This window comes from Lathyrus oleraceus, chromosome 1, assembly GCF_024323335.1.
Source record: "Lathyrus oleraceus cultivar Zhongwan6 chromosome 1, CAAS_Psat_ZW6_1.0, whole genome shotgun sequence".
NCBI lineage: Eukaryota > Viridiplantae > Streptophyta > Magnoliopsida > Fabales > Fabaceae > Lathyrus > Lathyrus oleraceus.
The window spans coordinates 207,212,988-207,285,076 of record NC_066579.1 but is presented as its reverse complement, the minus strand read 5'-3'; the positions used below and the strand labels follow the sequence as shown (position 1 = coordinate 207,285,076).

The window sequence follows — 72,089 nt, the reverse complement described above, 5'->3', positions numbered from 1 at the left end:
ATGGCTCTCCTCTTGTAGCTATTATTGACACAGGTGCAACTCATTCTTTTATATCCTTGGATTGTGCTGTGAAACTTAAGTTAGAGATATCTGAGATGTTGGGTAGTATGGTGATTGATACTCCTGCGAAGGGTTCAGTGACTACTACTTCAGTTTGTTTAAGTTGCCCTTTGAGTATTTTTGGTAGGGATTTTGGGATAGACCTTGTGTGTCTTCCTCTAGTACAGATTGACGTTATCTTGGGTATGAACTGGTTGGTGTTTAACCGGGTTTCTATCAATTGTTTTGATAAGACTGTGATATTTCCTGAAGTTGAGGAAGAAAAGAGTTTGTTTCTATCAGCGAGGCAGGTGAATGAGGAAGTGGCAGATGGGGCAGAATTGTTTATGCTGTTAGCGACTTTGGAGGCTAAAGATAAACTGGTGATTCGTGATCTAGCAGTGGTGTGTGACTTTCCTGATGTATTTCCGGAAGAAGTGAATGAGTTACCGCCAGAACGTGAAGTTGAGTTCTCGATTGATTTGGTACCTGGTACTAGACCGATATCGATGGCTCCGTATCGTATGTCTGCTATTGAGTTAGCTGAATTGAAGAGTCAGCTGGAAGATCTGTTGGATAAGAAATTCATTCGCCCGAGTGTATCACCGTGGGGTGCACCAGTGTTGCTGGTTAAGAAGAAGGAAGGTACTATGAGGTTGTGTGTGGACTACAGGCAACTGAATAAAGTGACGATCAAGAATCGGTGTCCCTTGCCGAGGATTGATGATTTGATGGATCAGTTGGTTGGTGCGAGTGTGTTCAGCAAGATAGACTTGAGATCTGGGTATCATCAGATACGTGTGAAGACTGAGGATATTCAGAAGACTGCTTTCAGGACAAGGTATGGACATTATGAGTATTCTGTAATGCCTTTTGGTGTGACTAATGCGCCTGGAGTATTTATGGAGTATATGAATAGGATTTTTCATCCGTACCTGGACAAGTTTGTTGTGGTGTTTATTGATGACATTTTGGTGTATTCGAAATCTGAAGAAGAGCATGCTGAGCATTTGAGAATGGTTTTAAGAGTTCTACGAGAAAAGAAGTTGTTTGCTAAACTCTCTAAATGTGAATTTTGGTTAGAAGAGGTTAGTTTTCTTGGTCATGTGATTTCAAGAGGTGGTGTTGCTGTTGATCCTTCTAAGATAGAAGCGGTGTCTAAGTGGGAAGCTCCGAAGTCTGTTGCTGAGATTCGAAGTTTCCTTGGTTTGGCCGGTTATTATAGGAAGTTCATTGAGGGATTTTCTAAGTTGGCGTTACCGTTGACGATGTTGACCAGAAAGGGGCAAGCGTTCGTTTGGGACTCAAAATGTGAAGAAGGTTTCCAAGAGTTGAAGAGAAGGTTGACTACTGCTCCTATTCTGATACTACCGAGTCCGTCAGAATCATTTGAGGTTTACTGTGATGCTTCATTGTTGGGTTTAGGTGGTGTATTGATGCAGAATAAGCAGGTTATAGCTTATGCTTCGAGACAGCTGAGGGTTCATGAAAGGAACTATCCGACGCATGATTTAGAGTTGGCAGCTGTGGTATTTGTTCTGAAATTATGGAGACATTATTTGTACGGGTCAAGATTCGAGGTTTTCAGTGACCATAAAAGTTTAAAGTACCTGTTTGATCAGAAAGAGCTGAATATGAGACAGAGGAGATGGTTAGAGTTTCTGAAGGATTATGATTTTGGTTTGAATTACCATCCAGGTAAAGCAAATGTAGTGGCTGATGCATTGAGTCGGAAATCATTACATATGTCTATGTTAATGGTTAAGGAATTGAATTTGATTGAACAGTTTAGAGACTTGAGTTTGGTGTGTGAGAGTACTCACAATAGTGTCAAATTGGGAATGTTGAAGTTAACGAGTGGTATTCTGGATGAGATCAGAGAGGGTCAGAAATCCGACATGCGTTTGGTAGATAAGTTGACTTTAGTGAATCAAGGTCAAGGTGGTGAATTCAGAGTTGATGAGAATGGTGTTTTGAGTTTTGGTGATCGGGTGTGTATTCCGGATGTTATTGAGCTTAAGAAGAGTATTCTTGAGGAAGGACATCGTAGTGGTTTGAGTATTCATCCTGGAGCTACGAAGATGTATCATGATTTGAAGAAGTTATTTTGGTGGCCGGGAATGAAAAGAGAAATTGCGAGTTTTGTTTACTCCTGTTTGACTTGTCAGAAGTCAAAGATTGAGCATCAGAAGCCGTCTGGACTAATGCAACCGTTGGCTATTCCAGAGTGGAAGTGGGATAGTATCAGTATGGATTTTGTTTCTGGTTTACCGAGGACGAGTAAGAATTTTGAAGCTATTTGGGTGATTGTTGACAGATTGACGAAATCGGCTCATTTCATTCCGATCAGAATGGATTATCCGTTAGAAAGATTAGCCGAGTTGTATATTGAGAAGATCGTGAGTTTGCATGGTATTCCGTCGAGTATTGTTTCGGACAGAGATCCTAGATTTACATCGAAGTTCTGGGAAGGTTTGCAGAGGGCGTTGGGAACTAAGCTGAGATTGAGTTCTGCATATCATCCGCAGACTGATGGTCAGACTGAGAGGACGATTCAGTCATTAGAGGATCTGTTGAGGGCTTGTGTTTTGGAAAAAGGAGGTGCTTGGGATTGTTATTTGCCTTTGATTGAGTTTACCTACAACAATAGTTTTCATTCGAGCATTGGTATGGCACCGTTTGAAGCTTTGTATGGTAGGAGATGTCGGACACCTTTATGTTGGTATGAGTCCGGTGAGAGTGCTGTGGTTGGACCGGAGATTGTTCAACAGACTACAGAAAAGATTAAGATGATTCAGGAGAAGATGAGAATTGCTCAGAGTCGTCAGAAGAGTTATCATGATAAGAGGAGGAAGTCACTTGAGTTCCAAGAGGGAGATCATGTGTTTCTTCGTGTTACTCCGATAACTGGTGTTGGTCGAGCTTTGAAGTCGAAGAAGTTGACACCTCGATTTATTGGTCCTTATCAGATTTTGGAGAGGATAGGGGAGGTAGCCTATCGTGTCGCTTTACCGCCGTCGCTTGCGAATTTGCATTAGGTTTTTCATGTGTCTCAGTTGAGGAGGTATATTCATGATCCGTCGCATGTAATCCAAGTGGATGATGTACAGGTGAGAGATAACCTGACTGTTGAAACATCACCTATGAGGATCGAGGATCGAGAGTTGAAGCAGTTGCGGGGTAAAGAGATTGCCTTGGTGAAGGTAGCTTGGGGAGGGCCAGCAGGTGGCAACGTGACTTGGGAACTGGAGAGTAAGATGAAGGAATCTTACCCAGAGTTGTTCGCTTGAGGTATGTTTTCGAGGGCGAAAACTCTTTTAGTGGGGGAGAGTTGTAACACCCCGATAATAATAAAATAATTATTTAAAATTGAGTTAATAATTTATTTATTAATTTAATTAAATAATTGGGAATTTTATTATTATTATTATTTGTTGGATTATTATTATTATTATTATTATTTGGAAAATATATAAGTTGGAAATAAGAGAAAAGAGCCTCATTTGGAACAGAAGGGTTTTCACGTGAAAAGTTGAGAAGCTGCAGAGAAGAGGAAAAAGGGCAAGAGAAAAACTGAAGAGCACGGTTGAAGAACGGAAAAACTAAAGCTTAGAATCGCCGGATTAACTCAGGTAAGGGGGGTTTATCGTCGATTAATGGGTATTATGGGATAATATGTCGTGGGTAGTGATAAGCCGTTAAGTTAGCCCTAATTGGAACTGTATATGCTGAAATTGATGTTGGTTAAACTGTGTAAAATCTGTAAATTGAATCGGTAGTTGTGTGAGTCTTGAATGTTAGACTAGGGCAAGAACCCCAACCAAAAACTTGAATCGGTACTACCAATTTACCAAAACAAATTGTTATGTTAGAGATGGTTTCAGATGAGGAAACGGCCGGAAAACCGGATCTGCGTAAGCTGACAGAACCCTGGAATAATGCAGAAAATCTGAGTCTGCGCGCGAGCGGTCGACCATAGGGTCGGCGTGCGCTGACCCGTGAGGCATGCGCCGACTGCATGCGTCGACGCAAGGGACTTTTGCGCTGACCCGTGAGGCATGCGCCGACTGCATGCATCGACGCAAAGGAGTTTCGCGCTGACTCCCTCCAGTTGAGCAGAGTGGAAAAATTGGATATTTAATGTGGTGTACATAATTGAGAGCTGACCTATGTTGGTATACGATGTGATAGGGAATTATACCCCGCTGTTGTGAGCAGTATAAGTATTAGTAGAGAGTGCTAATACTGTGTTTAATTGAATTGCATAATAATGATGTGTTGATGATGTATGATGGCATGCATAGTGATGTGAATGTATATATTATGCCTGTGTTGTGAATGGACTGTTGTACGGCTTATATGTGTGAGCTTATGTCCGTTGTGAATTGTTGTTGATGCTGCATTGCTAGATGATTAGCGTGCATAGCATAGCCTTCGGGGCTGTAGCTAATTCCCATGGTGAGGAATTAGTGAGTGAATCATTGTGGAGTTGTCGTTGATGTTTGCATACTAGATGATTAGTGTGCATAGTCTAGCCTTCGGGCTGTAGCTAATTCCCATGGTGAGGAATTAGTGAGTGAGTCATTAGATCTCAATGAGTGGGACTAATGAGCTTAGTAGCCGTATCCGGAGGGATCGGTGAGCTTGAACTATATGTTCAAGAATAGTCGGTACCGCATGTGTGGAGTCTCATTGCATAATGAATGTATGGCATATAATATGAATGGATGTATTCCAGTATTATATGTGTGTTGTGCGTTGTGTTGTTGATGTTGAGTATGGTTGAGATTATACATATGCTATATGTTATTGTTGAATATGATGTTTGAATGGATACTGCCGTTGCTGAGCGTGTAGTCTGGTTAGGGTGAATTGATGCGTTATTTACTTAACATTACATGATGTTGTATAATGCTTATTATATTGATTGAGGAACTCACCCTTACAACTATTTTTCAGGTAACGAGCAGTGAGTTGTGTAGACGCTAGTGCTATGGAGTCTAGTGTCGTCCTTAGTGGGTCATGCTCTGGTAGATGTAACATCGGGAGGGGATGTTTGACTATGATTTAACTTAGTTGTTGATCAACTTTACATGTAATGTAGTACATGATTTGAATGTCGATATTTTGTGTCCGCTGCGAATTATGCAAAGAATCTTATTTTAATTAAATGAATGAGCATGACAGGATAATCTGATGAATGTTGTGAAATGATTGTGTGACACCCTTCGGAGCATAATTACTCTGATGAATATATTGTTATTTTAATTATAATAAGTTGGGGTATTTAGAAGGGTGTTACAGCAGGCATTTCTTGTATTGCTTTGACCTTGGCGGGATAGACTTCAATACCCTTCTCTTTAACCATAAAGCCCAACAACTTACCAGAACGAACACCAAAAGTACACTTATTTGGATTCAAGTGTAGTTTGTACTTCCTCAAACGCTGGAATAACTTCAACAAATGCTCAACATGCTCTTCTTCATTACTTGATTTAGCAATCATATCATCAACATAAACTTATATCTCTTTATGCATAATATCATGAAAAAGAGTGGTCATAGCTCTCTGGTAAGTTGTACCAGCATTCTTTAAACCGAAAGGCGTCACTCTATAACAGAATGTTCCCTAGGGTGTAATTAATGTGGTCTTATCCATATCTTTGGGTGCCATCTTGATCTGATTATAACCGAAAAATCCGTCCATGAATGAAAAGACTTTAAATTTAGTTGTATTGTCTACCAACATATCAATGTGTGGCAGAGGAAAATCATCTTTCGGACTAGCTTTGTTCAAATCTCTATAATCAACACACATACGAACTTTTCCATCTTTCTTTGGAACAAGCACAATATTGGCCACCCACTGCGGATGCTCGGAGGTAACAAGAAAACCAACATCAATTTGTTTCTGCACTTCCTCTTTGATCTTCACTGCCATATCGAGATGAGTTCTCCTTAACTTCAGCTTGACTAACGGGCATTCTGGTTTCAACGGCAATCTATGCTCTATAATCTCAGAATCCAAACCAGGCATGTCTTGATATGACCAAGCAAACACATCTAAATATTCTCGAAAAAGATTAATCAACCCGTTCTTATCCTCTGGAGACAGTTGAGACCCAATCTTGACTTCCTTCACACCATCTTCGAAACCCAACTTGACTAGCTCAATCAGCTCTTTGAACAACTAAATGGCTTTTTCCTCATGCTCAAGTTGACGAGATAATTCATGAGATACTTCTTCATCATCAGTCTCTTCCTCATCCTCAAACACCGGGGAATCAAAGTTCGGAGAGGGAGTAGGATCGTCGTATTCAATGGGTTGGGGAACCAAACTGCATAATGATTTGATATTTTGATTTTAGACAAGTGAATTGTGACCAAATATTATGAAGATGGGAGACTATTACTTATTTATTTATGTTTTTTCTGATTACCATTTTCATAAAAACAAAAAGTAAAAAAATAAAACATCATAGATGTGGATGAATAAAATTGTATTTTATTGATGATAATTGAAATGCCTAACAGTGTTCACTTCTCCCTTAGACATGTGAGAAGGATTTTTCTTAAAATTAATAAACAAATTACTTAGAGCGATGAATAAAAATAGGAATATCAATAACAACCAAATTGTTGCAAGTTTGGCCATGCGTCACAAAGTTGGCGCAAGCTTCGTCTTCATCGTCACCATCCTTGATCACAGTTGCTGAGTGCTGATCATTACCATGAATGAACCCTTCACTGTGGAAACTCGGTTTCACATCTTCAGCTCTGATGTTGAACGACCTTAGCTGAAATCCCAATCCGGCCCTATTCTTGTTCTCAGCGAATTCTATCATGTGACCCCATTGGTCAGTGCTGCCAGTTTCAATAACTTTCTGAGCATCCTTCAAAGAAGACACGGGTGCCCCAGTTTTCTTCACTTTAGCAATAGACAAGGCTTGGAAAAAAGTTCCAACCTCTTCCTCAGCTTCAACATAAGAAAAGGATGACATATGGCTCACTAAGAGCGCCTTCTCTCCATCAACAACGACAAGCTTGTCGTTTTTCACAAATTTAAGCTTCTGGTGTAGAGTAGATGTCACAGCTCTTGCTTCATAAATCCATGGCCTTCCTAATAAACAGCTATAGGTCGGGTGGATATCCATTACCTATAAAGTAATTTGGAAATCACTCGGATCTATCTTCATTGGAAGGTCCATTTCACCAATGACAGTTTTACGAGAACTATCGAACGCTTTGACAATCACGCCACTGTACCTCTATGGGATGCCTTGATAAGAAAGTCTGAACAGAGTTAACTTTGGAAGCACATTTAAAGACAAACCAGTATCAACCAACACATTAGATATTACGTCCTCCTGCAATTCATCGAAATATGGAGTGTTAGGTTGTGATTTCTGCCTTCCTCAGGAAGTTCTTCATCATAAAAACTTATATTATTGCAGGAAGTAATGTTAAAAACAATGTGGTCAAACTGATCCACGGTCACATCGTGTTCAACATAGGCTTGCTCAATTACTTTCTATAACGCCTCTCTATGTGCCTCAGAATTCATCAGCAGAGACAACACGGAAATCTTTGACAGGGTTTAGAGCAGCTGCTCCACCATATTAAATTCACTTCTCTTTATCAATCTTAAAACTTCATCATCATCATTAGTCCTCAGCTTTATGGATTCACCAGACTGACATATTGGAGCACTATCTGGATTTACCACTGGCATATATACCTTCTTACTGATTGAGACATCCTCTACCTTTTTCGGAAAGACCGGACAGAAGACACGACCACTATGGGTCACCTTCATAATATCAGCTATACTCAACATGGAATCTCTAACTGGTAAAGGAATCTCTTGACCATTCTCCACCATTGTGGCATTATACTGATAAGTCACAGCTTTATCAGATGCATACGTGACAGGGCCCGCTAACCGTATGACTAACGGTGATACCGATATATTAACGATGTTGTTGTTGCTTCTATCAAACTGAATTACTACCCGATCAGGGGTCTTGAATACAGGAACGATCACATTCACATCATCTATCTCCATTGGGTGACAAATTTGGATAAGCTCTTCATCCATCAACCTCTGAATATCGCTCTTGACAATAACACATCCTCGAGGGTTCACACTACAGATTACACAACTGATCGGTCACCATTTCCATTGAATTCCCACCGTTAATCCGACATATTTTCATCACTTTGGTAAGAGTTATGTTTGTTTTTAGTTGCTTTGGAGTCATTTATCATGTTTTGTTGGTTTGGTATCGCATTGCATTCGATTACAAGTTTATGTCAAAAAGATCTCGTTTATGCTTCGTTTGGTAGTGTCATTGTTACAGGCCATTGCATAGGTTTAAAAGCAATAATGGTGAAGTTATGGATACTCAGAAAGGCAAAAATATGAAGAAACAGCAGGTCAACACGGGCACCCGTGTGCCACAACACTGCCCGTGTTGTTGATCAGGCAGAGCCAAAAGGGAGAAGAAAAACATAGATCAACACGGGCACCCGTGTGTCACCACACGACCGTGTTGATTAAAATAGAGCATTAACACGGGCACCCGTGTGGAGGAACACGGCCTGTGTTGTTGCCTCTGTAGCTTGTGCTGAAAATAATTATAATGGAGAGCAACGCGGGCACCCGTGTGGTGACACACAGTCGTGTTGATTGGGCGCAGCTTGGAAACCCTAACTTTTGCTTTGTGAACCGATTCTACTCATTAAGGGTAGTTTGGACCTTTTGCTTGGAAGAGATTCATCTGAAGCTATAAGAAGGCTTGGAAAAGAAAGAAGAAGGCACTTTTTGACGGACGAAAGAAAGCATTGCATTGGAGAAGATAGCTAATACGAAGGATTCGAAGACGGCGAGATTCAAGGGCATCAACCATTGAAGATCAACATCTCCTAATTCTTTGTAATGTCTAATCTTTACATTATGAATTCTTTGAGTACTATGAGAGGCTAAACCCCCTGATGCTAGGGGGGTGGTCCTGATGTTATCGCATGTTATGAATTTGAACAAATGATTTCTTGATTACTATGTTACTTATTTCAATTCAATTGTGTGATGTTATTATGCTTTTGTATCGGACAAATACAAATTGATCTACGACTTTCAATAACAGGATTGTGATTGTTAGGGTTTTTACACAATTGGGTTTATGAATGCATCGTCTAGGACTAGTAACTTTCGTAAATCACCGTAAACCTTGATATTGTGTATGATTAAAACCAATGATTAATTGAATGGACATTTGAGTAAGAATTGGTAGTTTAATAGTTTCTTCCTTAAGGACTTAAGTAAGAACATTTTGAGGTTAGGTGATTGAATGTTTCATATGTATTAAGGAAATCTTGACTAAATTCATAACTGGTTAAATCAACCACTCACCCTAGCATCTTTTATCTTAATCAATTATTTTTACTATTTTTGTGTTTACTATTATAAATTCCAAAACAACCAAACCATTATCTTTTTGTTCTGATAGAATCAAATTAAAATAAGTATTTCCTACGCAATCCCTGAGATCGATACTTGGAAATTAAACTCCTTATTACTACATCGGTAAAAATAGTACACTTGCTATTTTTCCGATCAAGTTTTTGGCGCCGTTGCCGGGGATTGCCAAACTACATATTTTAATTTCTATTTTATCGAAACTTTGTTGCTTGCCAACCAAAATTTTATCTGTGACAATTTTGTTATTCAATTCTAATCTTTGTCTAACTTGTTTATGCGAGGTAAGGCCTCAGCGGATTTTCCTTTTGACGCAGATCCAGAAAGAACTCTTCGAGCTAGACTAAGACAAGCTAAGAGAAAGAAACTGGAATTAGCAGAGAAAGCGGAGGGAGAAGTTGTTTCAGTGCACTCAGAGAATTCAGATTCAGACACGGAAACAGTTCTGAAATCATGGCTGCTAATCCACCACCACCACCACCAGAGAGACTCCTCGGTGACTATGGTGGAACCAACACCCCGGGAGGTCGTATGACAATTGTCAACCAACCGGTTAATGTGGAACAATTTCAGCTGCATCCCAGCACCATTAATCAACTCGAAAGACGGTCCTTCTCTGGTGTCGCATTACGCGAAAAACCGGCGGGAAAACGAAACAACAGAGCCGCCACCGTGTGTTATTTATCCCAAAGGAGGGAAAGGAAACGCTCGAAGTAAACCTGGAAAAGACATGGTCTCGCGACCAGAGAAAGATGGGATCGGGAGTCGGTTATGCGAAGGGAAGGTATTAGCACCCCTACGCATCCGTCGTACTCGACGGGATCCACGCTCAGAAAGGAAGGATAAGGTTGCTAAAACTGTTCACAAACTGCACACACAGGCTGGAAAGAGACACAGGAACGACAAAAGAAACTAACTCGGTAGGATATCGCACCCTGGGCCTACGTAGTCTGTCAGACACAGACATCAGAGTCGACATAGTTCGGGACAGGGGAAAACATGCTCGCTAGGATGTCGCATCCTATGCATACGTATCTTCTCTGACAGGAGAAGAATCAGAGCACTCGTAGCTCGGCTAACGCACGCCAAAACAAAACACAAACAGGAAACTGACTGCCAATCGCTGGACTTACGTCAGACTCCACACAAACAGGCAAACATGGAAACCGAATGCCAATCGCTGGACTTACATCAGACTCCGAACCAACAAACACACACTGGAAACCAAATGCCAATCGCTGGACTTACATCGGACTCCAAGCACACAACAAACACACACAGAAAACCAACTGCCAATCGCTGGACTTACGTCAGACTCCAACACAACACAAAAGGGTTGAAAAAGGAAAAGGGCGCCCGGAGAGATCAGCTCATCTCCTGCCTACATACCTCATCTGGTATGAGGATCAGGGCGACGTAGTTCCCCTACGCAGGGAAAGAACTTCTAACCTAACCAGAGACTGGGAAATGACAAACTAGAAGGGAGACTAACTCGAGCCTAATAGTTATCATGTAAATTCACCATGGCCCTAGGTTGAAGTTTCTACCTAACTTGCACAGGGAGAAAGCTATCCTAAACAGCAGAAACAGTCATACAGAAGCACAAAGCAGGCACACACACTATATACAAACAGAGGGGCTCGAACAAGTCTAGGCTTTAGTCAAGGGGTCATGTCAACCTCGACAAACAAGCCACTGTAACAGGGTGATGTTAGCTCTTAACCCTAACATTGAGAGTTAGGGTGAAGCAGATGAAATGGGAAGTGAAGATAAGACTTCACAGCTCTTATCCCTGGCCTGGGAGAGCTTCAGACAAATGAAAGTGTGGGAGTCCAGAATGTGGGACTCTACTCCACATGACTGACACGACAAAGATCTTGGGTTACTATCCACAATGCATCAACACAAGGTGTGTGAGCAAAGTGGATGACACACTGACTAGCAGGAGATGGATTACACATCTCTTTTATCTGCCAATTGCCTTATCAAAGGACTTTTCCTGCTTGGCACAAAGATAAACAAACACAAGCATTGCCTCTTAAGGAGGGCTTCAGACAGGTGCCTGCCCAAGTAACAGGACAGGTCTTCCAGACTACATGAAGCCAGTGAGTTATACCTCAAATGGTTAAGCAACCAAGCAAAGAAAAAGCAAGTTCAAAATGAACTTAAGCAACTAATGTACCTGAAAAAATCTAACTCAATCAGTATACAAGTCAAACAACCAAACAGACAATCACACAATCAATCAGACAAGCAAGCAAGCAATGCCACAATGTGCAAGGCACAAGCTCAAATACAAATGTCTTGGCATCAACCTACAAAACAACTCAAAGTTAGTCAACATCAAACAATTTAGTCAACTCAAGCAAGTGAATCAATCCCAATATTGCCATGTGCTTCTTAACTTGAAATCAAAGCTCAAACATAAGCAACAAACCACTAGGGCAAGGCCTAGGGTCAAAGAGGGAGAGAAAATCCAAAACTGAACATGAAATTCAACATGAATCAACCTCAATCAATTAAGAACACAATCCAAAAGGTCTCATGTCAATATCATTCACCAAATTCATTTCATGAACCAAATATGGCAAGGTATGCAAGTTGAAAGCACATTGAGACAACAGAATGAACAAATTCACATTAATTCAAAAGTGATTCAATTAATCTCAACAAAAATCATGGCTAAACAGAACATACAACATGATCAACACACAAAAAATTAGGGCAATTGGACATGATTAGGCATGGTAATCAAATTGTATAAGGCAAGGCAATCAAAACAAGCTCAAATAGGACCCCAAATGACACATCAACTTAGCACAAGCCTAAAACAGAAATGAAACATGGTAAAAACATCAAACCAAAGCCAAAACAATCTTCAACATGTCTAGGAAGAGTGTGCAAAATTTCACATCCATAGGATAAAGCACAAGCATTTCACAAACAAATGAAAATCAATGCCACTCAAAAGCTCAAACATGACCATCCAGAAAGAAAAATCTCAATCAAATGAGAAATCAATCCAAAAATTCCACAAAAAATCATGATCAATCACAACAACCATATCAAGTATCATACAAAAACTCACATCAATTGGAATTCATTTGGCATGGCAAATCAATTAATCAAGTTGAGCAAGCAAAGGTGTGACACACATTGTCACACCTACATTCACATGATCATATCTCAGCAATGGTAATTGATAAAAATGCAAACTCAACACCAAAATGTCCATCAAGGAGTCTAGTTTAAGCATGAAAAATTTCGTGAGCATTAGATAAACAACCATAATTTCACAAATGAAATAGTAAGGCAAGGTCAAGAAAACATGCATGTACACAAACCCTAGGGCAAAACAAAATCCAGCCAGGCACATTTTGTGGAAAAATAACCAAAAAATACTAGACACAATAAGGAAAACAATGCAAAAATTCCCATATCTTTTGGATCATTTATCATTTATTTATGAATTTTTAAAGTGAAATAAAAAATAAAAAAAACATGAAGAAGCATGTATGAATGTGGTATGGAGGGAAAAGAGAAAATGGCATGGCATATTTGAATTTGTCACAGCCAGGAACCGAAGGGAGTGGCTTTTCAAATGTTAGCGCGCTTGGACATGAAACTCAGTGTTTCATTAAACTGACATGGCTTCTTGGAGCAATAATAACCAATCGTATTGCCATGCGTGCGCTACGTGGACCAGTACATGCACGGTATGCTACAAACACATGCAAGGCGCGAATAACACACTCTAGTGGATCAAACCTAATTCTGGAAACGATATTCATCAACATTCATCAAGTTCATCATGTTCATGCACGCTCAAGAACAAAAGTTGCCAGAAACTAAAAACAAGCATATCATCGTGTTCATCTCTCATCACTCATCACTAATCCAGGCATGGTTTGACCTAATTCTCACTAACATGAACAAATCGAAGCAAACAAGTTTCACATGTGAATCTTTAAATCACTATAACTACTTCAATTCTACATGGAATTCAGTGATCTAAAGCTCAGATTGATCAGCAATGCAAGATCTACAACAACCACATAATAATTTCATGAATTAAGGAAATCGATTTGGAACCTTGATGAAGCTACATAACTGGAATTAATGACTTGAGGCCTTGTAATGCACAAACAGATCCTCTTCAGTGCTTGTATGGATGAATGGATGAAGGTTTGAAGCTTAGATGTGCACGATTCTTCCAGAATTTGCAACTACCATGGATGAACTTCAAGCTCTAAACAGCTTCCAACTGCACGATTTCTACTGGATCTTGCTTCAAAAATGCTCAAGTATGCTTCCAGGTGAAGAATGGATCGAGAAATATGCAATGTGTTTGCAGAATTTCAAAGAAAATTGAGAGAGAAAATTTGGAGAAATTTTTTAGATCTGAAAATGTGGTGGTCTTAATCCTGAAATCTGTTAGGGTTTGTACTTTATACTCCCTCTTAATCAAGTCCTTAATTACACTGAAGCAAATGGCAAATGGATTAGTGAAAACAAGGTGTAAGTACAAAATTAGATAATGCACCTCTATGCATGAAAATGAATGGAACAGTGCATGTGTGGTAGCTTGAATTCACTTAAAATATCCTTTTGGAGCCAATGGAAGTGTTGCCATGTGTAAACAATGCATCATTTTTAAATTTGAAAATTCCCTCCAAAATTCAAATGAAAAACCAAATGATTATGTGATGAGAATTCATGGCTTGTGATGTATGATTTGGAAAGTAGAGGTCAAAATAAGAATGTTGCAAAAAGAACCACTCCATTTGGCCATTTGGTTTGAAAGTTATGCATGTTTGAAGTTCCATGTTCACTTGGCCATGATTGATCCATATCTCTTCAACCACACATGAGAAATTCATGATCTTGGACTTTTTGGAAATGGGAGAGAAAGATCTTCAACTTTCATGTTGGACAAAATTTCATTTGAAGCTTTATTGATGATGTAATCTTGAGGAGAAAACCTTTCCATTTTTGGCAATTTCAAATTACAGGTCACTTACTATTTTTGGAAAGTTTTCATCTGACCTCAAATTTTTCACTGTTGATGTTTGAAATGTCAAATGAGACTTGTATGGACATGAATGAGGCCTCTCTAACCATCTCCCACCTTCAAATCCATGGTTGAATTGACAGTTGACTTCTGTTGACTTTCTAGGGTTTCAGATGGATTGATCATTGACTGATGAGCTTTGAACCTTCAATCTTTGGCCAAACCACTTCAAAATGATCCTTGAATCATATGAACTCAATGAACCAACTTTAGGGCTTTGATTCCATAGGAAATGCCCTTGCTTGCTTGCACAACTGACCAGTCTTGACTGATGACTTGATGGACTATGCAATGGACAATGCAATGTTAATGACCTAAAATGAAAATGTATATACAAAATGGGAGGTGCAATTTTGAGGTGCTACAGCTGCCCCTATTCAATCAACTGGGAACCCGAATGGATAAGAGCAATGGCTGTCAGACCTTCAGGGTAAAAAGGGATTGAATACCAAAGAACCGTAGATATTTGCACACTGCGAGGGATGACTTTAAGGAAAGCCAAGCAACCAGACAAGACGTTTACCAACGACTCCACTGGGGATTTTGATTTTTCCTCAGAACAAAGAAACCACATCCAGACATCAAAGGACAATGAATGGGAATAGAAATCACAACTAGACGCCAACGGACGACTAGGAAAAACTCGACGTTTATCGAAACCAACGGAGAGGTGGGTATTAAGGAAAAAGTTAACATAACCAAACGTCAGCGGACGATTGGGAAGAACTCAACGTTTATCGAAACCAACGGAGAGGTAACCATACATCAACGGATGAATGGACAGAAAGGGATACAACCAGACGTCAACGGACGAATGGGAAAAACTCAACGTTTATCGAAACCAACGGAGAGGTGACCAGACATCAACGGATGAATGGGAAGACTCGACCAGACGTCAATGGACGAATGGGAGAAGCTCGACGTTTATCGACGCCAACGGAGAAGGAGACCAGACATCAACGGATGAATGGGAGAAGCTCGACGTTTATCAACACCAACGGAGAAGGAGACCAAACATCAACGGATGAAGGGGAGGACTCGACCAGCGTCAACGGACGAAAGGGAGAAGCTCGACGTTTATCGACGCCAACGGAGAAGGAGACCAGACATCAACGGATGAATGGGAGAAAGAGATACAACCAGACGTCAACGGACGAATGGGAAAAACTCAACGTTTATCGAAACCAACAGAGAGGTGACCAGACATCAACGGATGAATGGGAAAACTCGACCAGACGTCAATGGACGAACGGGAGAAGCTCGACGTTTATCGAAACCAACGGTGAGGTGACACAGACATCAACGGATGACCTGTGGGGAGGATACCACTATACGTCAACGGACGAATAGGAAAAACTCGGCGTTTATCGACACCAACGGAGAGGTGAATCCTGGGGAAGGGTACAACTATACGTCAACGGACACATAGGAAAAACTCAACGTTTATCGAAACCAACAGAGAGGTGGCTCAGTGGGGATCAAGGTCACGACAGGGAGCAGACAGGAAGGAACACCAAGGATACCGGGTTGTAGGCATGAAACAGGTGACCGACCAAGGCGTGAATTGGTTTGAGTTCTAAAACACTCATCATCCTGAAGAGGGCTAGAAAAGCAATCTTGTTAGAGGATGGACATTCGATTCCATAAGGAATACGAACCTTACTCAGTTGGGGAAACAAACAAAGGGTTCAACCAAAGAGCGCATGAGATATATTATCTATAGCCGTCAAAACGTAGATAATATACTCGCATGGAAGATTATCCATAACCGGTTTGTAGGTTGTTAAATGGATAAATCAACCGAAATCGTGAATTGGTGTGTGTTCCAAAACACTCATCATCCTGAAGAGAGCGAGAGCAAACTTGTTAAAAGATGGACATTCGATTCCGCAAGGAAAACGAATCTTACTCAACTGGGAAGGACAACACTTCGACCAAAGAGCGCATGAGATATATCATCTATAGCCGTCAAAACGTAGATAATATACTCGCATGGAAGATTATCCATAACCGGTTTGTAGGTTGTTAAATGGATAAATCGACCGAAGAAGAAAGGCATCGGGATACCGAGACTAGGTATGCAAAGATGACCAATCAAAAGGGGAAACCACAAACATTACCAGCAAACGGTGAATGAAAGAAGACCCGCTGGGGATAAAGTTGCTTAATCAAAGCAAATATCCGAAAGGTGAAAGGAATATCAATACCGAAAATGGATAATGATAACCACGAAGAGGGGATTACATCTACCGGTTAGTAGGTAGAAAACCACGGAACAGCAACCGTCATCGACTAGGATGAGCACAAAGGGTTAACTCCATAAAGGGGAGAACAGAGGATTCACATCTACCGGTTAGTAGGTAGAAGACCACAAAGATAGGACTTACAACTACCGGTTCATAGGTAGAAGCCAACAAACAATCTGCTGAGGAACAGAGTGAGACAAAAGGATTTACAAATACCGGGTAGTAGGTAGAAGACCGCAAAATCCGCCAATAACCAGAATGAACCACAAAGGTTACCTCTGCTAGGGGATGAAAGTGGGATTTATAACTACCGGTTAGTAGGTAGAAAACCGCAACGATAGGACTTACAACTACCGGTTAGTAGGTAGAAGCCAACAAATCCCGCTGAGGATAAGATGAATGAGTGCCAGTTAGTGAGCAACTACTCATTTATACCACAGGGAAGCACAAGAGACAGCCACAAGGAAGCCAGTTTAGGATCGATCCAAAAAGGCAGACTGAATCAAGACTCATCCTAATGAGGAAAGAACTCAATAGGGAAAACCCGTCCCGTTATGTGTGCAGGGAGGGAACAGAAACAACCGTCATCCACGAGGATATAACTCAGTGGGGAGCGCAGAAGGAAATGAAATACATTTTCTTCTTAAGGGGTCGACTCTATATGGAGAGATCGGACACACCCACATCTGCTAGGGGGAGATCTACTAGGGAGATCTGTATCACCAATTAGCAGGAGACAACCATCAACAGATATACGGCAACAGATGTAACATGAGTATCTGAATATTATGATTATGCATGTATGCATTATGCATGAGGAATGTATGATGAATGCTGACAAACAGACATGCTCAACACACATAGGTCCAGGAATCAACCACCCGGTGCTACTCTTCCAGAGGGAAAGCCAAAATCACCAGAGAGCAAAGAAAACCTGCTGGAGACTGGGACATCAGGGAACAACACCATCCTGCAGGGGAGGAAGGCCATAATAGGCTCCCGGAGGGATCATCAATCACAACCGAAGAGAAGAGTTCAATATACAGGCAGACACGCCACAACAACAACTCATGTTGCAGATCAGAGATACCAAGAAGCAACCAGATCTCTGATGAAGATAGATAGGCATTGATAAAGCTCATCATGCCAACAACTCCGCGGAGGAATCTATCTGAGGGAATGCCAGATTACTGGGACGTCAATCCACCAAATACCGAATCTTCCAAAGACAAGCACCCATGCCGGGGAGAGGAGAAGACTACTCTGCTGGAAAGCCGAAAGTTGAAGTCTTCAGTAAACACTATGCTTGGGAACTGGCCCACAAAAGTGTTCCAACAGCGAACTTTGCTGGGGATGCCCCACTATAGGGCTCAAACAGCACTCTACTGGGGATGCACCACAATAGGGGCTAACAGGGACTTGGAGGAAGAATGATGCACTGCCGGGGACATGAAGATGAACAACTTCAACCAACACTGCACCGAGCAACCTCGCTGAGGAGAAACCATAAGAGGTTCTAAAAGATACAGTTATGCTCGAGATACAAACAAATGTCTTACCTGTTGGTAATCATACCACCCTTGGGAGAGCACTGCAGATCTCCTAAGTATCCTTCCATCATTGTGAATGTTCACTTTGTTTAAGAACAATTTTGTGAAAGATTTGTTTATTTTGAAAACAATGATACTTTATCAATTAAAACATGCAAAACATTTGTTGAGTTGAAACAAATAAGAGTGCAAATAATTGGATAAAAGCTCAAATTGATTTGATGGAATGGTAGTCTACAAATGGCAAGACTCCATAGATCTGTACAAGTTTGAAATCGGTGATATATGTTGGAGAGGGCTACATTGAACATAATGACCTTTTCTCTACCAATTCTGAATTTCGATGTATTCGAAGCTTCAGTCGACGACGAATCGAGAATTCCTGGCGGATGACAGATGTAGAACACGGTCTTGTCAGGATGCAGTTACTTGCCAAATCCCTAATTTTTGCCTAGATTGCCCCAGTGTGAGGTGATCAATCTAGCGGGATGCAAATTCTTTTTTCAATGTCTCTAACTTTTGCCTGGATCGCCCTTTCGGGTTTTCAATCCACCGAGACGCTCCTTTTTTCCTAAGTCGCCCTTTGGGGTGTTCGACTTAGCGAGCTATTTTGCTTTTTTATTTTTGTTTTAGGCGAAGTATTTCTTGACTGCATCGGAATTCACAGGACGAGTGAACTTCTCCATCCATTGTTGTAAGTGTCAAAGCACCGCCTGAAAAGGCTCTCTTGACAACATATGGACATTCATAGCTTGGGGTTCACTTGCCCCTGGAATCGGGCGCGAAAGACAAGACTTCCTTGAGCACAAGGTCACCTTTTCGGAACACACGAGGCTTGACCTTCTTGTCGAATGCTTTCTTCACTCTCTGCTGATATAACTGACCATGCCACATGGCAGTTAATCTCTTCTTTTCGATCAGATTCACTTGGTCGTAACGACTCTGAATCCATTCAGCATCAGTCAACTTGGGACTTTGAGGGTGCTATTTCTCTTTCGTTTCTTTCTTTCTTTTTTTTCTTTTTGTTCTTTTGATTTCGATTTCTTTTGATTTTGCACCCTCCTCTTTCTTTTCTTTTTTTGGTTTTTTTTTCATTTTTTTCATTTTTTTTTTGTAATGCCCCAGTTGGCTGTTCTGCTGATTCTCGAGATGCAGCTAAGTGGTCTTCTTTTCTTGCTCAAGAAGTCGGGAAATCTCGTCAGGAATCCCTTCAACATCCTCTTCTTCCGCTTCGAATACAGGGAATTTCAAAATTGGGAGATGACGTCGGATCATTATGTTCAATGGGTTTAAGAATCGACCTGCATAATGATTTTGATATGAAAAGCTTTTTGGAAATCAAACAAGGCAACCATTATGCAGATGAAAAGATTGCTTTTATTCTTGTTTTTTAGGGTTTTTTGTGATCACCAATTTCATGCAAAAAGCGAAAAGGGAAAACAAATGGAAAAACAAATGTTTTAACATGCTTTTATTTGAATGAAAATATCATTGCACAATTGTTGCCAACAATGTCATCACTTCTCCTTTTGGCATGGGAGAAGGGTTTTTAAACAAAGTGATTATTACTCTGACTTATGAACAACTGTAGGAACACCCATAGCGACCCAATTGTGGCAGATCCCACCAGGGATGACAACTGTCAGAATCCTTTGCATCAGCAGCTTCTGCTTTTGAACAACCCTTTTCGTCGAAGACCTCAGAAGACAAGTCAGCGCCAGCCCGGGACTTGTTATCTTCAAGCTTGATTACCATTAGGACCTAAGTCCTCAAAGCTCAGAATCCCTGATTTGATAAGGTCCTGCACCTTATCTTCAACTAAAAGCAACTATCCACGTCATGACCAGGAGCACCCGAATGATACACACAATGCTGATCAGGCTTATACCACCACCGGGGGTTGTCGGGTATAGCCGGTGGGTCTCTGGGAGTAATCAAGTTCCGCTCTATCAAAGAGGGATACAACTCTGTGTATGACATAGGAATCGGGTCAAAAATGATCTTCTTCCTCTCATTACTCGTACTGGCTTGATTACCATTGTGAGGTTGGTAAGCCTGCTGTTGAGGACGATGTTGTTGATGCTGATATTGCTGAGTTGGCCTTCTCTGCTGTTGTTGAGTTGCTGGAAAAGACACAGCAGCAACCTGACGATACTGTCCTCTGTTCACATTCCTCCGACGGTGCACAGCATTGGTTTCACCCTCTCCCCTTCTGGGTGCCCCAGAGGATGGCTTTTTAGTGCCGGAAGAACTTGAAGAGCCAAGATCTTGTATCTTTCCTGCTTTGATAAGACTCTCTGTTCTTTCTCCACAGATTACAACATCTGAAAAGCTACCAAACGGGCAACTTCCTAAACGGTCCATGAACACACCCTGCAGGGTTCCAATGAACATATCAGTCAGCTCTCTCTCCAACATCGGAGGTTGCACCCTTGCGGCTAGTTCACGCCACCTCTGGGCGTACTCTTTGAAGCTTTCTCCAGTCTTCTGACACAAGCTCTGCAGTTGGGTTCGACTCGGAGCCATATCCATGTTGTGCTTGTATTGCCTCAGAAAGGCTTCACCCAGATCTTTCCAGCTTCTGACTGATTCTTTCTTCAGATCCATGTACCAGTCCAAAGACGCTCCAGACAAACTGTCTTGGAAAAAGTACATCCACATCTTCTCATCGTCAGTGTATGTTGAGATCTTTCTGTAGTAGGCTTGCACATGAGTGCAAGGACAGGAAGTGCCATTGTATTTGTCAAAAGACGGCGCCTTGAATTTGTAGGGGATTCTCAAACCTTCCACCAGACCCATGTCGGTAACATCAAAACCCAGAGAGTTCTGACACTCCATGGCACGGATCTTCTCAGCAAGGGCATCCACTTTTCTATCCCTCTCTTCAGTCCTTACAACTCCATCATCCTCACTAAGGAGAGTAAACATGTCCTCCTGTCTGTCTACCAACGAAGCAGGATGGCGAACCGGAGCATGGGTTGCTCTGACATTAGCAGTCTCTACAACAATAGGTTGTCCATTGATCCTGATACCCCTCAACTCATCATCCACATCATAGTTGTTGACGGGAATAGCAGCAGCAACATTCTCATGAACGGGTACACCCACTGGTGACGCTCGGTTGGACGGCGGAATCACGGCTTCCTGTCTCTGGGCTAAGGCACGCAGCTCCTCTTGCCCTTGAACAACCCCTTGCATCATCGTCATAAACTGGGCCATGTTTTCCCTCATCTCAACCAATTCTGCTTGAACCTGGTCCATATTCCTCTGATGATTGAGTCGGGTTGAGTAGCGATGCGGTCGTTGATCAGCTATCCTGTCTCAGTCAGGAACCAGAGTGAGAAGTCTCTCCCAAGCATGTCTGTAATGCAAGGATGATATGTGCATGATATGCGCATGATGCGGATGCTATTTTATCATGAATGATCCTGGAAAGGATATGCACATGCAAGTTAACTTTTTTCTTTTTTTTCATGCATTATTTTTTTTTTAAAAATAAACATGCTATGATGCAAATGATGCAACTATGACTGGTTGGCTGTGCATCTCAAGGCACAGGATCAGAGCTTCAGCCTGAATTTGGCATCTGAAACCACAGATCAAAGTCATCTGGGACCCAAGATCATCTGAAACTCAAAGTCATCTGAGCAAGTACCCTCAAATTCAGCCCAGGGATCCGAAATAAACGGAACCCTCTGATCAATACCAGGGTCAAACCTCCGGCGTCCAGAAATAAAGAACACAACATCATTGGAAGAAACCTGTACTTGCAAGAATCAAACCCTCCCCTCACAGGTGAATTCTAATAAGGTCATCCTAAGGCGGACAATGGTCTCGACAATCGGGCAAAGATACTCAACGGGTTTGCCCTTTCGGGTGTGCCGTTGTAGCTCTCTTAAGATCGTCTAAATCAAAGATCCGGGAAAGAACGGCCACCGAAGTCAATAGCTCAGATGAGATAACCCAACCTGAGTGGAATAACTTCAAACGGAAGGACTCTCTCAAATGAACCTCGTCCGGCTGTGGTATGTCACGTCGCAACAATATGCTGATAAAGCAAGTGAGGAAACGTGAGACCACACTAATCCTAGGTGTATACTCGGGCCTGGGGTTTAGCCCCACTCAGAACACCCACCCCAAATCAGAGGAACCACCTGTACATAAGACAGCACAATGATAGTATGATGCATGCAAACAGATATGCACATATATACAACATGGTAATCATAAATGCAATAAATAGAGCAACACAAGCAACCTAAATCCTATCCTAGAGAGCGCTAGGAGAGACTCGCTTAGGAAAGATGGACCAACAAGAGGTCAACTTCTGTGAATCCCCAACAGAGTCGCCTGCTGTCGCATTACGCGAAAAACTGGCGGGAAAACGAAACAACAGAGCCGCCACCGTGCGTTATTTATCCCAAAGGAGGGAAAGGAAACGCTCGAAGTAAACCTGGAAAAGACATGGTCTCGCGACCAGAGAAAGATGGGATCGGGAGTCGGTTATGCGAAGGGAAGGTATTAGCACCCCTACGCATCCGTCGTACTCGACGGGATCCACGCTCAGAAAGGAAGGATAAGGTTGCTAAAACTGTTCACAAACTGCACACACAGGCTGGAAAGAGACACAGGAACGACAAAAGAAACTAACTCGGCAGGATATCGCACCCTGGGCCTACGTAGTCTGTCAGACACAAACATCAGAGTCGACGTAGTTCGGGACAGGGGAAAACGTGCTCGCTAGGATGTCGCATCCTATGCATACGTATCTTCTCTGACAGGAGAAGAATCAGAGCACTCGTAGCTCGGCTAACGCACGCCAAAACAAAACACAAACAGGAAACCGACTGCCAATCGCTGGACTTACGTCAGACTCCACACAAACAGGCAAACATGGAAATCGAATGCCAATCGCTGGACTTACATCCGACTCCGAACCAACAAACACACACTGGAAACCAAATGCCAATCGTTGGACTTACATCGGACTCCAAGCACACAACAAACACACACAGGAAACCAACTGCCAATCGCTGGACTTACGTCAGACTCCAACACAACACAAAAGGGTTGAAAAAGGAAAAGGGCGCCCGGAGAGATCAGCTCATCTCCTGCCTACGTACCTCATCTGGTATGAGGATCAGGGCGACGTAGTTCCCCTACGCAGGGAAAGAACTTCTAACCTAACCAGAGATTGGGAAATGACAAACTAGAAGGGAGACTAACTCGAGCCTAATAGTTATCATGTAAATTCACCATGGCCCTAGGTTGAAGTTTCTACCTAACTTGCACAGGGAGCAAGCTATCCTAAACAGCACAAACAGTCATACAGAAGCACAAAGCAGACACACACACTATATACAAACAGAGGGGCTCAAACAAGTCTAGGCTTTAGTCAAGGGGTCATGTCAACCTCGACAAACAAGCCACTGTAACAGGGTGATGTTAGCTCTTAACCCTAACATTGAGAGTTAGGGTGAAGCAGATGAAATGGGAAGTGAAGATAAGACTTCACAGCTCTTATCCCTGGCCTGGGAGAGCTTCAGACAAATGAAAGTGTGGGAGTCCAGAATGTGGGACTCTACTCCACATGACTGACACGACAAAGATCTTGGGTTACTATCCACAATGCATCAACACAAGGTGTGTGAGCAAAGTGGATGACATACTAACTAGCAGGAGATGGATTACACATCTCTTTTATCTGCCAATTGCCTTATCAAAGGACTTTTCCTGCTTGGCACAAAGATAAACAAACACAAGCATTGCCTCTTAAGGAGGGCTTCAGACAGGTGCCTGCCCAAGTAACAGGACAGGTCTTCCAGACTACATGAAGTCAGTGAGTTATACCTCAAATGGTTAAGCAACCAAGCAAAGCAAAATCAAGTTCAAAATGAACTTAAGCAACTAATGTACCTGAAAAAATCTAACTCAATCAGTATACAAGTCAAACAACCAAACAGACAATCACACAATCAATCAGACAAGCAAGCAAGCAATGCCACAATGTGCAAGGAACAAGCTCAAATACAAATGTCTTGGCATCAACCTACAAAACAACTCAAAGTTAGTCAACATCAACCAATTTAGTCAACTCAAGCAAGTGAATCAATCCCAATATTGCCATGTGCTTCTTAACCTGAAATCAAAGCTCAAACATAAGCAACAAACCACTAGGGCAAGGCCTAGGGTCAAAGAGGGAGAGAAAATTCAAAACTGAACATGAAATTAAACATGAATCAACCTCAATCAATGAAGAACACAATCCAAAAGGTCTCATGTCAATATCATTCACCAAATTCATTTCATGAACCAAATATGGCAAGGTATGCAAGTTGAAAGCACATTGAGGCAACAGAATGAACAAATGCACATTAATTCAAAAGTGATTCAATTAATCTCAACAAAAATCATGGCTAAACAGAACATACAACATGATCAACACACAAAAAATTAGGGCAATTGGACATGATTAGGCATGGTAATCAAATTGTATAAGGCAAGGCAATCAAAACAAGCTCAAATAGGACCCCAAATGACACATCAACTTAGCACAAGCCTAAAACAGAAATAAAACATGATAAAAACTTCAAACCAAAGCCAAAACAATCTTCAACATGTCTAGGAAGAGTGTGCAAAATTTCACATCCATAGGATAAAGCACAAGCATTTCACAAACAAATGAAAATCAATGCCACTCAAAAGCTCAAACATGACCATCCAGAAAGAAAAATCTCAATCAAATCAGGAATCAATCCAAAAATTCCACAAAAAATCATGATCAATCACAACATCCATATCAAGTATCATACAAAAACTCACATCAATTGGAATTCATTTGGCATGGCAAATCAATTAATCAATTTGAGCAAGCAAAGGTGTGACACACATTGTCACACCTACATTCACATGATCATATCTCAGCAATGGTAATTGATAAAAATGCAAACTCAACACTAAAATGTCCATCAAGGAGTCTAGTTTAAGCATGCAAAATTTTGTGAGCATTAGATAAACAACCATCATTTCACAAATGAAATAGTAAGGCAAGGTCAAGAAAACATGCATGTACACAAACCCTAGGGCAAAACAAAATCCAGCCAGGCACATTTTGTGGAAAAATAACCAAAAAATACTAGACACAATAAGGAAAACAATGCAAAAATTCTCATATTTTTTGGATCATTTATCATTTATTTATGAATTTTTAAAGTGAAAGAAAAAATAAAAAAAAACATGAAGAAGCATGTATGAATGTGGTATGGAGGGAAAAGAGAAAATGGCATGGCATATTTGAATTTGTCACAGCCAGGAATCGAAGGAAGTGGCTTTTCAAATGTTAGCGCGCTTGGACATGAAACTCAGCGTTTCATTAAACTGACGTGGCTTCTTGGAGCAATAATAACCAATCGTATTGCCATGCGTGCGCTACGTGGACCAGTACATGCACGGTATGCTACAAACACATGCAAGGCGCGAATAACACACTCTAGTGGATCAAACCTAATTCTGGAAACGATATTCATCAACATTCATCAAGTTCATCATGTTCATCATGTTCATGCACGCTCAAGAACAAAAGTTGCCAGAAACTAAAAACAAGCATATCATCGTGTTCATCTCTCATCACTCATCACTAATCCAGGCATGGTTTGACCTAATTCTCACTAACATGAACAAATCGAAGCAAACAAGTTTCACATGTGAATCTTTAAATCACTATAACTACTTCAATTCTACATGGAATTCAGTGATCTAAAGCTCAGATTGATCAGCAATGCAAGATCTACAACAACCACATAATAATTTCATGAATTAAGGAAATCGATTTGGAACCTTGATGAAGCTACATAACTGGAATTAATGACTTGAGGCCTTGTAATGCACAAATAGATCCTCTTCAGTGCTTGTATGGATGAATGGATGAAGGTTTGAAGCTTAGATGTGCACGATTCTTCCATAATTTGCAACTACCATGGATGAACTTCAAGCTCTAAACAACTTCCAACTGCACGATTTCTACTGGATCTTGCTTCAAAAATGCTCAAGTATGCTTTCAGGTGAAGAATGGATCGAGAAATATGCAATGTGTTTGCAGAATTTCAAAGAAAATTGAGAGAGAAAATTTGGAGAAATTTTTTAGATCTGAAAATGTGGTGGTCTTAATCCTGAAATCTGTTAGGGTTTGTACTTTATACTCCCTCTTAATCAAGTCCTTAATCACACTTAAGCAAATGGCAAATGGATTAGTGAAAACAAGGTGTAAGTACAAAATTAGATAATGCACCTCTATGCATGAAAATGAATGGAACAGTGCACGTGTGGTAGCTTGAATTCACTTAAAATATCCTTTTGGAGCCAATGGAAGTGTTGCCATGTGTAAACAATGCATCATTTTTAAATTTGAAAATTCCCTCCAAAATTCAAATGAAAAACCAAATGATTATGTGATGAGAATGCATGGCTTGTGATGTATGATTTGGAAAGTAGAGGTCAAAATAAGAATGTTGCAAAAAGAACCACTCCATTTGGCCATTTGGTTTGAAAGTTATGCATGTTTGAAGTTCCATGTTCACTTGGCCATGATTGATCCATATCTCTTCAACCACACATGAGAAATTCATGATCTTGGACTTTTTGGAAATGGGAGAGAAAGATCTTCAACTTTCATGTTGGACAAAATTTCATTTGAAGCTTTCTTGATGATGTAATCTTGAGGAGAAAACCTTTCCATTTTTGGCAATTTCAAATTACAGGTCACTTACTATTTTTGGAAAGTTTTCATCTGACCTCAAATTCTTCACTGTTGATGTTTGAAATGTCAAATGAGACTTGTATGGACATGAATGAGGCCTCTCTAACCATCTCCCACCTTCAAATCCATGGTTGAATTGACAGTTGACTTCTGTTGACTTTCTAGGGTTTCAGATGGATTGATCATTGACAAATGAGCTTTGAGCCTTCAATCTTTGGCCAAACCACTTCAAAATGATCCTTGAATCATATGAACTCAATGAACCAACTCTAGGGATTTGATTCCATAGGAAATGCCCTTGCTTGCTTGCACAACTGACCAGTCTTGACTGATGACTTGATGGACTATGCAATGGACAATGCAATGTTAATGACCTAAAATGAAAATGTATATACAAAATGGGAGGTGCAATTTTGAGGTGCTACATCTGGAAGAGCGAATGAAGATGCCAACAAGCATCTGCAAAGATTTTTAACCATGAGCACAACACTGAAAATGCCTGGACATAGCGAAGAAGCAATCCGACTTCGTATGTTCCCATTCACTTTAGCAGATGAGGCTGAAGAGTGGTTCTATTCCTTACTTGCTGGTAGTATCACTACATGGGAGCACATGGAAACAACATTCTTGCAGGAGTATTTTCCCGCATCTGTGTCATTGCGGAAAAGATATGAGATCCTAAACTTCAAACAGAAGGAGGGTGAGTCACTAGGAGATGCCTACAAACAATTCAAGAGAATCCTAGTGGCTTGTCCTACTCACAACATGGATGAAACTGAACAAATGCAAATGTTTGTCAATGGTCTTCGAATTCAAACGAGACAAATCCTTGATTCAGCAGCTGGTGGCTCAGCCAACTTTGCAACAGCCACCGGTATGAAGAAGATAATTGAAGCTATTGCCTCGAACGAGCATTTAGAGTTATATGACAGGGTATCAAACAAATCTGCAGTTATTGACTTGAAGCTTGAAACTAATAAATAGGTGAAAATTGAAGAAGCTGTTGCTGCGGAGGTAGAGAAAAGGTTGAGATCCCTAAACATAGGTGCTCAGAAAGTGGCTCAAGTGCAACAGGCACCGAGTGAAGTGTGTGACATTTGCAATGGACCATACAATATTGTTCATTGCTTTGCAACACCGCAACAGATCGAAGATATAAAATTTTTAAAGCAGAACAATCCCTACTCCAACACATACAATCCGGGGTGGAAAAATCATCCCAACTTTGCATGGAAAGATCAAAGAGGGAACGTGCAACAGCAGGCACAGGGTCAATATCAAAATCAATATCAGCAGCAGCAACAACAGGTACCTAAGAAGGCAGATTGAGAGATCGCAATTGAAAAGATGGCAGCTCACAACATCCAATTCCAAGAGGAGACTCGAAATAATCAGAAGAACACTACAACATCCATAAAAAATCTTGAAATTCAGATGGGTCAAATCGCCCAACAGTTAGCCTCAAACTCCCATGCACCTGGCACGCTTCCTAGTGGGACAATTGTTAATCCCCGTGATCAAAGTCACATTAAAGCTGTGGTCACCAGAAAAGGAAAAGCTAAGGAACCACAAGTTGACGAACAGGTTGAAGAAGATGGATTGTTGGAAGTTGACTTGGAGATTAGAGAAGAGCCAAAACAAACTGAAGAAGTGGTGGTCAAACCGACAAGCCAGCAAGAGAAACAAAAACCAAAGATCATTCTTCCTTTTCCGACAAGAACAAAGAAGAAAGATCTCCATGAGAATTTTTTTGAGAAATTCTTAGAATTATTCAAGAAGCTCGAGATCAGCATACCTTTTGCTGAAGCTCTGGAACAGATGCCGATCTACGCCAAATTCATGAAAGACATCATATCAAAGAAAAGGTTGATCGACAGCGAGCCAGTCATGCTAACTGAAACTTGTAGTGCTATTTTGCAAGGCCTAAAAATTCCGGTGAAGAAAAAAGATAGAGGTGCAGTCACTATTCCTTGTACCATTGGAGACAGATCATTCAAAAGGCACTGATCGATTTGGGAGCAAGTGTTAGTCTAATGCCCCTCTCGATTTACAAAAAACATGAGTTAGGGGAGGTGCAGGACACTCGCATGACACTGCAGTTTGCGGATCATTCTATGAAGAGACCCTATGGTATAGCAACAGATGTTCTGGTGAAGATTGATAAATTTGTATTCCCGGTGGATTTTGTGATACTCGAGATGCCGGAAGATGAGGAGATTCCTCTCATATTGGGAAGACCTTTCCTGGAAACTGGAAGATGCATGATAGATATTGAGGAAGGAACCATGACCCTCAAAGTTTATGATGAAAAGCTCAAAATTGATGTGAGGGATACTATGAAATTCAAGGAGGATGAAGGGGCGAGTAAAAATATTGAAGTGTTAGATACAGTTTTTGCTCAATCTATGCAGATCACAACACCCAAGCTTCCTTTGGAGAGAGTTTTGAGTTTATCTATTGTTGAGGATACTGAAGGAATTGATGAGAAAGAATCCAAAGTGGTAGCAATGTTAAAGGAACAACCGCCTTGGGTTCGTTCCCGACCGCAACGGTGGGAGGAGCTTCGACCTAAAACATCTTCAGAATCGAAACAGGATATAAAAAAGGGGATAGAGTTGAAACAATTACCAGAACATCTCAAATATGTCTTTCTTGACAATGAGGAAAAGTGTCCAGCAATCATCAATTCAGGTTTGAGAGAGACCCAAGAAGGAGAGCTAATCAATGTCCTGAATAAATACAAAGGTGCTATTGGGTGGGCGATGGACGATTTGAAAGGAATCAGCTCGACGATGTGTATGCACAAGATTTTGATGGAGGATAATCAGAAACCGGTCGTCCAACCTCAAAGAAGACTGAATCCAGCTATGAAAGAAGTTGTTCGCAAGGAGGTTGTGAAACTTTTAGATGCGGGGTTAATTTACCCAATATCTGACAGTTCGTGGGTAAGCCCAGTTCATGTGGTACCAAAGAAGGGAGGGACAACGGTAATAAAAAATGAGAAAAATGAGTTGATCCTCACCCGTACTGTTACAGGTTGGAGAGTTTGCATAGACTATAGAAGACTAAACACGGCTACAAGGAAGGATCATTTTCCTTTACCGTTTATCGATCAAATGTTGGAAAGACTGGCAGGTCATGATTTCTACTGTTTTCTGAATGGGTACTCAGGGTACAACCAAATTGCTGTAGCACCTGAGGATCAAGAAAAAACAGCGTTCACATGCCCGTATGGAATCTTTGCTTATAGAAGAATGCCATTTGGTTTATGCAACGCACCTGCGACATTTCAGAGGTGCATGACATCCATATTTTCCGATATGCTTGAGAAGCATATGGAGGTGTTTATGGATGATTTTTCGGTTTTTGGATCTTCTTTCGAAAATTGTTTGTATAATCTTTCACTTGTGCTGGAAAGATGTAAACAAACCAATCTAATTCTGAATTGGGAAAAGTGTCACTTCATGGTGAGAGAAGGGATAGTACTAGGTCATAAAATTTCCCATCAAGGAATAGAAGTTGACAAGGCAAAAGTGGAAGTAATCACCAATCTCCCTCATCCTGTGAATGAGAAAGGTATACGGAGTTTCTTGGGACATGCAGGATTCTATCGTAGGTTCATAAAAGATTTCTCCAAGATCGCAAAACCTTTGACTAGCCTGCTTGTGAAGGATACTCCGTTTCTGTTTGACAAAAAGTGCAACGAAGCCTTCGAGACTCTGAAAAATAAATTGGTGTCTGCTCCTATAGTGATCTCGCCTGACTGGTTTCTACCCTTTGAGATAATGTACGATGCGAGCGATATAGCAGTAGGGGCAGTCTTGGGGCAAAGAAAAGACAAACGCCTCCACGTCATCTACTATGCTAGCCATGTGTTGAATCCAGCCCAGATGAATTATGCAACCACAGAGAAGGAGTTACTGGCTGTGGTTTATGCCTTTGACAAATTTCGACAATACTTGTTGGGAACAAAGGTAATTGTTTATACTGACCATGCTGCGTTGAAATATCTTTTTTCTAAACAGGACTCGAAGCCAAGGCTGCTCAGATGGATCTTGCTGTTGCAAGAATTTGACCTTGAAATTCGAGACAAAAAGGGGTGTGAAAACACCGTTGCTGACCACCTATCTCGAATGTCTCCGATTGAAGAGACGGAAGAGAAACATCCCATAAAGGATGAGTTTATAGATGAAAGAATCCTCGCGGTGGTGGGTGTTCCTTGGTTTGCTGACTACGCAAACTACCTGGTAGGTGGTATAATTCCTGATGACTTTGATTATAACAAAAAGAAAAAGTTTCTTCATGATTGCAGGTTTTATTTATGGGACGAACCATTCTTGTATAAGAAAGGGGTAGACGGACTAATTCATCGATGTGTCCCTGAGGAAGAACAAAATGAAGTCTTAAAGGCATGTCATGACTCAGATTATGGGGGACACTTTAGTGGAGACAGGACAACCGCAAAAGTCCTCCAATCAGGGTTGTACTGGCCCATGTTGTTTAAGGATGCCCAAGTGGTTGTGAAGGAATGTGACAGATGCCAACGGACAGGAAATATTTCTAGGAGGAATCAGATGCCTCAAAAGGGCATGCTTGAAGTGGAATTATTTGATGTTTGGGGGATAGACTTTATGGGGCCATTTCCACCCTCATTTGGAAAAATTATATTCTGGTGGCTCTGGACTGTGTCTCCAAATAGGTGGAAGTCGTAGCCCTCCCTTCTAATGACGCGAGAGCAGTGGTAAACTTCCTTAAACAAAACATCTTCTCAAGGTTTGGTATGCCTAGAGCACTTATCAGTGATGAAGGAACACATTTCTTGAATAAGCTCATGGAGAACTTATTGAAGAAATATAATGTGAGCACAAGATTGCCACACCATATCATCCCCAAACTAGTGGGCAAGTTGAAGTGTCTAATCGGCAAATTAAAAAGATTTTGGAAAAGACAGTGAGTGCTTCACGAAAAGATTGGGCAATCAAATTAGATGACGCGTTATGGGCATACCGAACCGCTTTCAAAACACCAATTGGCATGTCTCCGTATCAACTGATTTATGGTAAGGCTTGTCATCTTCCTTTGGAATTAGAGCATAAAGCCTTTTGGGCATCCAAGTTCTTAAATTGTGATCTTGCAAAAGCCGGTGAATCCCGAATTCTTCAACTTCATGAGTTAGAAGAATTTCGTAATCAGGCATATGAGAATGCAAAGATGTACAAGGAGCAAACACGGAAGTGGCATGATCATAGAATCATCAGGAAAGATTTCTGGGAAGGACAACTGGTATTGTTGTTTAATTCGAGGCTCAAGTTGTTTCCTGGGAAATTAAAGTCTAGATGGTCCGGGCCATTTGTCGTGCATAAGATTTTCCCCCACGGGGCAATAGAGATTAAGAACCAAAACAATGAAGATATATTCAAGGTGAATGGCCAGAGGCTGAAGCCCTATTACAGAGGCCAACAACCTGGATTGATTGACCATATGCGCCTCGCCTAATGAGGTGGACAACCGTCGAGCCAGGCGACGTTAAACGAAGCGCTTCGTGGGAGGCAACCCACACGTTCGTTTGTTAACTTATTTTGTTTTTTTTCTTTTCTGTGTGGATGTGAAACGTTGTTGCAGGTAAGGAGTGGAACTTGAAGAGTATAGTCAAAATCACTTCTTAGTGAAAGGATGCCAGACCTAAGAAGCATTGCCGAATTCAAAAATTGAGGAATATTGTGCATCCACACGGCCACCCGTGTGGTGACACACGGCCGTGTTAATCAAAATAGTGGATTAACACGGGCGCCCGTGTGGTGACACACGACAGTGTTAATTAAAACAGAGGATTAACACGGGCTCCCGTGTGATGACACACGACCGTGTTAATTAAAACAATCCTCATGGCATTTTGTTTGACCAACCGACACATCAAGAGAGGTATGTGATTCTAGCTAAACGTAAGCTCATTCTGACCCGATATATGTGTGATGCTGCACTGGATGAGTTAGGTTTAAAATAAGAGGTGCACCGCATATTTCACAACATCGATATGTTGGAATTCATGCAATTCGAAGCACCGACCTTCGCTCGTATCACCCTTGAATTCTTGAGTACGGTTGAGTTCAAGATGAGGAGAAGGTGGACAGGTTCGGAGATGGAATTTTATGGGCAAATTACTTTCCGCTTGTTTGATGAAGATCACGAATTATCTGTTGAGGAACTTGGGAGTATTCTGAGACTCCCGGTATCTGGACCAGGAACCCCTCCGGACACTTTTTCTGCGATTGATTTCTGGCAGGCTATTACAGGTAAAATTGGATATAACCCTAGCTCAGGAAAAGATTCTGGAATTCATAACTCGTGCTTCAGGTATGCATAAAAAGGGTTAGCATACACCTTGTTTGGACGGGGTGATAGTACCGGGGTTGCTGCTAAGAGAAAGTTATTTTTTCTGTATTGCATGGCCCACAATGAGCGAATTAATGCAGCGGCTTTCGCCGTCAATCATTTGAAACAGGTTGGCCATGCAACTACTGGGGATATTTCTATAGGTGGTATGATCACGCAGATTGCGGGCCACTTTGGGTATGATCAACTCTTGATGGAAGAGACTGCAGTAATGGGCAAGACTAAGATTGACATGCACACGCTAGTCAATCAGCAAATGATTGCCATCAGGGCGACTCATTACGCTCTGATGATTCACAATGTGGAAGTTCTCGCACTACCAGCACCTGGGTCCATTGGCATTGCCAATGCTGCTAACTGGTTGTACACAGGTTCAGCCCAAGCTGTAGGGGAAGATGCGCAGTTTGACCATGACCTTTCAGGTGAGGACATGGAAGAAGATGAGAGGCCAGCTACCCACGGTATGCCTCCCCCACATGATTCGAGCCTACATGGTGAAGGCTCCTCTTTTATGTCTCAGGACCAGTGGGGTTGGATCCAGACGGAGATGGGAACTCTCCGCACCGAGCAGACTAGACAAGGTGCGGAATTAGATAGACAGAGTGTGGAACTGTTCCGGCAAGGGACAGTCATGGATGACATGCAGGCCATGATGCAACGTCTGATGTTGCATTTCCCGCACGATCCCCTGCCTCCTCCACAATAGTGATCACTGTAAGTCCCCTTCGTGTTTGAATTTAAACATTGAGGTCAATGTTTAGTTCAAGTGTGGGGGGGTTTTTCTCCTTTCATGTTTTTATTTTCTTGCAATTTGTTTCGATATATTAGTATGTTTGTTTGTTTTGTTTGTTTTCTGTTCTTTTGGACCTATTGTGTGTACAGAGTGATGAGAAATGGTTGGACGAGCCCGGGATCAATGGTAGTGGATGAATGACACCCCTCAAACTTAGGCTGATAAGGCACCCCGGAAGTTGATGCAACCTTAAGAAAAGAAGTCAGACACAATTTGGGGACACCGGACCAAGAGAGCGGTATGAAAAGACCAAGTCAGAAAAGAACCACATAACACGAGGAGACTTCAGAGCTTGCAAGCTAACCAACATGGTGAGAGCACAAAAAGCCAAACACTAAATATCAGCATGAGAGTTCAGCCAGGTATGACTTTATCACTCTGATTTTGCGTATGTCCTGTTGACACGTCACAACATGACAACACACACTGAGGCAAGTTGTTTGTTTAACCAGGGCCTTTCTAACCATCCCTATCTGTATGTTTCCCTTCATAAACCCCGTTGAGCCTTAGCCATTTTATTCATCATAAACCCCCTGTTAACTGTTAAGCATTATTCATCATAAACCCCCTGTTATGTTTTAAGCATTATTCATCATAAACCCCCTGTTAAGTTTTAATCATTCATTTTTTTCCATAACTCGGTATGATTGTGTGAATTGCAAGATGTGCAATAAAACTAAGTTTGGGGTGGAAATCTTGAAAGAGAAGGCAAGTGCATAATAAGAGATCATACAAAAAGAAAAATAGTACGTATTTTCTTTAAAAGAAACAAAAGAGAAAAAAAGAGAAAAGAAAAACAAAAGAGAAAAATGAACTTGCCAAGACTTAAGACTCTAACACATAAAATGCTCGGAAAATTTGAGTAGAAAAAGAGTCAAAAGAGTGAAATTAACCCCCAGAGTATACGTGATGCACGAGAAAAAGAGAAAGAAAAATCACACAACATGACTACCAAGTTCAAAACCCTTTGTTATCCAATTTTTTGTTTGTTTATCCCACCGTACCCAAGCCCCGTTACAACCCAAAAAGACCTCGAAAAGTGTGTGGAATCTGTTGTGGTAGTGACATTAGAATGTATTCAAAGTTAAGAGTTTGGTATTGCATACTGTGCTGTGAGCGTACACACCTAACCCTGAGAGATATTGTGAGTGTGTGAAAAGCTTGCAGGTGAAAAGGTTTTTGATGTGGAAATGTGGTAAACTGCCTGAATTGGAGGGACCTTAAACTCGATTGGAAAGGAAGAACACAAATGGTGAAAGACTAGGTTGCATTGTGGAAAATGAATTCGGGGGTGACCTTTGTTTGGACTCAATACATCACTTGAGGACAAGCAATGAGACACGTTTGGGGTTGTGATCGGTCACCATTTCCATTGAATTCCCACCATTAATCCGACATATTTTCATCATTTTGGTAAGAGTTATGTTTGTTTTTAGTTGCTTTAGAGTCATTTATCATGTTTTGTTGATTTGGTATCGCATTGCATTCGATTACAAGTTTATGTCAAAAAGATCTCGTTTATGCTTCGTTTGGTAGTGTCATTGTTACAGGCCATTGCACAGGTTTAAAAGCAATAATGGTGAAGTTATGGATACTCAGAAAGGCAAAAATATGAAGAAACAGCAGGTCAACACGGGCACCCGTGTGCCACAACACTGCCCGTGTTGTTGATCAGGCAGAGCAAAAAGGGAGAAGAAAAACAGAGATCAACACGGGCACCCGTGTGTCACCACACGACCGTGTTGATTAAAAAAGAGCATTAACACGGGCACCCGTGTGGAGGAACACGGCCCGCGTTGTTGCCTCTGTAGCTTGTGCTGAAAATAATTATAATGGAGAGCAACACGGGCACCCGTGTGGTGACACACGGCCGTGTTGATTGGGCGCAACTTGGAAACCCTAACTTTTGCTTTGGTAACTGATTCTGCTCATTAAGGGTAGTTTGGACCTTTTGCTTGGAAGAGATTCATCTGAAGCTATAAGAAGGCTTGGAAAAGAAAGAAGAAGGCACTTTTTGACGGACGAAAGAAAGCATTGCATTGGAGAAGATAGCTAATACGAAGGATTCGAAGACGGCGAGATTCAAGGGCATCAACCATTGAAGATCAACATCTCCTAATTCTTTCTAATGTCTAATCTTTACATTATGAATTCTCTGAGTACTATGAGAGGCTAAACCCCCTGATGCTAAGGGGGTGGTCCTAATGTTATCGCATGTTATGAATTTGAACAAATGATTTCTTGATTACTTTGTTACTTATTTCAATTCAATTGTGTGATGTTATTATGCTTTTGTATCGGACAAATACAAATTGATCTACGACTTTCAATAACAGGATTGTGATTGTTAGGGTTTTTACACAATTGGGTTTATGAATGCATCATCTAGGACTAGTAACTTTCGTAAATCACCGTAAACCTTGATATTGTGTATGATTAAAACCAATGATTAATTGAATGGACATTTGAGTAAGAATTGGTAGTTTAATAGTTTCTTCCTTAAGGACTTAAGTAAGAACATTCTGAGGTTAGGTGATTGAATGTTTCATATGTATTAAGGAAATCTTGACTAAATTCATAACTGGTTAAATCAACCACTCACCCTAGCATCTTTTATCTTAATCAATTATTTTTACTATTTTTGTGTTTACTATTATAAATTCCAAAACAACCAAACCATTATCTTTTTGTTCTGATAGAATCAAATTAAAATAAGTATTTCCTACGCAATCCCTGAGATCGATACTTGGAAATAAAACTCCTTATTACTACATCGGTAAAAATAGTACACTTGCTATTTTTCCGATCAACAACCATCATGGTCATGCTCACAATCACTGACCAAACAAATATCTTTATGAATTGCCATAAAAAATTGTCTGATATGGCAAACATCTTAAACCTTATATTCTCTAGGACAACCATCTACCATATTGACAGAAGCATTACCATGGGCGGGAAATAGATTGGATTTCACATTAGGCGCACGATCCTCAAAGGACATCATCCCACTTTTCAAGATCTTTTGTACTTCATACTTCAATGGGTAGCAATTCTCAATGTCATGTCCAGGGGCTCCCTGGTGAAAGGCACAACGGAGTTCGGGTTTGAACCACCATGGAAGCGGCTCGGGAATTTGAGGTGGATTTCTGGGTTGAAGTAGGTTGTTGAGAACCAAAGATGGATATAATTTGGCGTAAGACATAGAAATAGGGTCAAAGGAGACCTTCTTCCTCTCAAAACTTTGTTGTTGATTATTGTTGTTGTTGTTGTAGTTGGTTCTTTGTTGCAGTTATTATTGACGTTGTTGTTGTTGAATTGGAACAAATTGATTGTTGGAATTGTTGGAAAATACAGGAATTATTGATGAAACTTGATGTTGATGCTGACGCGGTTGAGAAATCCTTCTGACATGAGGCCTTCTCTTCCTCCCCACAGATACTGAATTGGTTTCCCCCTCCTTCCTCTTGCAGAAACTACCACCATATTTCTTACTGGACGACGCTTCTTCCATAGACAAACGTCCTTCACGGACTCCTTCCTCTAACATGATCCCCATGTTTACCATTTCGGTAAAGTCACCGGGGGCACTGGAAATCATACATTTGTAATAAAACGAACTCAGGGTCTTAAGGAAAATATTTATCATCTCTTTCTCTTCCAATGGTGGATTAATCTGGGCAGCAAGTTCCCTCCACCTCTAAGCATACTCCTTGAATGTCTCCTTATCTTTTTGAGATATAGACCTCATCTGGTCTCTATCGGGCGCCATATCGATGTTGTATTTGTACTGCTTAACAAAAGCTTCACCCAAATCGTTGAACGTATGGACACTTGCACTGTCCAACCCCATATACCATCTCAGAGCGGCACCAGTCAAACCGTCTTGAAAGTAGTGAATCAGTAACTGATCATTATCAGTTTGAGTTGACATCTTCCTGGCTTACATAACAAGGTGGCTTAGTGGACAAGTATTTCCCTTATACTTTTCAAAGTCAGGGACTTTGAACTTCGTCGGGATTTTCACATTCGACACTAGGTAGAGCTCAACAACACTCTTACCAAACAGGTTATTTCCTCTCAATGTTTTCATCTCCTTTCGCAGCTCAAGGAACTGATCCTTCATTTTGTCCATCTTCTCATATACGTTTGAACCCTCAGATGACTCAGAATGATAGATGGTGTCCTCAACACGAGGCAGAGTATGAACAACTGGAGGTGACACATACATGACCGAGCTAGATGCCGATGTAGAGACATAGGTAGGCGCATACCCTTCAGGCATGAAATTTAGTGGCATTACCCACGGGAATCCAACAGGCATGGATGGACCAGATTGGCTGGCAACGACGATAACAATCGAGGTAGCAACCTCAGGAATGACAGTCCTCTAGGGAGGAGTTGCGGGAGTTGGTGAGGACTGATTATGTGCAGCAAAAACAAACTCCATCATGGCGGTCAACCGTGAAATCTCATCCTTGAACTCTCTATTTTCTTGTTCCAAATGCTCCATGATCTTGGGTTGATTAGAGTGAATGTTGTATCAGTGAGTCAGCTCGGCTAAAGCACTGAAGAATAACCGATAAGACATCTGGCATAAGAAAACCTGTTATGCAAATGATGCATGAAATGCAATGTTTTTGTTTTTTTTAATTTCAAGGAACATATGAAGTTCTATTTGCAAATTAACAATAATAACAATTTGATTGACCATAAAAATCTCTTTTATTCATAAAATTTGGAAGGATTATGCTGAGTACAATTTCAGAAACTAAAGTACAAATACAAGAGAAAAGGAAACTAATCATCCTAAGGATCCCCTAGCAATAGAGTCAGACGACCTGGCTACTAGCGCGTACTTCCTTCGGATGTGTGGAATCTCAGTCTCAAAGGATGTCTTCATCTGAGCCTTCTCAATGACAAGCTGATCAATAATCTTCTTCCAAGCAACGGAAGGCTGAGGCATACTAGAGGAAGACGAACCCTTTGGCTCTCTCTGTCTCTTCACTGCTCGATCTTCAAGAAGTTCAATAAGTGCATCTCTGTCTTTTGACTCAAGTTGCAACTCCTCATGCTTTCGACTCAAAGCATGGAATCTTTCTTCCCACATGTCCCTCTTTTGCTTCATCTTGGTGAGTGCATCTTCTAACTCCTCTATATCTTTGTTAGGGAGAGTTGATGGCTCAACCATAACCAAATACATAGGTCTTTCACGAGCGTACAACATCTTCAACTCCAAAGCTCTTTTCTTCACCCAAGTAGTGTAAGCTTCCAAAGCTACACAGTTGCACAAACCAAGCTCGAATCTTCCTTTCCTATGTACACTATGTCAAGCATGTACCATCTTCTGCTTCAAATGTTAGGGATATTTACCATCTTGATATAAAAGACCTTCTAACTAAGTTTTATTAGATTTGTCTCTCAAGGGGAACCCAAGTTGACGACGAGCCAAAACAGGGTTGTAATTCATTCCTCCTTGTGTACCAATGAGAGGCACATTAGAGAATTCACCACAACTGTCAATAATATCCACACTACTCAATGTAGAATTATACCAAACAATATCATCATTAGTGAGAGCCATAAGTCTCTGGGATCACCGTAGACATTGTTTGTTCTCCATAAAAGCAGGCGTCTGAGGCAAGTGCAAAATAAACCACTTGTACAAAAGAGGAACACATCAAACAATAGTCTCACCACCTTTAGAATTCCTTAAATGCAAAGAGAAATACATATCACCCAATAGAGTAGGTACATGATTCCTAATCAAGAAGATTCTAATGGCATTAACATCAACAAAGCCGTCAATGTTCGGGAACAAAGCCAAACCATAGATGAGCAACAGAAAAATGGATTCAAAAGCATCCACACCACTGACTTGAGCAAAGACAGTAGCTCTCCTTATGAGGAACTCAGAAGTCAACTGAAAAATACCTTATTTCTTCACCCAATGAGCCTCAATCTCAGACTTCTTCAGATGAAGGGCTTCAACTATGATATGAGATATGGGAATCGCCTCAAATACCCTAAAAGGAACCTTGTCAGAAACATGTATTCCCAATAGATGGGCATACTCCTCTAACGTAGGCATAAGCTGATAATCGGGAAAAGTGAAGCAACAGTAGAGAGGGTCGTAGAACTGAACCAACACACTCAGAAGTCCTTCAACTACATCAGCAGATAAAATAGATAAAAGCTTCCCATGACGTTGCTTGAAATCCAAGGAATCTAATACAAAAGATGATAACTTCCTTAGCTCTTTCAAACTAGGACATTTGAAACTGTACTTCTTAGTGTTCATTCGTCCATAATCCATGGTCTGAAAACATTTGCAAATAAGACCTCAGTTCCTTGAAGTTATTTTTGTGTGATAAATGTTATGATACACATGAATGCATGAATGCAACAATCACAAATAGGGGATCACACACAAGGCAAACACAAACAAAGGTCAAGGGATGAATCAAGTCATTATCAAGATCAATCATCCATTTTGGTGGATTATGGTTTTCACCTTATCAACACCCAATTTCCATTGATATTGACAAGACTTGATCGGATCAACCAAGAATCAAAGGGTTTATTGTGAGTCACGAGCATGGAGTCAAGTTAAGAACCATCCCAAAGGAATGTACTAAGGATAAAAACCTGTAGATCATGTTCTAAAAAGTTCCCAAAGTCTTAATTGCATCTATCGTATATTATATTAGACATCATGGAGATAAAGGCATCAAATAAAGATAATCACATCCAAGCAAGCAAATCCCACAGCTAGCAGTCTTCTTTGTCTTCTCATGTATCAGATGAAATACTCCTTGATTAACTCAGGATAAAGCACTAGACACCAGATAAAAATAACAGTTGCATCAAGGCCATGTGGCAAATGAGTTCAAGTGGATCTAAATACTTGCATCAGATGAAATCTCAAATTACAATAACTTGGTCTTAGAAATGTTGGCATTGTCCAAGTCCTTTTGTATATGGAATGTTGCCTAATCCAAGGCCAAAAGTTCAGATCAAACCCAACAGTTCACACAAATATTTTTTAGGGTTTTTGTTGTTTATTAGGTATTTTAAGGTCCTAAGACCAACAAGCACAAACAAATATATACAATCACAATATATGGCTTAAATGAGCAAAGTGAAAATGACATAAACATAAACAAGTTAAATGATATGTAAATGACAATGAATGGTAAATGACTTGAAATTAAATTACATAAAGTAAATGACTTGAAAATAAAGCAAAGTTAATAAGATTTAGTCAAATGTTAGTCAAAGTTAATAAAATGTTAGTTGTGTTTTGCTTTTTAATTGATTAAGTCATTCTTTGGAGAACACTCAACCATCTATTCACAAACATGAACCCTTGAACAAAGACATCTTCTAGAGGAAGGAAAAAAGGCCAAGTTTCCACACAATACCATGAAATATGGGAGACTTACAATCTCACTTACTAGAATGCTATGCCTTTATGGTCAAATTTAGCTCTATGTTAAGCAATCGTAATTGGACTTATGTAGAAGTCACAACTATTTGAGGTCGGGCAATAAAAATTTAGGTGCTAATGCATGTTAGAGATTTGATATAATGAACCAAACTCCTAAAACATACCACACACTAAAAAAAGATCAAAAGGATGAACCTATCTCATCTATACTTGTATTGGTTCATCTAACATAAAGTTATTGATGAACCAATTAGCCTTAGGATATTGAGATTTCATTGGTCAATGAAAGAGATGGGAAATAATGGGAAGAATATGAAGAGGGAGGGAAGATGAAAGAAACACAAATTGATCATGGGAGAAATTTTATCAAATTAAAATCATTCATTCATTTTGGGAGATGAAATGTACATTTCATCAATCCCCTAAATCCAATGATTTTAATCCAACAAAAGTCAAATCAACCTTGACTAAGGCCCAAATAAATAGTCAAACATCACAAGACCATAAAAATGGCTCAACATAATTTTTACATAATTAATCAATTAAAATCAAATTAAAAATACATTAAAATTCAAATTAATTTGGTCAAAACCTAAAATCTCTTCAAAACACCAAATAAATGGCCAAGAGATTTATCCTAGGTCAAACAAGGTCAAGGACCTTAGACAAAAAATTTCTTGATTTTTGAAAAGTCAGAAGTATTTTTAAACAATTAAAAATATGCACAAAAACATTTAATTCATGAAAAATATCAAAGTTAATCCAAAAAGTAATTTTAATTCGTAAAATGAAAGAGAAAAATATTTAAAGGTTTTTGGTGAAAGTCCCATATTTTTTGGATTTAAAATGAAATTATTATGAATTAAACAAAATAAAGCAATTAAATGAAAAATCAGAAAATACAAAAAAACAAGGGCCACCAGATCTCCCTCATTAATTGAGGTGGCAGATCTGATAGCCACGCGTGCGCTATCCATGACGAACTCAAGTCAAAGTGCGACACGCGTGGTAATTAAAACCAATGGCCAAGATTAGAAGCTATAGACTAGATCAAATGGTTGGAATCTTGTCAACACACCACCGGAGCCCTAGCTCCAGTCATCTTCTCCGGTGAGGACCACTGGACTGGTCCAAGCAAAACTTCATGAAAAATGGAAAATGAGTACACTAATTTGAAGAAAAAATGCTCAGGAGCACGAATTTGACATTCATTTCTTCCAATTCCAAGTATATTTAAAGATACATGGATTTGAAAATTGAGGTTCATGATTTAAGTTGCTTCGATTTGACCTCAAAGCAACTCAATCTTGTTTTCTACATTGGTAGGACTTCAGCAAACCAAAAATCACAAAGAATGGTGAAGAATTAAGAGAGAACCGAAGAGATGAAGTTTCTGAATTTTCACCTTCAAGTTGCTTCAAATTCACTTGATCTTGATCTGAATTTGCTTGATTCCTCTTCCTCTTGCTTGCAGTGATCAATTGAGATGAAAAGGGCAATAAATTCTTGGAGTTTGAATTTCAAAACAGAAGGTGAAATTCAAACTCGATTTCAATTGAAATCTTCAAGAATTCTATGAAATGGAGGGTTTGGATTGTTCTGGAAAAGCTTGGGCAAGGTGTTAATGAAGTTTTGAGCTCATTACATTTGTATTTATAGGGTTATCGCATGCTTTCCGCACACTTCCATTTGAAATTCAAAATTAGCAACTTTGCATCATGAGCTTGCATGGGCGTGTACAAAGCCCAATGAATGATTTGAAAAGGTCCAAAATCATGCACTAGTCATGCTGAAAGCAATGAGTTAAGCCATGCAATGTTGAAATGAGTTTGATCATGAGAATCTTCCAAATGGTAATTACACCCATGTGCAAGTCCTTCATTCTTTGGCCAAATGAGATGATCTTAGACATTTTGGAAATGTGAGATCAAGGGGAACAACTTTCATATTGAACACATTTCCATTTGAAGCTTGGATCATGATCAATTTTAAGGTGGAAGTTTGGAAAATCAAACATAAATGGAATTTTTCTAAGTACCAAGTCAAATGTTCACTTCTTCCACTTTGAATAACTTTTTCTATGGGCTTGAAATGGAAAAAGTTCCTTTATCAAAGTTGTATATATTTCAAACCTATTCAATTTGGTCACAAATTTGACCTTATTTGGATTTTTCAGGAAGGAGTTATGCATTTTAGAAGTTGAGGAAAATCACTTGTTCAATGGTAATGGCCCAAAATGACCTATAATGTTTCCTCTTGGAACGTGCATTTGCACATTGAATTTGAACTTCCTCCAAACATAAAAGTTGAATTGTAGATATTTAATTTGATCATGGAATTTTAATAGATTTAATATCATGAAAAATGGGCAAGTTATGGTCTTGGGAAGTTGACCTCCTAACTAGGGTTCAAAGAAAATGACCTATAATCTTTCACCATAAAAATTGACTTTCTAAGCAAATCTAGCTCTTGACTTAAACACGAAAGTTGTTTGGAATGTCATTTTTAGTAAATATTCTCTTTGAATAATTTTCATATGACAAAACTTGTAGGAGATAGGATCTAGGGAACCCCAGTTTTGACCAGTTGACTTTGTCTGGTCAACCACCATGAACCAACTTGCTAGATTAACATTCTCTTGATTTTTGGGACTCATGGAGGATCATATATGTGTAAGATGATGTAATATGAAGTATACCTTGAAATATTTGATCAAATGATGAAGAAACTTGTTGAAGAAGTCATACAAGATAGTCATATGAATTAGGGCTTCCAAGTCACACAAGCTTCAAACTCTTGATGAATTCTTGATCAAAATAATATGAGGAGACCATGGAGACCCATATATGATGTATAGAGCCAATGTAAAACATCTCTTTATTGAGCTCCTTGCATTGAGGGTCTCAAACCCTAGATATAAGCTTTATGGAGCATAGGTGAGCACACACACTACCTACAAAAGCAACAAACTATACATAGACATATTTTTGGTATTTTGGTTAGTAAAATAATGAAAAAATAAAGTATGATACAATCAAATATGCTTGGTGATCTATCCCAATGCAAACCTAATGAATGAGGGGTAAGGAGGATGCCAATGTGTGATTCCAATGCCAATGTATATGATGAGATAACCTGAGGGATCTTAGGGTCAAAATTGGGGTCTTACAGTATTCAGATGAACTTAGGGTCAAAAGTCAGATGAAAAATGAAAGAAGACGGGGAATTTTTTTGGGTATGACAATTGGAAAGGTAAATATCAGAGGGTAGGAAATGACAACAAAATAAAAAAGATACCCCAAAATAATGAGAAACTAACTCTTCAAAAACCCGGTGATGCCATAATAAACCCTATAAATGCTTCAAGTCACTTACACGTAACACTCAAGTGTCAATTTCCCAAGGTTCATTTTGAGGGTAGCTCCCAAAAGACATTTGAAGTGTGGGTCATTAAAGCTGTGAATTCCCATGAAACGATAATGCCCAATCTTGACCTTCTAGAGTAGCTGAAAAGAATGGTTGGAGGACGACGTAGATATGACAAACCCTTGCACTGCCATACAAAAATAAGGGCTTGGGAGGGGGGGGGGGGGACTGTTCTGACTGACCATAATGGTCATCAACCAACTACTAGGAAGACGTTACAATTCGTCTAGAACATTTGAGCACATATGAACTGCCCTACAAAATAGTACATGTGATCCAAATCCCGGATACATCTAACGACTATCCACATCACACACTTAACAAGTAATAGGTTATTATAAGCACCTCACAATATAAAGAATATACGGGAAGAATTTAGGTACAAAATTTCAAACACAAACTCCGCTCAATTTTCTCCCTCACATAATGACTTGAGCATTGAAGTGTTAACCTTGTATGTCTGCCTCTTCTCCACCGTATCAGAAGCTCAAATCCACTATAATCCTCCAGAACCATTGATTCTCCATCCAATTCTGGTTCCTCAAAAGAAAATATAAAAAAAGCTTTTCTACCTTGAAATTAATTATTCTAATTCAGTTTTAATTTCTTTACGCTTAATTATACTATTTTTGTTCCTTATGTTTAAAATTGTTAATTATTTTTCCCATGATGGTGATTTACTGTTTATCATATGTGACAAGTGAGTTTACGACATAAAAATAAAATAAGTTATTAAATAAATGAGTAAATATGTTTGTGGTCCTCCTAAATATCTCAAGTTTCATTTTTAGTCTCTTAAAATTATTTTCTTCAAAGAATGGCCCTTCTAAAAATGTTCATCTGCACTTTTAGTCCCTCCTGCAACTTAGTGACGATATTTACAACGTAGTAACAAAATTAGTGACGATTTGAGTGATGATTGATTACTTAACGACTGAATTAACAATAATTTTAGCGAGAAATTTTGTATTAGGAGAAAAAGTGTGGATGAAATTTTTTAGGAATACCATTATTTGAAGAAAATATTTTGAAAGAATAAAAATGAAATTTAAGATATTTAAGAGGACCACCAACATATTTAACCCTTAAATAAAAATGGTTTAATAAGTTTTTGGTCTCTCTAAATATGGCCAATTCGACTTTTAGTCCCTCTAAAAATTTCCTTCAAAGAATGATCCTCATAATATGTTTCATCCACATTTTTGATCCCTCATACTAACGGCTGTTAACAGAAGCTGATATGACATGCCACATGAATTTTTTGGTGTGACTAGCATACACATGGAAGTTTCAACGTGGCAAGATGGTGACATGACATACCACATGGCTAAAGTCAATATTAATCATGAACTCAAAAAAATTCGTAGCTAATCGGTAGCTAAAATCATAGTTAATCTAGAGCAACTTCGATTTAATCTTCGAACGACTTCCTTATGTTGCAGAAGTCATAGAAATGTTCATATTCAATGCGTGAACACCTCTACATATTGATATAATTCTAATGAAATATAACATGAATTTCAAATAAAAAATTAAGACCAATATATGTTGCATTAAATTTACTATACATATTGAGTATTTGTGATGTGAACTATGTTGCAAATATTCCATAGCTATTCTATATAAATTAACCATGCATTTGATCCTTCTCCCATTGCTTTTGTTTGTATGCAAATTAACCATGCAAATATTCCATAACTTAGTATGCAGTTTTGAACACTCTCGGTAACTTTAGTTCATTAGATGATTTCAATTTCATGACATCTGATTATGGAGATGCACTGATGCAGAGAAGAATTAGATTTGATCGGGATAAAATTATTCGCACTAATAGTCGAAAACAAAGCGGAGAAAATTGGTATATTTCATGTCAAGCCAAACCAAAACCTTGTAGAATTCATGGTGTTTGGGTGTAAATAGTTTGTGCTCTTATTATAGTTACAATGTAAAATTTCCTTATTATGGAGTCTTTGTAAATTACACACTTGCTAAGTGCAAAGACTTATGTTTATAATTATGCAATTGCAAAGGTATTCAATATACTTATGTCAAAGTTGGTAGTGCTATACCTAATACTTGTACATGTTACTCGAAGCTGCAGCTGCGAAATGCGTATCGAATACCATATTTCAGCACTGATTTGTACTTGAAACTGCCTGTAAACAATTCATACACTTACAAGGAATCAATGAATGATAAGTACAAACTCACTTGTCATGCGAATCCGAAAGCAAAAAATCTTGAAAGTTGTATAATGACGCTCGCGAAGGAAGGTATAACAATGTACATGTAACCTATGAATTTCTCTCCACACCAGAATTCAGCAAAGCTGCTTTCAATGAAGTCTTATTAATCTTCAAAAGTAATCCACTAAGTACTAATTGGACTGGTATGCATGCGATTGTGGTAGGTCTATAGATTTCTGGCTTAATTAATCTATCTATTTGATAACTACTTATATCATGCAATGGATTTCTAAGTCTATGTTCAATAGATTATGAAGACATAGTTCTAATTTTCTAGTTAGATGACAAACTCGACTTCTTTGGTGCCTTTTTATAGAACTTTTTGTTGCCACTATTCTTTTGATGGCTTGCCTTATGACCTGAAGCACCGACTCCGACACGACACGATACAGACAATCTGACACCTATAATATCAAAACATAGGATATCGACACTGGTATATATAAGATAGTATTTCAGCTTTATTTATCCATCTATGATTAAAAAAATTGAAAATATTCTAATCAAAATTAATATCTTTAATTTTTTATTGATAATATTGTTTAAATATAAGTTTAACAACTTTAAATTTGTCCGAGATTTGTTCAAAATATATATAAAAGTGTGTTGAAGCAAAGAACAAAAATAAAATTTTGTTTGAAACACTTGTCTGAAATGTCTGACAATCTGACATATATTATTAGTATCATAGGGTGTCAACCATTGATTTGAAGAATGTCGAAACAAAGAAAAAAAAATCATTTTTAGTGGACACTTGTCTGACTTTTCCGACACGTATCGTAAGGGTGTCATACAAGTATCGGACACCGCGACACGCTTACTCCTAGAGGTGTATGTGCTTCATTGCTTATGACTGGAACTTCTTGCATTTAGTTTTTTTTATAATCGAAGCTTTTTTCTTGATATAAGAAGGAAAACTCAAGAGAAACTTCAGCACCATTTGATGAAATATGTGTGAGCAAAAACACAGAAATTTATTGTTCTCCTTGCAGTCCTCCATCCTTGTCGAAGCACACTGCTTTCCTCAAGACCAATCCCTTCATTATTGAAGTCATCAATTGCAGAAAAAATGGTACCAATAAAACCATCCTTAAGGCGTTCACGCATTGAATATGAAGATTTCTACTTCTACATGACTTCTGCAACATAAGGAAGTCGTTCGAAGATTAAATCGAAATTTTCTGGATTCATGAATAATTTTAACTTTAGTCATGTGGTATGCCACTTCAGCATCTTGTCACGCTAACGATCGATAGAAGAAGGGGCCAAAAATATGGATGAAAAATATTAGAAAGGTCATTCTTTAAAACAATTTTTTAGAAGAATTAAAAATAAAATTAATTATATTTAGAGGGATTAAAAACTTATTTTAACCCAAATAAAAATTCATCTAGATGACTCTTACATCAAAATTAATTATAGTTGTAAATATACAAATATTTTTTTATTAACTATATATATTTCAAAAATTAAGCGCCAAACAAAAGAAAAACTCCCCCCAAAATTTTCCATCTTGCCCACAACAATGTCATCGTCTTCCTCCACACTCTTCGTCGCTCTCCAATGCTTCCAATGCTCCACCATGCAGGCACTCTCTCTCTCCTCTCTCTCTAACAAATTATGATTTCCGATCCATTTCTTTGACTGCTACTTTCAGGTAAAACAAAAGAAGAAATGCAGCCACAAGTGGAATTGCGCCGTATGCAACGAGAAACAATCGGTTCGTAAAGTCTTCGCACAGGGATACAAAGCGAAGGATGTCCGCACGTTCGTTCAAACCTTCAACATGTCTCGAAAATCACTTGAAGATGACCAGCAAAGGCTTCTTGCCGGAACCCTAACTCCCACACCGGAACATGCCGGTGGAGAATCTGAGTTTCCAAACGACCTGAATAGTAACAAGAAGTGTACCGATTGGACTGTGTATCTCGACAATGACGATCATCACGCCGAACAAGAGCAACACGGTTACCTCTTATTTTATTTTATTTTATTTGAATTTTATGATATAGTTATAGAGTTCTAGTGTTTGGTAATTAAACTAAAGTAAGCTTTGTAGTATAGACATATCAAGCCAATGCTTTAATTAACCGTCGAGGTCGCAAAAAGGGTTTTGTGATTTTGGTCGGTAAAGGTGTTGCAACAATGATAGCCGTCATCGCGGTGTGGATTAACCATAATTTGTTATTTATCAAAAAACGGTAAATACCATATTGGTATCGATATCTTTCGATACCATTTTGTCATGACCGTTTTTGTAGTGGACCATTTTTTAAAACCTTGAAGCAAGCATCGACAAAGATATAAACACGCGACATCTAGCACCGACAACGATATAGACACTCGACATCTAGCACCGACAACGATATAGACACTCGACATCTAGCACCGTCAAAGATATAGACACACGAAATGACACTAACACTGACACGCAATAGTTATATTGTGAAAGCCACGTGTCATTGTTGGACACTAAAACATGTCATAGTTGGACACCAGACACACCTTCAAATTGTCGTGTTAGTGCAACATGACAAACCCTAACACGACACAGACATTAACATGTAGACATTGATAATAATTTGCTAAAATTAAAGTGATTGAATACGATCATATGTATTAGTGTCGTGTCATTGTCAAACATTGACATGTGTCAAAGTCGGACACATACACACTTTCAATATGTAGTGTCGACGCAACATAGCTACATGTCAATTGTTATAAGATAATTATATAGTGTATTATCTGGACAATTGTAGATTGATTAAGTATTAGCTATCGTGTCGTGCTAGTTGAATAAGAACATGATAGTTTAATCTAGGGTTGATTATACAATATACTTTAGACAATATTAGATTGATTAAGTATTAGCTATCGTGCCGTGCTAGTTGAATAAGAACATGATAGTTTAATCCTAGGATTGGTTATACAATATACTTTAGAATTGAAACAGCATATAGGACCTTGATTTGCTAAACTCTAAACATAATATAGTAAGCAAAGCTTTTGGACAATGATCAGAAGGCTTGTATTTTAAGTTTGTGTTTGGAATGTCAATCAGCTGATTTAATCAAACTGTTCTGATTTATGAAATAAAGTGATTGAGTTATTATTTGACCGGAGCAAATTGTTGTGCATAAAACATGTAGTGTATGAAATAACCATCACTAAATTTCGGCATACAAATGGACTGTTACAAAATAAATGGATATAGAATGGTCCTAGACTTTAGTTTAGTAATAGTAATTATAATCTTGTATGAAAAAGATAACACTCTGATTTTGTAGCATATAGCAGAATTAGTTCATTTTCACAGTTGTAGAAGTTGACTTGGTTTTGGTTAGGTGTGCTGAGTTTGATGTATTTTGGATGCATTGAATTGAACAGAAGATGATTTTGAGCCATTGGTAGTGACTGAGTTGCCGAAGGACATGTTCAAGAAACGCAAATTGGTGGATAATTCAACTTCCAAAAAAGGCAGACGTTTTGAAAGTCCACTGTTCCAAAATTCTCAAGGTAAATATTTCTTCGTTGCTTATGTTTGTGAGGTGGTAATCATTAATACAAATTATTCAATTTGTTTTAATGATGCTAAAAATAGAAAACAACAGATTTAACTGATTGGAGTTAGTTGAAGAGAGAGACAAAATGAGAGTAAAATCACTGCCTTGTTAATTTGTTATGCAATTTGACCTACTTTCAGGGAAAAGTTGAAATCAAATTACCATATACTTTTGATGATATTATAGACTTATAGTTGAGCAATTAGGCTATTATTTGAAACCGCAGACAACAAAACATTTGACTGAGTGGCAGAGCAAACAAATGGCACAAATCTATTAGCTAAAATACTCATATGATCACCCACTTCCATGCAATTTGGAGTTTCTTTTGTCCCAAGCAATACGGAAACAAGTAAATATGCCCCAAAAGCTCAAAAGTAAATGGCAACTGTCAACAGACAGTTTTAACATGACTATTGACTGAGTAGCTCGCTATAATCAACTATTGATTAAAGCTGAATAATTGAGTATGGAAGGGGCATAGTTGAGTATTCTGTTAAACCTTTGAAGTTATTATGTTATTAGTGTAGTTATTATGTTACTAGGGGAAATTGTGTTAATTTGTGTCAGTCATGTTTTACTGGTTGTGTGTGTGTCAATGTTAAGAATAAATAGGCAAAGATAAGGGAAAGTTGGTTATCTAGAAGTTATTGAGTGGTTATTGGATGGGAGAGACCAAGCTCTCCAATAGTTGGAGATGAACTCTGTTTTTGTTTTGCCTGTAACTACTGTATCATGCATGTGTGTAACATTCTGGTTCTAACCAATTCCCAGAATTATTATCAATAAAGCCTTTGTATTGTTCAATTAAACTCTATTTGGTACAAGTTTCTATCATATTCTTCTACCTTAAACCTTTTAAACAACTCAAACTTGTTTCAAAATATCTGAGGATTGTATCAAAATATCTAATTGAGAAACTTTGTTAAACATATTGTATTTAAAGAACAAATTTATGATCCTTAAAAGTTTAAGTTTTTATTTTTGAACTTCTTTCTAGCCTCAGAAACTTGATCTTGTTTCTTACATTCTTGGACATCATCAAATTTCATCTTTGCATGTTTTTTCTTATAAAAACTACATGTAGCTTTGTGATTTATGTAAACTGCATATATACTGAGAAATAAGACCTTGCTTTATATATGAGTTGATTTGCATTAACAGTATCTCGATTCACACAGACGCAGGGGAGCCAGTAAAAGATCAGCAAAGAATCACATCATTGACTGAAAGCAATTCAGAGAGAAACAATAAAGTGACAACAGCTAATCAGAGGACTCAGAAATGCAAACAAACAATCAACAGTTCAGCCTCCAAATGGAATGACTACTTAACCGAGGGCAACGCCAACTTAGAACTTGGATGCAAGAGAGGCTTTAACTTCAAGGACACTTCAGGTTCATCGAACAACAACGATATCTTAGAGGCTATAACTTGTGAGCAAAGAGTAGAAGATGATATCCACCCTGATTTTATGTGACTTGTATAAAATCAGGTGTTACATAAAAGTGTTTGATTATGTATACAAATGGTATAACAACTCCACACATGTTTCTTCTGCTCTCAGCTTTTTGTTCTTAAGTCTTAACCATCTGTTTTTCCAGGTTAGGGGTGCCGGTAATTCGGAATTCGTCCCATATCTAAATATATTTTGACTAATATTGTTCTAATCAAGATTCGTCTTCTGTTCTCATTTATATTCAAACTATATACTTGCATGAATTGTCACTGATGAATCACTTCCTCATAATTTGGAGTTTCATTTGTCCCTATCAATTCCGAGAAAAGTGAAAAGACTGAATATAATATTGTGTAAAATTTCTTCTTACCGTTATGTGTTTTAATTTTTCTGTACTAAAATCATTTGTGATTTTTCTGCATACTTGCTGTTGATATTTAAATATTTAAACATGTAAGATTTGATAAGATACACAACTCCAACAAGAATGTCACTTAAACCCAACAAGTAGGCCAAGGTCTTATCAGGCTAAGATGGTAAAGTCAACAACAAACTCTTCCCTTCCAAAATAGTTGGAGTAACATCAGATTGTATCTCAATTGGAAGAAAATCACTAATCTCTTCCATAACCTCAAGAATCTCATAAAAACTCAACTTCTTAAAGTCAGCAACAACCATAGAATCTTTACTTTCACTCAATTTTAAAACCCTTTTGGACTGTTTTCTCAAGTATCAAAACTTTCTCCTCTAAGTATTTAAGAAAGAAAACATTCGTAATTCTCAATCAAATTGAGTAGGAAAAGATAATAATATCGGAACAATATTCATCTTATCATTAAAAAAATGTCTCTCCATAATCAATAATACATGTCTGGTTATATCCTTTTGTTACTAGTCTGACCTTGTAACAATTAATGGTGTCATCTAACATGTGTTTAATAGTATAGATTCACAATAACTAACTTATTTTTCACCTTTTTGTCTCAACAATCTCTAAAGTTCCATTTTTTTCTTGTGCTTTTATTTTTTCAACCATAACTTGAACCCAATTTTCATTTTTAATACCTATTGAACAGAAAATGAAATTCTTACCTAACCAACAACTACATTAAAACTCTTATACCGTGGATAATGTTGTTTAGCAGTGGCAAATTTAGAAATAAAATATGTATATATAGAGGGACACAGTCTTTTATCTTTTTTTTTAAAGTAATGGGTAAATCATCTAGGTCAGTATCACAAGTATAAGAAATTTAAGAATCACCAGAATCTTTTTCAGTATTTATCTCAAGTTCATACACTTGAATCTATTTTTTGAGAGGACCGTGTTTACTTTTTTTTTTAATATATCAGAGTTAGTGTTGAATACATAAGTTTCTTCAAAACAGAAGACATTGGTAGACCTTCAAGTTAAAGTTCAACCATTGAAGAATCAGGAATATTTGTAGACTCATATTCAAGAGTGGGATGAGAGATATATGCTCTATAGAGGTTAGGATCAAGGGTAAAAAACTTAGACTCAAGCTCCACATCATTTATGTTCCCTCCCTAAGATGGAGGACATGTGAAGTATGACACATTTTTATAAAATGTGACATCTTTGGAGATAAAATTTCTAGCTAAAATTATAATAACACTTAAAATATAATAATTTTTGTACCCTCTTTTGTAAGATGCATAACTCAAAAAGATACATATGATGACAACGATCCAACTTATTATGTTATGATCTTTGTACACAAACAAACAAAAAACATACAAACACACGAGACTCGAGATTTTGTAACATGGTAACAAAGGAAAAACTTGATAGCATAAATTGAACACGACTAACATTACCTAAGAATTGAGTTGAGACCAGATTAATGAGATAAACAATATTAAGAACTATCTCTCCCCAATATGAGTTGGGAACATACATTTAATATAAGAGGGACCAAACAAATTCAAGTAAATGACAAAATTTTTCTTTCTGCAATATCCTTTTGTTAAGGGGTGTTGACACATGAAAATTCATGGATAACATCATATTTACCGGAGAAGTTAGAAAATGCATAATTGACATATTATTTACTATTGTCAGATCTGATTCCTTTTATATCTTTTTCAAATTATGTTTGTACCATATGTTAATCATATGGCTTGAATTCTCCCATATTGGGAAAGAAAGAATAGATGAAACAAAAGAAATAATTTTTACTAATTGAAAAAGAAAAGTTAAAATTACAAAGTAAAATTCCCTTTATACATAGGAAGAAAGCATAAGTAACAATCCTAATAATGCTCTAACAAAGTGTTACCTGGATTTTCCGACAAGGGCTAAAAAAAACAACACAAGTTACAGATTGGGAAAAATTAAGGGCAACTAGACGTTTACTGACGTGTATATTGTCGAAGTCTCAAGAGTAGAAGAAATTAAGACTTAGTATTTTTTCAAGAAAAAAGAACGTTTCTGGAAGATATTTCGACGACGGTATTTTCGACAGTATCAAGGAAGCGCGTCGAATCAACGGTTATTTGGGTGCGAGGGACATTTTGTTTCAAAATAAGTTACTGCTTCTCAGTCTCATCCTGAAGGACACATGGAGATAATTCAGAAGCGAAGTGCATGCAAGAGTCTACACGACGAAGGATGAAGAAGTGAACGGTAGGAGGCAGTTATTTTACACTCGTATAAATAGGTATTCTAGTGTTAAGATTTAGAGTGTTCATTTAATTTCATCACAAAATCTCGCAAATACTCAAAGTACCATCATTAGAGAAAAGAGTTCACTGAGAGAATGTATGAATCCTGAAACACCATCTTTTATTTAAATGCAAAGATTTTAATTCCAGTTTATAATTTTTGCCCAGTTACCTTTATCTTGTCTTTAACTACATTGTTATTTTATCTTTGTTCTACAAAATCTTTGCCTTTTATTACTGTCGAAAATCACGTTTTCATACCCTTTTGCAACTATTTTGACCAAGTTGAAATCAATTCCATTTCCACAAAAACTATAAATCAAAGTCTTTAGAAATATTTCCTAGGATACTCTAGTTGATCCTGTAAATAGACTTTAATAAGAGACTAGTAGTTATTTACAAAATTTCACAGTAAACAAACTGGCACGCCCAGTAGGACATGTGCTAAACTCTTGTCTGTTATAAATACTCATAAGTTTCTTTTATAAACTTATTTTGTGTTCATGAATTGTTCTGGATAGTTTGTATGCGTTTAAGAAGTGGAAAATATTTACCAAAAATGACGCGTCCTCTAGTAGATAACTGTTGATTCCTTAGGATTGGCAGTAATTTTAGAAAACAAATAATGTAATCATCTCTGTTGTTTTAATATGTTGGGTTGAAAAAATTCAACATCTGGACCAACATGTCATGTACGATGTCACGACATCAGGTCTGTGACATCGCACATGTGTAGGAAACTGAATTAATTAATTCAGTATATGTCATGGGATCAGCAAGGATATCTGGTGAATATCCTAACTCCCTTGTGGAGGTCTTGAAGACTAAATCAGAATATATATAGGCTCTAAATATGGAGATATATATGGAGAGAGTTTAGGAACTTGAAGACCTTGTTTGTAGCAGAATTTTTCTGCTGAAGTTGCAACAACAAAGAACAAGTCTGCTGCAATTTTCTGAAGGCCCAAATCCAGTTGGGTGATTAGGTTATAAATAACTGATTGTAATCTAGTTTTTGTAAGCCTCTTAGAATGAAAATTTAGGGGTGTGTGTAAGGTAAACCTCCCAATCTGTGGGAAGGTTACCATGTGTTTCTCAGTGGTAAAACCTGAGAGTGTTTGTAACTCGAAGCCTGTAGGCAAGAGTGATTTTGTTCTTGAATGAAGCTGTGAAGCAAGTTCAAGGTGTGGTAACATTACATTGTATTTGTAGTGATAGGAATGGAAACTGGAGGTTTCTATCTAGGAGTTCCTAGGTATAGATTGCATTGGGTAGGGATTAAGTGATGAGTTGTAAACGGGGGAGTTTAACTCTGAATTGATACTACTAATAGTGGATCTTCTTCCTGGCTTGGTAGCCCCCAGATGTAGGTCATGTTGGACCGAACTGGGTTAACAATTTCCTGTGTTTGTTTTCCTTCTGTATGATATAATCATGTCTGCCACAACTGAGCATGTAATTCAGTCTGTTCAGCAAGATAATAGCAGACCTGATACATAGCCTTCTGTTGGAATGTCAAGCAGAATGTTTTGACATTCATCAACAACAACACATACTGAATAATAAGCTGATGATTTCAGTTCAGTATGTAGTGAAGTCTGGATTTCAAAAGCATAACAGACCTGGCCAAAAGATCATTGTGAAACTGTCAAACTGGGTGTCTTGACAGTTCTTCCAGTAAGCTGATACTGAAGTAGAGACTGGATGGTCTTTTACAGTACAGCAAATTTAGCACAGTCTGTTTTCAGGAACCAAACAGACTTAGCATATGGTTCTGGACTTGGATGTCAAACGAAATGTTGTGACATTCACTCCTGACTGCATATGCTAAATTGTTGGATGGTTAGTTTTTCTGCTTCAGGATTTTTCTCAGGCTATTCTTCAGGAATCCACCAGCTGATCTAAAATCTAGGAAACTAACAACTAAGCTACAATTAATGAACCTGGAAAATAATCTATTTGTTAGCTCCTTAATAAGTGGAGATTAGTTTAACTTGTTACAACCTTTAATTTAGGAAATACAAGTATATGACCAACAAACTGGAACAATGTAACAGATAATGTCCAAAACAGGATTGAGACATCTTGCTGATATCTGTGTAGGAAAACAACAGAAGTGAATGATAAGGTGCACATAACTAGGTTTCCCTCCATTCTAGGATGACATAGAAAGAGAGGTCGTGACACTGTGAAAAGGTGCACATTAGTACAGAGTGTAATAACTGTCTTGCTGTAATAGGTACAATGTTAGATCAGATGTCATGACTTGATGTAGAACATCTGAATACTGACTACGCCAGAATTTCAATAACACTAGTACACAAAAAAATTCCTAAAATATAGTAGAACAACCAGTCAGATCGACGATTGAAGATGCAGTTATGTCAACGCCTGTTAGAACAACTGCTCTGGTGGTATCACCGACACCACTTGCACCGGTGCCATCACAGGGGATAACACCCCACCACAGCCAGTGAATACCTTATTCAACCTTGCGATTGCAAGGCCTTTGTTTGGGTTCTCAATGCCAATGAATAATAGGAACTACCCTTATGGCATGCCAACATCAATGATGGCTAGCCTTCATACTAATATGTTTGTAGCGGTAGAATTTTTGAGATTAAGCTATTGATTAACTTAACTCGCAAAGCAAGAGTCGCCAACGCGCTTTTATTGTTTTCAAAGGAAGAGGGAAAAAGTACGAACAAAACACAAATACATTTTTAAAATAAAACTAATAAAAAGAGAACAAGGGTTTGGGGGTTAGTTAGGCAAAAGGAAGGTATTATGATCCTAAACATCCATGGTACTCCATGGGAACCTCTTTGAAAATATGTACATTTTGATTTGAAAAAGGGTGTTATTTGTTAAAAGATTAGAGAGATGAGAAAAGAAGTATATTTTCCTTATTTTATATTTGCCAAGACATTTAAAGTCTCATGCCTATGTACCAACAAAGTGCAATGGAGGATTAAAACCTCGTAGTTCATAGTAAAAATAACAAAGGGAGTTTGTTTTGATTCATTTTTTATGGAAAATATATTTTGTCATTTTAAGGAGAATACTCAACTAGTCACCCACAAGTATGAGAACTTTGCATCATCATGAGAAGGGCTCCAACTTGGATAAGGATCAACAAGTATGCCACTAGCTCTCATAAATAGAAAAGAATTATTATCAATGCTATAGGGATAGAAGAATTATATCTCAACTATGGAAATGATTCATGTCTAATACCTTGAGAAAAGTTTTAAAAGGAAAAGTGCACAAGGGCCCAAAATGGTCTGAATGAGTTATGCATTTTTTAGTCTTTTGAAGTTGGTCTAAGTATGCTTCAGATAAATTAGCATTTATTGGGAAAAAGTTTTGAAAATCACTTGACAAGAGTCAAGGTTTATTGAGAAAAATTATTCAAGTTTAAATTCAAGAAGGTTTTTGAAAAGAGGGAGAATATTTGAAAATTTAAGAAAGGTAGGAGAAGAAGAGACTATCCTAAAGCATAAAATAAAAGCTAGGGAGGAAAGATCTAACTAAGAGATAGAAAGCTGTATGACATAAGTCAAACAAGAATTTCCTCATTTGACTTAAACCTAAAGCAAGCCAAAATAAGCAAATGATAATCCATGTCTCAGATGAAACCAAAGTAACCAAACCAAATCTTCACAAAGAAGTCCAAAGTCATAGGTATCAGATTAATTCCAAGGTCTCAAGTCACAAGTCCAAAATCAAAGGTCAAGATCCTAATTCTAAGTCCATAACCCCATAATGATGCCAAAGATAGTGACCACAAGTCCATGAGTTAGAAGAAACAAATTTCTTTTTTGGTTTTTTCCTTATTAGTGTCTTCTTTATAATGATATAAAAGAAAGGTCCAAATGGACAAAGAACAAAATGACATAATAACAAACAATATGATATGAAATGCTAAATATAAAGTATAAAGTAAATGACATAAAATAAAGGCATAAAATAAATGACATTGAAATAGCATTTAATACAAGTGAAGGGTTAGTAAAAGATGTTAGTGAAGATGAAAATATATTTTGGTCATTTTTTGGAGAACACTCAACTATCCACTCACAAGCATGAAAATATGGACCTATACATCATTTGTGAGAAGGGCTTCAACTTGGATAAAATCAACAAGTATGCCACTAGCTCTCACAAATGAAAAAGGAGCAACATTTTCACACAATACCATGAGGAATAAGAGACTTGCAATCTCACTTATAGAAATGCCTTTGCTTTCGGGACAAATTTAACGTTATGTTAAACAATCGTAATTGGACTTAGGTAGAAGTCACAACTATCTGAGGCTGGTCAATAATAATGTTTGCGTTAATACATGCTAGAGAAATGATATGTAAATCATTCTCCTAAAGCTATGCCATAAAAAAAAGGGATGATGATCAAACACAAAGGCTAGGAGAATGGTTCATTACTTCAATCCACACTTCATGACGCTTAGGACAAACTTATGCATCAATCCAAAGTACCTTAAATGATCCATGATCACTTAGAAGGTAGATTTGAAATGATGAAAGTTTATTAAGTACCAATCCATACATCATGAACAAGATGGACACAAACTATCCAATTGATCAAAGGGAAAAGAAGGAGATGAAGAAGAAAGAGACAAGAGAAGTCACACCCAAATTGGATCACAAAAATTTGATCAAGTCATCATCAAAGTCAATAATCCATTTTGGTGGATTAGGGCTTTCACCCCATCAACACCCAAGATCCATTGAGTTTGATTAGGCTTGAAGTCAAAACCATCATGATCCAAGGCCAACAGAAGTTCATAAGGACACACAAATATAAAATGCAATTAAATGAAATAAAAATGCATCAAAAGTATTTTTAAATGAATTTTAAAATAGAAATAAAATAAAAAATCCATAAAATCATTCAAAACACCAAATAAGTGGCCAAGCTACCTTCCCAAGGTTGGAAATAAAATAAGAAACATATAATAAAATTTTCAGAATTTAAAAATGCATAAAAATAATTTATAACAAATTAAAACAAAGGAGAAAAGAGAAAATTCATGAAAAATAAAATATGGAAAAATAAAAATCAGATGAAGAAAAATAAAAGAGAATTTTAGAAATTATTTTGGGATTTTTGGATAAAAAATGAAATTACTATGAATTTTTAAAGAAAAGTATTTAAAAATAATAAAAGAAAAAGAATTAAAATCAGAAAAAACAAGGAAGGTTGGATCACACTTTATTAATTGATGTGGCAGATCCAACACTCCAAAGGTTAGGATGTATGATGGAACACGCTACAAGCCAAACACATGATCCAATTTAAATCCAACCAATCAAAACTTTTCAATTTTCTAATGTGTCTGATCAAACTCATACCACCTGAGAAAACTCCGGTCGTCTTCTCCGGTGAGCTCTCACCGGAATTTCATCGTTTAGTAAATTCAGACACGAGACCACTGCCATTGTGATCCTCCTTTCATCCTGAATTCAACCTTATACTCCAAATTCATTTATGTGAACTGAGCAAAGGGAATTTCAGAGAAGTTTCAGAAACAAGCAAGCCACGAAAAACAAAATTAAATGTTGAACATGATTAATCAACATTAGATAAGTTAGGGGAAAGCATAAGAGAGTGAATGACTATATTGTGGTAACTTGTTTGAGTTCAAGTGATGCTCATAACTACCTTGTCCAGATGGTGATCAGAAGTTGATGAAACTCAATATGATTAGAGCATTTCAGGAGGTCTTAAAGCTTGGTAATTATTGCAAAAGTTTCAGAGGATGCCAAAGGTGCTAATGAAATCAAGAAATTGGATTGAAACAAGCTGGAACTCAAAACACGATAATTGACTTTTCTAGAAAAATTTCAAGTTGTAGCAGGGATTTCTTGGCTCTCCAAAGCTTGAAAATGAAGGCAATAACTTCCTCTATTTATAAGGAACGTGTTTAGATCCAAATGCGTGTGAAATGATGCAGAATTTGTGCAAAATAAATTTGATCCAAATGTATGAAAAGTGTAACTTGAAACTCATCAAAACTTGACCAAACGATGCGTTTCAAAGGTAAATTAACTTCTGGAGACTTGTTAAAATATGTTTAGGTACAAATCACTTACAAATTTGGCTTGGAATTGAGATTAGTCATATTCAAATTTTGGGCAATGGTGATTTCTTCAATTCCAAGTCACCATGTTCAACTCAATGGAGCATCCTACTCAAGAGGCTTGTTGATCCCATTATTTTTGCAATGTGTTAACATCATGGACAAGATTACAATGTTCCAAGAAAGGCTGCATTTGGATGTTTGAGAACAAAGTTATGACATGTTGAAGTTGGCATGAAAAACTGGTCACATAACTTAGAAAAATTTGAGTGCTTCATGGCTGAAAATGACCTATAATATCCCAATGAATTCCATGGCCTTCAAAGTATATTCCGACCTTGACCCTTGAAGCAAACCTGTAGAGGGTGAAATTCTGGTATCAAATATGAGATGTCGAAGGTAATGTCACGATACTAATATCTGAATAAAAGACACAGGATAAAGATAAAGAATAGTAATGCAAGAGACACAAGCAATTGTTAACCCAGTTCAGTGCAACTCACCTACGTCTAGGGGCTATCAAGCCAGGAAGGAAATCCACTAAATAGAATCAGTTCAAAGACTCTCAGTACACTCCACAAGTTACAATCTTTTTCACCTAATCTCTACCCGTATGATTTCTACCTAAGAACTCTTAGATATGAGAACCCACTCACTCCCCCTCAATCACACCTGTGATTATAAACAACAATTACTTATGAAAAGAAGACACTCTTTAAAGATACACACTTGATCTTACTTAGCAGCTTCAATCAAGTAGACACACACTTGATCTTGCTTAACAACTTCAATCAAGTAGACACACACTCATGCTTACACGCTTAGAGTGACAAATTACAACTCACAAATCAGACCAATTTAATCATCTATGGATGAATTGAATGGCTTACAGGTCACACGACCAAACAAGACACAAACCCTTATTCTCTCTCAGTATTTTGCTCTGTATTGGTTGTCTATCAAATTAGGTTTTTCCATGTCCTATTTATAGAAGCATTCAGCTGGGCTTGGACATCTTGAAAACCCTAAAACTATTTTCTAACTAAATCTTCTCATGACAGCTGATTAGATCTCTTTGGAAAATAAGTAAATCTGGTTGTAATTAATGATTGAATGCGTTTGTAAATCAGATCTTCAATCATACATAGATTGCCATTAAATGCGCAATCACATAACACATAACATTCACCCTGAATGTTCTGTGTACATATGTCATGACATCGGGTCTGACATCCTGGAACAATCCTGTATAATTACATTTTAAATATCCAGCAGGTACATAATATCAAATGCCATGACATCGTGTATGACATCCTGAAACAATCCTGCATAATTATATTTTAAAACTCCAGCAGGTACATAGATATCTTATGTTAAGACATTACATGCAACATCTTGTGAACACTCTTTGTTTTACCAAAATTGCTTCCAACACTTAGAACCAACAAACTCCCCCTTTGGCAAATTTTGGCTAAAACATATATGTGTCCATTTTGTTCACAAGAAAAATAACATCAGCAGTTAAACAACATAACAGCAGTTTAAGCAGCAAAAGAAGCAAACAGAATTACTAGCTATAATAGCAACTAGTAAAACACACAAATGCACATGGGTACTTCTTCTCCCCCTAAGTCTGTACAACTCAGACATCTCCTTTAACAATAACAACACCTGTAATAACAACACCTGTAACAATCAGAGTCACCCTCTGACATCTGCTTCAATATCCCTTGTGCACCACATCAGACATCTCCTCCAACATCTGTAAACAGAACATCATTCTGTCTTACATCAAACACATCTCCTTCAATAATAGTTGTTCATCTATTCAGCTACACCAGCACATACATCTCCACACAGCTCCACATATTTAACTGCTCCACATAATCACTTCTCCCCCATTTTAGTCAAAATAGACCAAAGGTGACCAATTAGACAAAATAAATGTCAATCAGCCTAGCAGAGAATTTCACAAGAGATGTTATAACATATAAAATGTTAAAACATAATTGTTAGGAGATACAAACCATAATTATACACAACTGTAATAGCCGAGATAATAGGAAATCCATGGAACTCATAAATATCCCAAATATTACATCAAGGCATCAGTAAGGACTGCCACAAATTACAAACATATCAAAACAACAGAAAACATCCAAGCTTTCAAAACACAACATCATCCAGAACAGCATTCAGAACAGGGGGACCAATCTTCAACAGACAACACACATAGTCTTCATAACAGGGGGAACCATTACCATTCAGTCTGAGGAAGTAGCATCATCTTCACCTTAAGAATCAGAACTGTCACTAGATTGAGCATTGGACCTCTCACTTGAGGTATTGGCATCTGAATCCTTGGTCTCACCAGCCTTCTCCATCTCTTCCTTCTCTAAGCTACTAATAAGAACCTCCAAAGCCTCTTTCCTTGCCTTGGCAATCCTAATACCAGTATCCAGCTCCTTACAAGTTTCCTTCAATTGATCAATCAAGCTACCTTGAGAGGCAGGCTCCTTCCTTGTAGATGTCATGACAACATCATTGACATGGCTTCCTTCAAACAACTTGTAGTGAATGGACAGTGGAGGCTTCCTTCTGCTGGGAATATCACTTGTGTTGAGAATGCCTGGTTGCTGGCTTAAGATAATTCCACAAATGATGGATGGAAAGGCAATAGGCAACTTTACTGCATTAGTGGAGGCATGTCTAACAATTTGATCAAACATAAACCTTCCAAAATCAAAGTTTAGCCTGGTTCCAATAGCATAGATGATTCTTCCAAGATCATTAGAGATGGTTGAGATATGGTTAGTTGGCACCCAGTTGGCTGAGCCAATCTTGTGCAAGATGGCATATTTAACAGTTAACTTGCCAGCTGATAGATGCTTCTTACTAGGCCATTCCTTGACTTGGCCAACAGTAATAGTCCTACAGACTTCATTGTCCGTAGCCTCTAAGTCCACACCTCCTTTAGTTCCTCTCCCTAGGAACTTGTTGATTATGGTTGGGGAGAACCTCATACATCTGCCTCTTACAAAGACCTTGCAGAATTCCTTGCTACTTCTGGATATTCACAACAAACTCTTTCACTAACCCTTCAAAACATTGGGGCAAAGCAACAACAGTTTTCATCAGACCAACATTCTTAATCAATTCCATCACTTCCTTCACTTCTACAGCCTCCTTTCCCATCTCCCTTTCAACAACAACCCTCCTTTGAATGACAAACTTCCACTTGACAGCACCATCTTCTAGATGGAAAGAGATATTATCTAAGTGCATAACTGCCACTTTGGCTGGGGACTTTTTAACAGTCTACCTTTTAGCAGGAGAGATGTATGGGACATCGTCTTCGACATCCTCTTCAGATTCAGAACTCTCTCTGACCTTCCTCTTCTTAACCTCAACTTTACTCCATGATTTGGAGGATCCTACACCATCAGTCTTCTTCCTAGTTCTGGCTGTCAACATCTCAACCACAATCTTCCCTTTTCTGGTCTTCAATTTGCTAGCAACACTGGGTTTTACATGATGAACCAAGGTGTCCTCTTCTTCTTCTGAACTCTCTTCCTCCAGATTAATAACATTCTCAGTAGTCTCATGAGAAACATCTGCTGGTTTCTTACTAGGCAAGATTTTACCTAGAGAGCATAATCCCTCAGCAGCCACTTCTTTCTCTGATCTAGATGAATCATCATCTTTCTCAGTTTGGGGTTCCACCTCAGGTGAGGGGTCCCTTCTAGACAGAGGGGTAGAAACACCCTTGACTGCATGCCCTTCGTTTAGAATCCTAGTTACTATGTTCCTAATGGTACGATCAGTAAAGTGCATGTCATCCTTATGAGGAGGTTTATTAGGAATGTTACCTTGATTACTTCCAACCATGGAAGAAGGGCCAGAGACGTCGCCTGGAATAACAGAGAGGGGAATAACCTCCAGAATATCTTCATCCAAAAACTCCATGGAGGGAGTCCTCCTTTGTGAGTGGGTTTTGATCCCGAGGATGAGGGATGTTGTGACATTTTGTTGGACTTTTGAAAAAAATCTCTTTGCCCTAGCAAAGGTTTTTTGAGAAGTTGGATGAAGATGGAAATGGTTGTGTTGAGGTAGCGTGTGGAAATGGCATAAATACTAGTTCCAATACTAGGTAATGGTTTATCATTAATTTGGCTCTTTCTTTTAAGTGGGAAAACAATATTTTTATTACCTTTTCCACTCCACTTTAATTGCTATAACTTCACAAGAATCAAAATCCCCAATTTCCCTCTTAAACATTCAAACTGATTATCATCCAAAACCCTTGCAAATTTGTCAGCTAATTGCATTTCATGCTTTAGAGATATGATTTTGTCTTCCACAAATTCTCTAATGGAGTGATGACAAAAATCAATGTGCTTGGTCCAACTGTGCTGAATAGGATTTTTGGACATAGTTGTAGCACTCAGGTTGTCATAGTACAATGTCATGACATCGTGTGTGACATTGTACTCAGTCAACATTAGTTTCAACCAACCCTGTTGAGAACAACTACTTCCAGCTGCTATATATTCAGCTTGATATACAACATAAACACCATTTTCATCTTTCAAAGGAGCAGGTGTCCTTTCACTCTCCATCCCAATCTGCTTAACATTGTTCTTGGAACATTTGCTTTGAGATAGACACATAGACCCATCTATCTACTTGACTTGTAGCTCAAGTCCATCAAAGTTCTTTCCAACTTCAGACTGCATATGACTAGCAACATGTTCAACCATCTGATCCAACCTCCTATCTATTTGAGCCACCATGAGCTTTTCTCCGTTGGAAGTGATGCCAAGTCTGAGTTTCTGGTGTGACATCCTTGTCTGACATTTCCCATAGACTTGTCTTTCATCAATCTTGAGAGTTCCTCTAGCAGATATAATCATCTTCATCCTTTTTTCTTTGACTAAGGTACACTTTGAGGAATAACCAATTTGAGAGCTCCACATGTAACAATTGTCTTTGGTCCTGACTCCTTTCATGATCATTTCACTTTCTTTGTTAGTAATTAGACATTCAGTTTTAGTGAAGTTAACATTTAGACCTTGGTCACATAGTTGACTGATGCTTATTAGATTTACAGTCAAGCCCTTAACAAGTAGGACCTTGTCAAGTTCAGGAACTCCAAGGCAATCAAGCTTATCTATCCCCTTAATTTCACTCTTTGCTCCATCACCAAAGGTTACATAGCTTATGGCATGAGGATGAAGGCCAATTAGCAGGTCTTTGTTTCCAGTCATGTGTCTGGAGCACCCACTGTCAAAATACCAATCTTCTTTGGCTGAAACTCTGAAGGAAGTGTGAGCTATTAGACTTGTAACATTAGTCTTAGGAACCCATTGCTTCTTGTTGACAGGCCTGTGATGTTTGGGTCTTGGTTGATAGTGAGTCTGATGATGAACAGGGCTAGGATAACCATACAACATATAGCAGAAGGGCTTCAGGTGGCCAAATTTTCCACAGTAGTGGCATCTCCATCTTTGGTGTTTCCCTTTCTGCTGTCTTCCCTTCTGATATTGTGACATATGATGTGACATCTCAGGTTTGCTTTTAATATGGCTGCACTTAGGTTTGGATTTAGGTTTGCAACCAGTGTAACTGCACTCAGGCTTAGATTCATTATACCAAATGCCAGATTTGTCTCCTGTTATTTGTCCAGTTAGGAGAATCTTGTCTAAGGAGTCAGATTCATTGTTTAACATTCTTACATACTTGGTCATCTCTTCTAGTTTAGAATTCAAGAACATAACTTCAGTTTTTAACTTGGAGATGGTTTCCACATGTTCTGCCTTCTCATTCTCCAGCTGTACTATCACTTTCTTCTGGCTTTCAACTTGTTGACTTTCATCTAGCTTGGCATTCAGAACCACTGCTTCTGTTTTTAATTTAGAGATGGTTTCCAAGTGTTCTACCTTCTCATTCTCAAGTTGAGTTATTATCTTCTTCTGGCTTTCAACCTGTTTACACACCTCTGCACTTTTGTGACACAAATTTCTGTAGGTAGTGGCCAACTCTTCAAAGGTTACTTCATCATCACTTGAGTCTTCCTCAGAACCCCATCTTCCAGTCAAGGTAGTCACCAGATTTGCAGACTCTTCTGTTTCACTCTCATCAGACCAAGTGGCAGCAAGACTCATCTTCTGTTTCTTGAGGTAGGTTCCACATTCAGTTCTAATGTGTCCATACCCATCACATTCATAACACTGTACTTCTTTTCCTTCTTTAGGCTTATCATTTGACCTTGTTCTTCTTCCAGCATTGTTGGATTTACTGATGTCAAATGAGATGTTCTTGACATTAGCCTGAGATCTAACATCAATCTTTTTCAATAGTTTGTTGAACTGTCTTCCCACCATTGCTACATCATTTGCCAGATCTTCATCAACATCCTGACCATTTTCCTCCTATGTGTTTGACATGAAGGCCATGCTTTTGGTTTTCTTTTCAGATCCATCACTCATTCCCATGTCAAATGTTTGGAGGGACCCAATTAGCTCATCAACTCTCATATTGGAGATGTCATGAGACTCTTCTATGGGTGTCACCTTCATAGCAAATCTCTTAGGGAGTGACCTGAGTATTTTTGTTACTAATTTTTCATCTGACATCTTCTCTCCCAGGGCTCCTGAGGCATTAGTAATTTCAAGGATACTCATATGAAATTCATGAATATTTTCATCTTCTTTCATCCTTAAATTTTCAAACTTGGTGGTGAGTAGTTATAATCTAGACATCTTTACCCTAGAGGTGCCTTCATGAGTGGTTTTGAGGATGTCCCAAGCATCTTTAGCCACCTCACAGTTGTTTACCAACCTGAAGATATTCTTGTCTACTCCATTGAATATGGCATTCAATGCTTTAGAATTTCCAAGGGCTAAATCCTCCTCCTCCTTTGACCATTGTTCTTCAGGCTTCTTGTCAGTTATGGCTTCTCCCTCCTTAGTAATTACTTGATGTGCCCAGCCTGTTAACACAGCCTTCCAAGCCTTATTATCCAGAGATTTTAAGAAAGCTACCATTCGAGGTTTCCAATAGTCATAGTTAGATCCATCCAAAATTGGTGGCCTGTGAACATATCCTCTATCTCTCTCCATTGTGTAAGACCCTAATTTTGCCCCTAAGATCCCTCATGGCATCATAACATTGCATTTACATAGCCTCAAGGATCATTGAGCATATGGGTTCCCTTTGCCTTTGGTTAGGACTCCTTGTGAGTGGTTTGAGATCACAAAGCATGCTTGAATTGTATATTATTGCTTTTCTCATTTTGTTTACTAACCAAAAGCACAAAAATATGTCGCTAACATTTCTTGTTTGTAGCAATCACAAGATCAAAAGCTTCAAGGAGGTCATTGGTACAAAGACATGGCCAAGAGAAGGTGAAAGCAAGCATGGTAATGGTTCCCAAATCTCTCATCCATCAAATATGCCTCCTTAGTATCTCAATTCATCATGTTTGATCAAAGCAAGTCAAAGGGTTTGAGGTTTGTTCCCTAGAGAAACCCTAATTCATCTGTGCACCACAATGCCTTGCTCATGAAGCAACCTCAGCCCATGGTCAAATATAATCAAGGGAAGTTCTTTAATTAATCATTTCATGCATACTTGAACTTATTTGAGCATCCTCAATCATTAATTCATCAAGATATGAGTCATGAACTTGAGAAGTTGATCAGTCAATTCATCTGACTATTTTGAAATGCACTGAGACCTAACTTTTTATGTGTTGGTCAAATGGAGATGGTTCCAAAAGAAAAAATGTTCTTCAGGACAATATGAACAACTTTCATGTTCAACAAAAATTTATTTGAAGCTTGGAAGACCATCTTCCATTCCAATACATTATAGGTCATTTTGACTGAAACCCTAATTTTGGGTCAACTTCCCAAGGACATAACTCACTCATTTTTTATGATTTTGAGGTGGGATCAAATGCATTGGAAAGCTTAAGATGTCTAATTCAAATGTTATGTTGAGCAAAATTTCAAAATATCAAAGAAAATACATGTGATAATGCAATACATTATAGGTCCTTTTTGACCAAAGGCATTAAAAGCCAAAAAAGTCCAACTTCAAGTGCCCATAACTCTTTCATAAAAAATCCAAATGATGCAAAATTTAAGTCTATTTTGATTATCTTGAAAAGATATACAACTTTGATGTTGGAGGTTTTTCCATTTGAAGCTTACATCATCAAAACAGAGGGGCTTGAAAGTTGGCCAATTTTAGAAACCTTGCCTTAACATGTTTTGCACATCACACTTTAAACTCAAAATTCATAAATTTCCAAGCTCCAAATGAAGTTTTTATCAACATAACAAATGATCCTCATGCAAAAAGCTTTCCAACCATTACCCATAAGGCTATGTGTCACTTTTGGATATGCCATTTTCAAAAGCATGAACATATTGGTGCATTTTTGGAAATCAATTAAAATTGCATTGCATGAGCTCAACATACACCATCTGCACGTCCATTCTCATTCTATTTGGCATCAGCTTGCAAATCCAAGTGGAATTGGGCCCTCCATGCGCCTGTACAGGCCCATGCATGGAGGCCCTTCCCATTCATGCAACACTTTGATCATGCATTTCAGCCATGCTTTTGCTATATATACAATGCTCATGCCTCTCATTTCACTAACCTGAAGGCGTCTGAAACTCTGTTGGATTGAATCCCTACCCTCACACTCAAAGGAACTCTCTCTTTTCTCTAAAAATTTCAGATCTAGAATTCAGTTTCCTCGACTGTTTTCTTTGATCTAAAAGTTCCTAGACCTCTTCACCTTGATCCATTAGACTTCTATTTTGATAGAGAAGCAAGGTTTCATGCTCAATTCATCAGAACTCAAGCTTGCACTCCAACTGGTAATTTCCTCGATTCTCTTCATCCATGGACCTTTTTGCTTGGATCTAATGTTGGCTGAAGTCCTCTCAATAGAGACATTTGATTTGTGCTTTCAATTTTGCAAAAACATGAAGTTCATGATGAACACCATCATACTTCCAGCTCTGATTTCTCCATTTATAGGGATCTAGAGTGGAAGTGCATGGTATAGGAGTGATGTACATCACATCCTCTTTCGATTGATATATAGATCGCCTCATTTGATGGCCATTTGCGTTTCTGCATTTTTTTTGAAATTGGCCGGAACCTGGGAAGCTCGCCGGAGAAGATGAAGTTTCCGGTGGCTTCATCGTGTCCAGTTTGAATCTGGACCGCTTGATCTGATTTCCAGATTTGATCATAGCCGTTCCATGTTATGACTTTTTAATAGGTAGCGTGTGGTTCAGTTGACTGAAGCGCATGGTGGATGCGCGCATGTGGTCCACTTGATTGGCCAGCTCATTTAATGAGCTTCATCTAACGCTCCGTGTTTTTTCACATTTTTTATTTTTCTGATTTCATTTTCTTTTATTATTTTTAATTCTATTTCATTTCCAAAATTCATACCTCCTTCATTATTGGTCCAAAAATTATGGGACCAATTGCATTATTTCCCAAATAAATTATAATTTCTATTTCTGATTTTTAATATTTTTTATTTCATCATTTGATATTTTTTGTGAATTTTCTCTTTTCTGGTTGTTTTTAATTCATTTTAAATAGTTTTTGATATTCAAAAAATACAAAAATATTTTCCTAACCTATTTGAATGATGATGGATCTATGAAAAATATTCTCATCAATTTTTGGATTGATTTGAGATTTGTTTGAGATTTTAGTTCAATTAGGTTATTTTTATTCATTTTTAATTGATAAAAAATAGTTTCTGACTTTTAAAAATGCTGAAACTTTTTGTCAAACTTTGTTTGACCTTGTTGAACTTAGGATAAATCACTTGGACTTTTCAAAGTTGATTTGAAGTGATTTTGAAGTTTGACCTTTCCATTTATTTTTAATTCAAGTTTATTTTAATATTAAAAAATGCCAAAAATAGTTTATTCATTTCTTGACTTCCAATCTTCATCCCACTTCTGTTTTTGGTTGATTGACCTTGACTTTCAATGTTATTGGTTAACATATGAGGATTAGTACATGATATTCCATTTAATGCATTTTATTTTGTCATTTCTATTTTCTATTATCCATCTTCTCCTTCTTCTTCTTCTACTTCTTTTCCTTTTGATCAATGAGTTGAAGGTTGATAAGTTAGCATTGATTAGGGAGATTTAACATTCTTTGATTCAAATCTAATTCATCTTGATCAATTGATCAAGTGAATGGCTTTGCATTAAGGATATGTTGTCTTCTAAATCATGCAAAAGGCTTAAACCAATACAAGATCAATTCTCTTCTCCTTTTTGGCATGGCAAGTTGTTGGGACTTGGTTCACTAATCAAGACTCCTAACTTGTGTTTGTTGCCTATATTATTATTGACCGGCCTCAGATAGTTGTGACTTCTACATAAGTCCAATTACGATTGCTTAACATAGCGCTAAATTTTGCCTTATGGCATACTAACTATTAACCACTAACAATTAACATTTATTTTTATGCAACATTTGTCTTTTGCCCACTTGGGTCTATAATTGTGAATATATCTTTTGTGCTTGTGTTTGTCTGTTTGTTCTGAACCAAATGCCAAGAATTGGACAATATGGACTTAGAATTTAGGACCCTACCTAAGCAAATGGAATTTGAAGAGCAACTAGGCCTCATGCCTTTTGAGTGCTTAAATGTCAAAGAGCAACTAGGCCTCCTACCTTTAGAATGCTTAAAGCTTAAGGAAAGACTTTGAAAGGACCATATTCTAAACTCCCTCTTGTCCATTCTTTGTTTGTTTATAGAACTTTTTGATGTGTGT

At 38.3% G+C, this 72,089-nt stretch overlaps 1 protein-coding gene across 2 annotated transcripts; it reads left to right on the top strand.

The window, feature by feature from the left end:
• The first annotated feature begins 48,916 nt into the window (after positions 1-48,916).
• Positions 48,917-52,703, top strand: LOC127127937 (uncharacterized). Of its 2 annotated transcripts, none has more exons than XM_051057208.1 (4): positions 48,917-49,035; positions 49,105-49,414; positions 50,835-50,963; positions 52,192-52,703. In XM_051057208.1, exons 1-4 carry the CDS (start codon positions 48,973-48,975, stop codon positions 52,488-52,490), a joined length of 801 nt encoding a protein of 266 aa, XP_050913165.1. In that variant the 5' UTR covers positions 48,917-48,972; the 3' UTR covers positions 52,491-52,703. The 2 variants fall into 2 exon arrangements, with proteins under 2 accessions (XP_050913165.1, XP_050913168.1); XM_051057211.1 differs by having other exon boundaries at positions 48,948-49,035; positions 49,120-49,414.
• Positions 52,704-72,089: the final 19,386 nt, after the last annotated feature.

Coding starts and splice junctions, on each gene's coding strand:
- LOC127127937 (XM_051057208.1), top strand. CDS start 48,973: ATGTCATCGTCTTCCTCCACACTCTTCGTCGCTCTCCAATGCTTCCAA. Junction 49,036..49,104: donor TCCAATGCTCCACCATGCAG/GCACTCTCTCTC, acceptor TGCTACTTTCAG/GTAAAACAAAAGAAGAAATG. Junction 50,964..52,191: donor ACTGTTCCAAAATTCTCAAG/GTAAATATTTCT, acceptor CGATTCACACAG/ACGCAGGGGAGCCAGTAAAA.